Here is a 72,089-nt window from a genome sequence, read left to right on the forward strand (position 1 = left end):
CTTGCCACTGCAAGCTCAGAGGAGCGAATCCGCATAGTTGTGCGCACAATTGTTTTGTTACCTGGAAAATAAATGTGTTGTGCGGACATAAAACGGCTGAAAAATAAAGAATAGGGTGCAAGAGTTCTCTATGAGTATTCCTATTATTTACTGTTCGGGAATCTATGATAAATGAACTCCGAGCCTCCGTTCCGCCATCGTGAAAAGCACGTTTCATACCCAGCGGGATCGGATGAAAATTTTGCACTGATCTGTGCCATATGGAGTTCAAAAACTCCGGCAGATCCCACGCACTGTGGGAATCGATGTAATGCGAAGCAGCCAGCGAAGAGCTGCATACATCGCGTTGTTTGTCTTTGAGCCAAATGAAATTATTCATACCATGGCATCTAGTTCACCACATATCGCATGTTTGCCATGCACGCATGCATGCACAATCTGGTATATGCCATGGCAATGAAACGTATATTCTAGTATATACAGTGAATGACCTGTCATTTTATGTCCATCACGCCCTCGTGTCATGCCATACCAATTTTCATATATATCCAGTTAACAAAACGGCCGGATGCGCACGATGATAGTGTCATGTAAATCATACCGTACATGACATGCAAAACACGATTCGCATGTTATGACGTGTCATTTATGCTCGTCATACAGTCACATTGCGCAACACCAATTTTGGCGTATATCATACGAGCGTAACGACCGCGAGTGCACCATTAATATGGCATGTAAATCATGCCATACATGACATGAATATCGTGGTTTTCATGTAACCACCTGTCACCTATGTTCGTCATACAGTCACATCGCGCAGTACCAAGTTTGGTGTACATCAAGTGAGCGAAACGGCCGCGAGTGCACCATGAGCGCGGCATGTAAATCATGCCATACATGACAGGCATGTTACGGTTTTCATGTTACAACCTGCCACGTATGTTCGCCATACAGTCGCGTCACGCAATACCAATTTTGGTGTACATCACTCCAGCGAAACGGCCGCGAATGCACCATGAGCGTGGCATGTAAATCATGAAATACATAACACGCATGTCATGGTTTTCATGTTACCACCTATTATTCATGTTCTTCATACAGTCACATCGGGCAATACCAATTTTGGTGTATATCAAGCGATCGAAGCGGACGCGAGTGCGCCACGAGGGTGGCATGTAAATCATGTCGTACAAGACATGCATGTCATGGTTTTCATGTTACCATGTGTCAGTTATGTTCGACATACAGAAATGTCTCGTTACACCAGTTTTTGTAAATATCCATTAATTTAAACGGCCGCAAGCGCCCCGAGACCATGTCATTTAAATCATGCTGCACATGACATGCGTGTCATGATTTGCACGTTAGGACCTGTCATTATGTTCGTCATTGACTCTTGTCACGCCATACTAGTTTTGGTGTATATGAAATTAACTGACCTGCCGCAAGAGCCCCAAGGCCGTGGAATGTAAATCATTCCACGGCCTTGGGGCATGTCACGCATGTCATGCATGTCACGATTTTCATGTTATGAGCAGTCATTTATGTTCGTAAGACGGTCATGTTATGCCATACAAAGTTTGGTATAAATTTGATTAACGAAACGGTCAGGAGAGCACGATGTCGTAGGAGGCTAGATAGATAGATACGCTCAAAGTGGCAGAAGTTCGCTAAGAAATGCTTCGCATTTAAAACCACAATATGCTGGCACTTGTTCAACCACACGCATTTCAAACAGATGGCTTCTTCTTAGCCGTCGCAAGGCTGCCAGTGAAGACTTCTCAAGGTCATCAGGTAGACGTTCCTACAGTTTTGTCACTGGCGGATGCGTGGTATTTAGCAATGCAGGATATTCAGGTAAGTGTGTTCGGTTTACAATTATTGCGCATATTAATTTAGCGAGCTGAGTAAACCAGGAGATGCATAGGAGGAGGAGGAGAAGGAGAGAAAGAAAAGGCAGGAATGTTAACCACTCTAGAAGGACCGGTATGCTACCCTACACTGGGGGAAGGGATGGGGGAGGTATAAAGATAGAGAGAGAGAGAGGAGGAGAGCACGCACGCACAATGAGTCACACACATCTCACAGTCATGCTAACGTCGTTAGTCTATAACCGAGGGTGCAGGTCTGACGCCTTCAAGAAGTTGAGCACTGCCTTCGTCGCCTTTACCCGCGATGACCTCTCAGGACGACATTCCAGAATATTTTCTGCGTCATCGGTCTGGAATCTATGCGAGCAAGAGCGACTGCGAGGGATTTTTTCTGCGCATTGTAGCGAGGACAGTCGCAGAAGATGTGCTGTAGTGTCTCCTCTTTACCACAGTTGTCACAGGGAATTATCCGTTTGTCTGTGAGGTACAAATTGCCCTATTTCACGAGAAACCATTTGTTGTCTGGCGGTAAATCGTAGTCTATAGGCCACGCCTGCCACTGCGCACATATAACACTTCGACCACACTGCTTATGTGGTTACTTATGTGAGCATACATCATTTCTGATACTTGCGCAGGCGTCAAAGGCCCTGAATATCGGGAAGTGTTACGCATGTTGTACCAACGGCCCTTCATTTGCTTTAGTAAAATGAGTCTCACATGGGACCACGATGGCCAAAACGAGTCGCGAAATCACAACGCCGAGAACAATGCTGAGCGTGATGTTTCAAAGTTATGGCAATAAAACGCATACAGCGGCATTAGCTAAAATGAAGAGCCTCCGCGACCTGGGCTCTAAAAAAATATTTGGTTTGAGCGTGGCTTAAAGCTCTGAAGTATTATGTATTTACTTTCGGTTCTACATTGCCCGTAAGTCACCACCAGGGGATACTGAACCTATATGTATATCACCGTTGTCTAATAAAGGTTTGTTGTTTTCTGGTTTCGACTTCCGTGTGTTGACTATGTTAGAGTGGCTAACGCCCATACCGCTTTGGCGACGATGGTGAAGTGGCGTAGCAGCCTGAGTCGTGCCATGAGTTTCGGCGGACTCGCACCGCCACCTCCGTTGCTGCCATCACCCGGTCGCCCGGCCGTTCCTTCGTCGCAATGGCTACAACTGTTCTATAACTCCCATGAAAATCTAAATAAGTATAAAAATACTGCTCAAAACGACGTTTTCACATCCATCTTCGACTGCAGATGACATTCTTTTTCAAATAAATATGAACAGAAGTCTGTTTTCTCAAAGGAAGGTTGTTCTGTTGCAATTCCACTTTCTTATGTTCCGGTCTCTTCAGTTTGAAGCGCCACATGGAGACAGCTAGTTAAGAATTACACCATTTATTGTGTGTTTGAAGCCTAGAATAATGCCTATTTGGATGTGGGATTTAAGCCCGAGTTAGAGTGGCGATTTGCTACAGGCGAGTTTATATATACTGTCTCAACGAATATCGGATACAGTGAACTAATTTACGGTTACGATGCTGCTTCGTTGTGACAAGGTCCGACGGTATTGCTGATTGTCGTCTATCAGCGAGATCGCTCAAGCTGCCGCTCCAGCTGCCATGACACCTCCCAGTTGCATTCGGGGCCTTTCAGTATTCAAGATTTCGGCCCGAATTCACAAGGTTACCAAAGCCAGGGGTCACGTCTATGGGGCGTGACGTGTAGCTCTTCAGCGCGTAGAAGCGACGGTCGGTATACCCCAAGCGTGCATTTCAGCGAATCCTATCATGGAATATTTATAATATTCTTACACTCGCCTCCGCTAACTGTGGTGCCAGACCACTGAAACATAGTTGCAAAGACGCCTCAATGCATCTTAAAAAAAACTAGCGTAAACCATATTCATCCGTTCCAAACTAGAATACGCGTCTGCTATTCCGGATCCAGAACCAGCTTATACGATCAATTCGTAAGTTTCCATATGTTTTGTCACCATCCTTCATGATGATTAATTCCAGTCCCTACCAGTTATCTTTCCTCGTCATGGCTATCCATACGAGGTCACACGCATAAAGTGCCAGCCTTCTCATTATTCATATTTCTTCTCACTTTGCGCAATACCTGAATGGAACGCCTCGCCATCCCACATTGCCACCTGAGCTAACCAAGTTTCAAGATCTAATTTACGCCTGACTAACCATTTAATCTTATCATTACTGTTAATTTTGAGGCTTCGCAGTGATTTTAGGGCAATATACTTTTTTTTACTTTCACGAACAGAGGTGCACCCATCGCATTTTTAACGCTTTTTCTGAAATTTCTCTTCGTAAAATATGTTGTACGTTAGCTATGTTTCACTTTGTATTATTGTGTCATCTTTCCATTAGCGCGTGTAATCAGTAACTAAGGCTGATGGGGCGCTCCCCCCATGTAATACCCTCATAATGAAGGCCTTCAGGGGTATTGCAATAGTAATAATAATAGTAATATTACCAATAATAATAATAATAATAATAATAATAATAATAATAATAATAATAATAATAATAATAATAATAATAGTAATAATCTATTTAACGTGCCCACAAACAACCGCAATGTCCTTGTGCAGGCGCACGCAAAAATAAAACAATATAAATAAACAATACAATACAGACAGTCTTCAGAAACAAAAACAGCAAGAACGCGTCGACAAAGAGAAATGAACACAAAAGGGGAGGAGTAAAATAAGACAACACGAGAAATATTGAAGGGGAAAGAAAAATTAGATTGCATATATACAACTATGTCGAGACAGTGCAAAGCGCGATAAAAACAATGACTTTGGACTATGAAAAACGTCAAGGTCAAGAAAATATCATTATAGAGACTTTGTATTCTGTGAACGGTAGAGTGTTGCAAGAAGCAGGCGGGTACATGAAACGGTCTACTGTCTCTGGTTAACTTACGCGGAATCCGAAAATTAACACAGGTGAGAAGTACAGGGCAGGATATGATAGCGTGAACTTGAGCTTGTAAAGAAATAACAGGTCAGAACGATTTCGTCGGCAGTGAAGTGATGGCAATGATAATAGTTCAGCAGTATTTAAACGAGATCCAGAGTCATTTCTAGCAAAGCGATGGTTATATATGCTGAGGAATTTTTTCTGGACTCGCTCAGTGGTGTTACCACTGGATTGGGCAATGCCATTCCATATCACGGACGCATACTCAAGTTGTGGAAGACATATTGCGGTGTAGAATTTGTGTAGGGCTATAGGAGAACTGAATTCTCGAGATATTCTGCAAACACATCCGGGAGAACCAAGGCCCCGCGTAGCAGCCCGCTTAACGTGAGCTGAAAAGTTTTATAATAATAATAATAATAATAATAATAATAATAATAATAATAATAATAATAATAATAATAATAATAATAATAATAATAATAATAATGATAATAATAATCAAACGTTTATTTAATGTGCCCAGGAACAACCGTAAAATAATAATCAATCAATCAATCAATCAATCATTTATTTAACGTGCCCAGGAACAACCGTAAGGTCTTTGTGCAGGCGCACGCAAAAAAAACAATAAAAATAAACTATACAATACAGACAGTCTTCAGAAATAAAAAGAGCAAATACACGTAGACAAAGAGAAATGAACACAAAAGGGGAGGAGTAAAATAAGACAACACGAGAAATATTGAAGGGGAATGAAAAATTAGATTGCATATATACAACTATGCGGAAAGGCGGAGAAGGGAAGACTTTGTACATTGTGCCATACTATGTCAAAACAGTACAAAGCTCGGATAAAAACAATGATTGTGGACTATGAAAAATGTCAAGATCAAGAAAATTAACATTATAGAGACTTTGTATTCTGTGAACGGTAGAGTGTTGGAAGAAGCAGGCGGGTACATGAAACGGTCTGTTCTCTCTGGTTAACTTACGCGGAATTCGAAAATTTACACAATTGAGAAGTACAGGGCAGGATATGATACCGTGGACTAGCTTGTAAAGAAACAAGAGATCAGAACGATTTCGTCGGCAGTGAAGTGATGGCAATGATAATAATTCAGCAGTATTTGAACGAGATTTTTTAACAAAGCGATGGTTATATATGCTAAGGAATTTTTTCTGGACTCGTTCAATGGTGTTACCGCTGGATTGAGCAATGCCATTCCATATCACGGACGCATACTCCAGTTGAGGAAGACATAGCGCGGTGTACAATTTTCGGAAGGGCATAGGAGAACGGAATTCTCTAGACAATCTGCAAACACAGCCTAGGGTGCGAAGACCCCGCAAAGCAACACGCTTAGCGTGAGCAGAAAAGTTTAACGTGCTATCAACAACAACACCAAGATCACTGATTTCATAAACCTTGCATAAGGACACAGAATTGACAGAGTATTGAAATGACACGCTAGATGTTTTGCGAGTGATAGACATGAATTTTGTCTTCGAGGCATTCAGAGAAAGGTTATTAGCGTTGCACCATTCGGAAAAAGAGCGCAAATCTGACTGCAGCAAGCGACAGTCGTTAACTGAATGAATTTCCTTAAAAATCTTGATGTCATCGGCATACAAGAGGAAAGAAGAATTACGAATGGCAAAAGAAACATCATTAACGTAAATTAAAAATAGGAGTGGGCCTAATACTGACCCTTGAGGGACCCCACTAGTCATTTTATACAAAGAAGACGTTTGGCCATTTACCGCTACATAACAATATCTATTGAGCAGATAGCTCTGCAGGAGATTCACAACCGACAAGTCAACATCAAATTGCGCAAGTTTAACCATAATCAGTGTGTGGCTGACTACGTCAAAAGCCTTGCTCAGGTCACAGTAGAGTACGTCAACCTGTCCTCTCTGAGAAATAGGTGTGGAGATCTGCGTCATGAAACTAGCAAGATTTGTGGTAGTTGAGCGGCCAGCGAGAAAACCATGTTGATTAGGAATCAATGAGCTTTTAACACTAAAAGACAATATTTTGTGAAGAGCCAGCTCGAAGATCTTTGATGTGGCACATAGTAGAGAAATCGGGCGATAATTAGAAACATCTGTTTTAGAGCCCGACTTAAATACTGGGAAAACACGAGCAGTTTTCCACATGCTAGGAAATGTGGAAGTGTCCAGGCAGTTATTAAATATCGTAGTCAGTACTGGGACAAATATACTACTATAAGCTTTTAGTATGGCGGAGGGGATGCCATCTGGGCCACATGATAAGGATGGTTTTAAGCACTTAATGCATTCGCAGATAAGATTTTCATCCAGCGACAAAGCACTGGGTGAGCGAACTGCCTTAGGCTGTCTGATATCAGTGCTAGAGTCTGAGGCCTTATAAACGGATGAGAAATGTGCGGCAAAACAGTCAGCGACGGCATGCACTTCTACCCCATTTGAGTCTAGTAGTCTGAAAGACTCTCCGCTTTTGCTGGACCGTTTACGTACATACTTCCAAAACTCAGCTGGCCTGTCAGAAGCGCTTTTTTTCTAAGAATTCAATATACGAACTATGATCCCGTTTATAATAATAATAATAATAATAATAATAATAATAATGTTATTATTATTATTATTATTATTATTATTATTATTATTATTATTATTATTATTATTATTATTATTATTATTATTATTATTATTATTATTATTATTATGCCCACTCCTATTTTTAATTTACGTTAATGATGTTTCTTTTGCCATTCGTAATTCTTCTTTCCTCTTGTATGCCGATGACATCAAGATTTTTAAGGAAATTCATTCAGTTAACGACTGTCGCTTGCTGCAGTCAGATTTGTGTTCTTTTTCCGAATGGTGCAACGGCAATAACCTTTCTCTAAATACCTCAAAGACAAAATTCATGTCTATCACTCGCAAAACATCTAGCGTGTCATTTCAATACTCTGTCAATTCTGTGCCGTTATGCAAGGTTTATGAAATCAGTGATCTTGGTGTTGTTGTTGACAGCGCGTTAAACTTTTCTTCTCACGTTAAGCGTGCTGCTATGCGGGGCCTTCGTTCTATCGGATGTGTTTGTAGAATATCTCGAGAATTCAGGTCTCCCATGGCCCTATACAAATTGTACACGGCAATCTGTCTTCCGCAACTTGAGTATGCGTCCGTGATATGGAATGGCATTGCTCAATCCAGCGTTAACACCATTGAACGAGTCCAGAAAAAAAATCCTCAGCATATATAACCATCGCTCTGCTAAAAATGACTCTGGATCTCGTTCAAATACTGCTGAGTCATTATCACCGCCATCACTTCACTGCCGACGAAATCGTTCTGATCTCTTATTTCTTTACAAGCTAGTCCACGGTATCATATCCTGCCCTGTACTTCTCAATTGTGTTAATTTTTGAATTCCGTGTAAGTTAACCAGAGAGAACAGACCGTTTCATGTACCCGCCTGCTTCTTTCAACACTCTACTGTTCACAGAATGCAAAGTCTCTATAATGTTAATTTTCTTGATCTTGACGTTTTTCATAGCCCACAATCACTGTTTTTATCCGAGCTTTGCACTGTTTGGACATTGTGTGGCACAATGTACAAAGTCTTCCCTTCTCAGTCTTTCCACATAGTTGTATATATGCAATCTAACTTTTTATTCCCCGTCAATATTTGTTGTGTTGTCTTATTTTACGCCTTCCCCTTTGTGTTCATTTCTCTTTGTCTGCGTATTTTTGCTCTTTTTATTTCTGAAAACAATCTCTATTGTATTGTTTATTTTTATTGTTTTTTTTGCGTGCGCCAGCACAAACACCTTGCGGTTGTTCCTGGGCACGTTAAATAATGATTGATTGATTGATTGATTGATTGATTGATTGATTGATTGATTGATTGATTGATTGATTATTATTAAAACAGCAATCTTGCCCATAGAAACATATATAACATTCCAGGGCTGGCATTCCTGGCGAATCGGAGCACCACTATTGAAAACGCACAAAGCGTCCACTGTCGGCAGTTTCTGCACATCTCCTCTCGTATAGTGATAGCATAACTCTAAAAGCGAAAACATTTTCACATAGGATACAGCTCTCAGGGTCTCAGTGCTGTTGATGGCAAGGTAATAGCAACGATGAATTATGATGACGGTGACGGAGTGGTGGTATAAACAACGCACCTTTCCCTAACAACAACGCATCATAACTCATTTATGACCGCCCTACAAAAGATTATTAATGAAAACACTAGTTCCGCAAAAATATCTCTGTCTATAATTACCAGCTTTACAGACCGATTATGGTGGCAGTTTGCATTTTTCGTCAGACAAGCCCTGCGATCTGACTGGCGAGCAGCGCATACTTCGTTCTAAATATCATTTCATGACTGCCACACCGCGGCCTTCTGCTTTATTAACACAATTGCTGGGGGGTGCTCCGATACCCATCGGCGATTATTGTTAGCTGCAGCTGAAGGAATTCGTAAAGAACTTGCACTGCTCGTTCACTCATTGTACAGATGCGCGCAGAGCTATGCGTACTTTCGCGGCTTCCATTCAGCATTGTTGTGTCGCTGAAGGGCATCGATTCGTTATCTCTACTTATCCACTGCCACTCCCGTAGACCGACCACTGAGAAAGGCGCGCGAATGAGCGAAAGTGTGCTGTCTAGCAAAATCTTTCGCGTTCATGCGTTATGTCATTCGCCAGGCAATATTTTAACAGTGAATCTGTTTGCGCCAGATGTCGGTTGTGAACGGGCACGCGCTAGCTTCGTCCTCTTCATCTTCTGCTTCGCTCCCGGAACAAGGGCGACGTTTTGTCGGGCGTGGGATAGAATAAATTTTATTTGTGAAGGGACGAGTAAAGAGAGGGATAGAGAAAAAAGATAGAAAAAGAAAGATAGAAAGAAAAAAAGAAAGAAAGGAAGAGAGAAAGGAAGAAAGAACGGAAGAAAGAAAGAAAGAAAGAAACAAAGAAAGAAACAAAGAAAGAAAAAGAAAGAAAGAAAGAAAGAAAGAAAGGAAGAAAGAAAGGAAGAAAGAAAGAAAGAAAGAGAGAAAGAGAAAAAGAAAGAAAGAAAGAGAGAAAGAAAGAAAGAAAGAAAGAAAGGAAGGAAGAAAGAAAGAAAGAAAGAAAGAAAGAAAGAAAGAAAGAAAGGAGAGTAATTCTTGGCGAAAAGCTAACGCGGCTGTAGTGTTTGCATCGTGCCGGATGGCGTGGATTAGGATGGAGACAAACATGATGAGGCGTGCTTACTTAAACGCCACGTTTATTGACTCTCATAGTTGCCTACCGAATGAGCGGGCCGAATGAGCGGGTAGGTGAAAGTTTTTCTCGGGTCAGGACCGGGCCCGGGTCTCGCTTTTGAGTCACCGGGCCGGGTTCGGGCGGGTAAACTTCAACGAATTCTGGGCTCGGGCCGGGCCCGGGCCGAGAATCACAGCCCGTGCAGTGCTCTAGTACCAACTATGCCGTTATTCACCACTCTGCGGAGAAGCGAAGTACCCACTACGTGACCGTAAGGGCATTACCTGCGGTTTGTTGATGCTGTGACTGATTCAATGAAGAATTTTGGTTTAGGTCTTTGTAATTGGCGGCAAGCCTTAAAGCACTCACTCGTTACGCGATTCGCATTGTGTAACGCCTAGTCGTGTTCTACTCTTCTACCACGCTATATTGCATCTGTTCATGCGATTCCTTGCCCCGGCGTGCCGCCTGTATCGGGTCTTTTGCGAATAAGCTTCAAGCACCGGCGTCGCTCTGTGGTAGAATACTCGACTGCCACGTAAAATGCACGGGTCCAAATGCCTCTCGAAGCCTGGTTTTCTTCCCCGTTGTCCGTGATAGCTGTTACGGACACCGGCGGCGCCGGCGCGGACGACTGCGACACCAAAATCAGCGGTTCTTAAGATCTCATAATGGATTTCACTGTAAAACTATGGATTCAAACTCGCTGCCGCCAACACCACAGACGAAGCCAAACGCCTGGATTGTTCATTGAACGTAACTCTATGGAATAAACAGCCGCGCGCGTAATCGAGAGCTTAAACTGAGCCGTGTTTACCACAGCCGTGTTTACCAGCCTTGTATTTTTTCTGTCCAGGCAGACAATACGGTGGGCAGCGACCTTTGTCGCCTGTTATACTTCAAGCTACGATCACGAGGAGCTGACACTGCGCCCCGTCCTGGACAGCCTGGAAAGAAAGGTCTGCTCTGAGCTCTCTCGCTCGGCCTTTGTGTCGTTGAGTTCGCAAGTGCGCGGGCAATGGCTTTGTAAACGCCTCTTCTGGACCCTCGTGAAGATTGCATAGACAGGTATACCGATAAAGACATGTCGGGAACCTTTGACTCGATACCGTTGGAACTGATAACACGTTTGGAGTAGGTAGCGCTAGAACACCCAATTTCTCTGCCCGTTTGAGAAATCCTCACAAAGAATCGGCCGCGCGCACAGTTCCCTCAGCAAACCTAACCTCTGGCTTAACTTGCGCGTAAGAATTGTGAACCCAGACTACGTATTAAATGTCCCGCGTACTACGATTTTAAACATCACTCTGTATTAAAGCCGTTGGAGCTCGCATGCGCTGGTAGCAGTTCTGTCAGTCGTGTGAAATAAAGAAATTACACACTCTTCTACTGTTAGAGGAGGCGAACGAGGCCCTTTGTAAGAGATCAGCTTGAAAAAAGAAACGGTATAGGTTCTTTATTTCCTAGGAATAAAAACAAAGACTTCAAACATTTTAGAACACGATAAGGACCACAAACTGTCTTTTTCTAGCACAATAACAATTCATGTTGACTTTTTTTTTCTGAATAGCAACAAAAATGCTGTCTCTGACAGTCTGTCTGAGGCGATTTTACGAAAATGTCAAAAGGTTTTATTGTTTAAAGTTACTGAATAGCGCAAAAATTTTCAAGGAGAGAACTTCAAGAATGTACTCCTTACGTGATCAGTTCAATCTTTACATCCAGTTTGAAAGCTTTAATAGCGAGAGACAGCGAGAAACGAAGCGAAATATCCGCCAAGGTGGTCTAGTGGTTATGCTCCTCGACTGCTGACCCGAAGGTCCCGGCATGAAATCCCGGCCGCGGCCGCCGCATTTTCGATGGACGCGAATATGCCAGAGGCCCGCGTGCATTAGATTTAGGAGCACGTTAAAGAACCCCAGGGGATTTAAATTTACGGAGTCCTTCACTGCGGCGTCCCTCATCATTAGATCGTGGTTTTGGGGCGTTAAACACCAAGAAATATTATTAAAATTAAGCTAAACAAGCAGGACTCTTAAGAATGCGGAAAACATGTTAAGCATGTGGATGGGGGAACTCGGTAAATTCTTTTGGAATAGCATGATATGGCGAGCAAGTCATTAAAGTTTCCGCGCAGAATCAGTCCTATATAGTGGTCTCGCCATGTGCAGGTCGTATAGGTGTATAGCGCGGCAAACATCGAAACAGAACGCCGAGTCCTTTCTGGAGTGCTTGATTGGGATATCGCGTTATTGCACGGAACCGCAAAGGCGCACGAGAAACGCCTAATGCCCCCTGCGAAGCAGTGATGTATTAAATGCGTAAGCATTTGTATGCCGATTATTCAAAAAAAGATGGTTGATCCCTCTGTCGTAGGAATCGGTATAACACGAAAGTGAAACGTGTCGTCACAGATGTAGTTGATTGCGTTTGTGCATTGGTATATCGGAGCTGGCATAATGTCCATTGCTGTTTGGCATATGCAGCACCGCCTGATGTGGACGCACTCACGTTGACGCCTAGTGGCACATCTCCGTACCGGCGACTAACGTACCGGCGACCATGATCATGATTTAACCCTCGCGGTAGCTGAAGTTCTTAACACGTACGCGGACACCGCATATGGTGAATCCCGCGCAAGTATGGCATTAACAAGCACATAATAAACACTGATAATCGGTGTGCACTCCTCCAAAGCGTCGTTAAACGTGAAGAGAAACACTACGCGCGTTGTGTCTTCCCTCTAGCCTGGCAGTTGATTCTCATGGGGCGAGCGGCGAACGCAGTGAGACAGCCAGGCGAGCGTCGGAGAGCTATTTTTGATATGGATGGACGCTATGAGCGAGGCTTGGCCTGAAGCCACCACCTCACGGTGTGTTAAACAAAATTACACTTTGGAAACGCGCGGAATGGGACGGTTGCAGCAAGAGCGCGATTTTTTTTTGTTTTTAGAGCCTGGTGGCACACATGTCGCCACTCCTTTATAAAAGGGACGCTCATAGCATCCATCCATTCATCTATGCAAGAGCATTGTGAGAGGAAAGTGTGAAAGATAAAAGGGGCGTTCATGTAGCCTCCGTTATGCGTTTGGCGGTAGCTCAGTTGGCTAAACGCCTACCCGCCATCGTCGCGGACTGAGAGGTCATGGACTCAACTCCTGTCAACGGAACTTTTTATTATAGTTTTTTCTTTGCCATTTGATGGCGTTTATTTTGCTGACGTATTTCCGTGACGGAAATACGTCATGAAAACCTTGGTGGACCCCGGCATAAAACACTTTCGTGTTAATATATGATGCAGCCAGCAGGACATCCCTGACTCTTGACGTCAACTAGATGTATAAAATGTGATGACATAACAATCGCTGAATGAGCGGAATTCAACAAGGCGTGGCGTAAATGACGTACCATTTCATACGTCACGCGGATGACATGCATGACTTGATGCAAATGACGACGAAAGGTGTGAAACGTTACACGCAGCATTTCCATGCATGGCATTCAGCAAAGCTCAGGAGGCCACGGTTCTGAGGTCTCAGGTAGCTGACCGCGTGGAAAGCATCGTCCAGTCATGACGTTTGTGCATTCAAAGCGAGGCTACACCAGAGTGCAGGCTGTCAAGCACTGACATGTTTAGTTGGGATGCTGTGAAAATCTTGTCGTGCATGTTTGGCAAATGAGAGACAACCTGTCGTTAAAGTCATCTGCATCATTCAAGCACTGTACACGGAAAGGCATGTTTAGAAAAAAAGAAATGCTTAGTTCAAGAACAGAAACACGAGACCAGCACGTTTTCTAATGGACAGTACAGAAAACGACTTCTTATGCAATAAAACCGTTCGTGGACCAAGTTCAACAAATACATACGATTTAAGCCAGCCACTCCAAGCTCTTCTTCCGATCTCAGGCTGCATTCACCACGTACTCAGATTCTTTTGTTCCCCTTTTTTGGGAAAAACAAAGCTTAAATACTGCGAATTGAAACGTTAACCACATGAACAAGAAACAATATATTTTTGCTCACTAATACTTTCTTCATTCGCATTTCGCAATCACGCACCACTTTTCTCCCATCTGTAGTTTTCGCTCCGATTATGCTCCATGAAGTGGCAAAAGTCGCCCTCATCAATCTGAAAACTCGGAACGTATAGGAGGCTGCTCAAGCACCTCATTAGTTGCGTCCGCCCGCAGCACATTTGTTCATTATCATTACCTTGCTGCTGGCTTGCCGATATTTCCGTTATTTACGTATGGTATGTGTATTCGTCGCATGAAATTTGGGGCTAAAATATCCAAAGGCATGTTTCTTATGACACTCGCTTGGGAACACTAACACGCACACATACATAAAAAGAACACTGGCCTGCAACAGTAGCACTCTCCAAGCTCGCATGTTACTTTAAATTCAATGTTAAAGGAGGGGAGACATTCTTTTTATTTCAACCTGTCAATAACATCAAAAGTAGGTGATAGAGCTTATTTCCGACGTCCCGTTTGCATCAGTTTGTCCATCGCGTTGGAACATTCGGGCAAGCAAGGCCAAGCAGACCAATATGTACGTGCATATTGGCCACTATTTACGTGTAGCTCCAAGCAGCTATGGACATAAGAGCTCCAATAAAAGATATGAGCTCGCAGAACCGTGTTGCACAATACCTCCTTCGGTAGAGTGGGAAGAATAACAGCACTACAATGCAAGTATCCATAATTATTATGCAGCAATACTCATATCACCGTGACATATGGTCTTTTATCCCTAGAAAAATCACTATGATAAAAGTGAAAGATGGTGACTTAGATGAACTGCCCATGAGAGGGAATTCAAGCGCTGTCTTACGCGCCGCAGCAGTTTCTGAATAGTTCTGGTAAGATCGAGCATTTTTTCATCTGTAGAAGTTATTTGTATTGTGCTAAAACAATCAAAACGGTATAGTCACACTTTAGTGTTGCTACGAGCACAAGGGAATACTGACTAAATGAAACTTACAGTGTCGTTGTGCCGTCTAGAAATTGACGTGACGCCGCTTCTGAATTTGCTCACGTGAGCTTGTGGCCTGGACACCTGACAGCGGAGACTTCCGGCGAAACCTGCACTTTCTTTCAGTTACGCAGAAACGGGAGATTTTTATCTCTGCTGCCTCGGCTGACGACGCCAGCGAGTTCGCAGGTGATATAAGGTCTGAGGTTTGGTTGCTGCCGCATGTCACTCTAGACATCGCAAGAGGCAGCATGAAGCAACTGGCGGTGTTGGCGCTCTTCTGTGCCGTTGCGGGTGAGTCGTGACAGCGTGTTTCGGGAGCTGCACTGTGACGTAGAAGCCTGGAAGCTAACGGTTTCCCCCGTGGTTAAGTGCGCTTAAACTCTGAGTTTTGGTGACGGTGAGGCTCAACAACTTTGTGACTTAGTCTGTGCGTATGTTCCCATAGCAGTGGCCACGAAAGCGCTTCATTTAATATCACAGAAAGGCGTAGACCAAAGCTGCGGCTTGGTCGTGTATTTATTTCCATGTTACACGACCTACGTGATTGTATACGACTCGGGGCAGGGAGTGAACGCCACGTTCTGAAAGGGTAGGAAACATTCTTCAGCAACTGTGTGATTACCAAGCATGGCCGAGAAGTCGTCCTTTCGAATGAAAGCAAACATTCAGGAAGCGGAAGAGATGATGAACAATCATCACAGAGTCCGCTGCCAATAAACGGCACGTACATATGCAAAGGATGAACGTGTGAAAGAGGTCGCTGTATGAAAGAAAACTGTGGCTTTCTTCTTCGTGCTGGATAAGTGGTCTTCCAAAATTGAGCAGGAACTTCTGTCACTACACTAAACAACAGGATTTGCGAAAACGCCAACTGAGCGCTATAATTTGCTAGTCGCGGGGGCTTTCCAGCGAAAATATGCCCAGAAACTTAGATTCTTTTTCTGCGAAGCCTAGCAAATCAGTTTATCCTGTTGATGGTCTACCATCAACAGGATTCGCTGACTGGCTGCCGCTCGCACTCTGAACTCTAGACTTCGCGTGCGCGGGAAAATGAAATGAGCGCCTGCGCTTTTCTCTGCACAGTGGTGCATAGCAAGTTAAGAAATAAATCCAGCCGACCGGGCAGTACCCCTGGTTCAAAACTGGTGGTCCAGTGAATCTGTACGAACTGCCGTACCACAGCTAAAGTCACGGTGGAACCCTATACCGTATCACGGATTGGAAACAAAATTCAGTTTGCTCGCCGTCGTCGCGCTTCGCTTCGCATATATGGGGGCCATGACGTATTTCGAAATGGCCAATAAAAAACGCTTTACGAGCGCTTTTCCTAACAGTATTCTGTATTCCGTGATACTGTATAGACCCGCTGGTTTCGCAACTATTTAAGTAGATCTTTAATGAACGAAAACCAATCAGCGAATTTTTTTTAAGGTCGAGGCTGGCCGTGTGTCGTAAAGAATTATCATCATCATGAACCAGCACGTGCAATCTTCGTCCTCCTCTGCTTCCTCTTCTGCTTTGATACCAGAAGACGTGCGCCGATTTGTCCAGCGACAGGTGCAAAAACTTGGTGCACGAGAGAACGAATACAGAGAGAGCGAAAGAGAGAAATAGAAAGAAAGAGAAAGCGAGAATTTCTTGGCAGAAGAATCTTTTTTCTCGAGGCGAGATTCGAACTCGCGTACCCACTATGCGAAGGCGAGCATGCTAACCACTCGGCTATCCAGGCACGCTGGCAGAGGAGCGCTTAGCCTTGTATAGTGTAGTTCTGCAAGGTGGTCGGAAAGGAAAGTGAGGGTGTGGAGGAGAGATGTGAGGAGTAGGTGGAGGGAAAGGAGGATGGGAGAGCGAGTGGAGATAGAGAGACAGAGAGAGGGATAGATACAAAGAAATAGAAGCAGAGAAAAGCATAGAAGGCGAGTGACCGGCTACAGAGAGAGAGAGAGAAAAAGACACACATCGAAAGAAAGAGAAAGAAAGGGAAACAAAGAGCGAAATAGTTAGAAAGCAGAAGACAAACAGAGGAAAACGAGAAGCCAGGATAGAACGAGAGAAAGAGATTGAAAGGAACATGCACAAAAAAGATGATAGAAAAAGAGAGAGAAAACGTAGCCATGTATAGTACAGTAGAGCAAGTATAGTTTGTCGTGTGGCGTAGAAAAACTGTCATCTTCACGAACCGGCACGCGCTCTCTTCATTATCTTCTTCATCTTCCCAAGTGCGGTGGTCAAGGTTTGGCGCACAGTCGCGATGTTAATGTATGTGTACTTAAAGGCGTTGTTATTTATTCAGGTCACTATATCAGGTACTAAGGATGCACTTTCCCGGTGCCGAAAGACATCGTAACTCAAGTCTTATTATTGCGCCAATATCTTGATTGAATCGAACTAAGAAATACTTAGAGTCGCACGAATGCGGCAAACCAGCTTATCGGCAACAAGTTATGCACAATACGGCCGCATATGCAGATTCATCGCTGAAAACAGCGCCATCACTGAAAAACCTAGCAACGGAACTGTATAGAGATATGTGTCGAGATGACAGCAAGATGCGTTGTCGCCTTAGCGGTATTCAATACATTTCCTTTTTTCTGACATGAATTGAAATTTCATTCGTGTAGCCGGCGTGGACTTCGAGACTTACTGCAGGCCTACACATGACCGTGGTCCCTGCAAGGCTTACCTCATCAGGTGGTGGTTCAACGTGAAGAGCGGACAGTGCGAACAGTTCATCTTCGGTGGTTGTCAAGGAAACAAGAACAACTACATGACCAGGAGCGATTGCGAAACAAGCTGCCTCAGGAGACAGCTTAGTAAGTGACAGTGTCACTTCACATTCTTAAGTCCATATAACTTTACGGGATCCACCAAAAGCATGATTGTCCCCCGCACTCTTGCCTCCTTACAACTCGATTCTAACGCGCAAAACGCGGTTTTACACCGAGCTACGTCGGCGAGATACCACGCAGACCGAAACGAAGAATTGTCACGCCAACAATAACCACAGGACGTCACTTTAATACCAGCGAAGGCAGAGCATTGTAGAAGCGCTGACTAATACTGCTGTACGATGATGTGAGGAACGGGGTTACAGCCCACAAGCGCACAGAAACTTCCGAAATATTCAGAATAAAAATGCTAGGTGTTCTTCACTATCGCTTCAGCGACGTTACGGCGCTAGTTGTGTTTTACTGTGTGCAAGACAAACACATTTTAAGCAAATTTCTTTGTTGCAATGTGGTTTTATGTAGGCTAATCACAATTATACCATGCCAGGGGTAAGGATCTAAGCTGCGCATACGTGGCCGGTGCCCCTGGGAGGCTGGTAATGTCCAAGTGGTTGTATAGTGTTGTGGTATTCAAATTCCAGATTTATGCATGTGCGCCAGATTGCAGTGGCAGTACCTCTGGGTGTAGCCAAGCGCAGCGCTGCCAACATGGCAGCCTTATCCGCAGCGCTGTCAACGTGACAGCCTTGGCCGATCATGCTCCGGGACAAGCATAACCATTTTCTCGCTATCTGCCGCCCAACTTGGACCATTTAGCAGAAATATGCACCCGACTGAACCCCGCGCAAGAATTCCAAACCAATACACAGTAGGGCTCGTCACGTTCGAGATGGCGGTCGCTCTCTTTATCAGCTTTTTAAGAGCAACTTATATTGCACTCTATGATGCCTTCGACGGTATATGACTTTCTTAATACTCACTGATTTATTTTATGTACATTCCTTGAGCCCCCATGAAAGGTCTGCTATTCCCATCAATGCTCGGCATGGCTTCTAAACATCGTATGTACAGCGCAACAACAACAGGAAGGAAAACAGAGATAGGAAAGCGCGCTGACTTTCGACCGAATTTATTCAACGGGATAAATTGAGTTGAAAGTCAGCGCTCTTCCCTATCTACGTTTTCATCCCCATATTTGTTTCTATGTACCTATAATAGTGAGCAAGAACAGGCTCGGCCAAATCAAGCTTTTTTTTTTTTGCTTCTAAATATGATCAGAAGACTGGACATGTAAGAATGCATTCAGGTTTTTCAAGATAAAACAGCCTAACAAGTGCGAATTACTGCCTTTTGAGCAAGCCAAAGGGACAGATTCAGCAAGGGTTACGAAATGCGCAAGCATGCAAATGGGACTATAATTTTTCCTAGCAAGTAGACAGTCGTCCTTTAAGCACGATGTATAACATATCGAAATATACTTGAGAGCGCTGGTCTCTACACTAGGCTGCAGGGAGTTGCATACACGCATCACTCCTTGCTCTCCTCCTTCTAATAAATTTCTCTCTCTTGAAATATTAGCGTCTACGTGTACAGGTTATTCTAGTGCTTTCCGTAAACCTACCCTGCCGAAACGAGGGGGGTGGTCTCGCCTGAAGAAGACAAACATTCCGAGGCGTGTTTTCTCTGACCTCTAGGGATGTTGGAGGTTTCCGCTGGGATGAACTGCATCTTACTACATTTGCTACGTGTTATATTCCTACTAAAACTGCAAGCGATCGCTTTGACAGCATATGTAGGACTGAACATTCTCCCAGTCCTTACTGAACTTAAGACACTGTCGTCCTCCCAGTAAAACTTACGTATGTATAAGAGATCGTTAGCTAAAGCATAATGTATGTGGCCTTACGTACCACACCAGCACGTTGATTATCTAGAACGCCGGTGTGGCTTTAAGGGAATACTTGCGCGCAGGTACGGTTTTTAATTGTGCGTCCAAGTTAGACTGCAGGTATGCTTTTGTAATCAGTCAATATCAGCATCTCGCAAGCATCGCTAAAACATGCAACGTGCAACCGAGAGCACATGAGCGCAGCACCGGAGCTTAGAAGCTACTAATGTATTTTTAGTCCATTTTACTGCGATTAACCACCGAAAATTCTTTCTGGTGCTTTGATTCCCACGTCTCGAGATCTCTATGTTCGAGAGACAATCGTTTAAGCATTCAAAGAAAGTAATCTGACTTTACTTTCTGTAGCTAGATATACGAGCGTTTCTATTTCTACGCTAGTTCGAGTACCCGATCACGTGACAAATGTAAAGCGAACCTAATGTAGGAATCAGGGGTCTGAGAGTGGCCCTTTCACTGACTGCAGGCCTGTGTCAAAGGGTAGGTGTGGAGGTGGTGGTGGTCTGAGGGTACGTGCCCTCCCCCCCCCCCCCCCGAAATTTTAGTAGAGGTGGATTTTTTACCAAAAACTACTAATGAAAAGAATTCGGCAGATCCCACCCATTCTGGGAGTCGACACCATGCGAAGCAGAAGGCGATTATTGGTCTGCACCGATTTCTTTTATTGCTTCGAGCCAAGCGTTGCGAGTTGGACCCACTTCTTTGTGCATTTTGAGTAGTTATCGGTATATCGTGGGTGTTTGGTTTGCTAAGCAATGCTTTGCATTTACTAGGTGTTTTTGTCGAATAGTCAAGCCCTTCAGCAAGTTACTCCCTCCCCCCCCTCCCCAAAAAAAAAAGATTCATGGCTACGGGCCCGATTCACTGTCTCGGTAAACTTGTGATTAACTGTGAGCGATCTTTTTTTCTGCTCACACGATGTATTGATCTCACCCTCCACCCCCCGAAATCTTTCTGCACCAAACTTGATTTTACAGCGAAAGCTGTTACGATATCTTAAAGGGACACTAAAGAGCAACAATGAATCGGTTTAGATTGATAAATTGTACTCTGAGAACTCTACTGCCGTTAATTTCACCATCACACGTTCGAGAATAGAGGAGGAAATGAAGTTCAAATAGTCATTTTTGAATTTCGCGCCGATATCTCCACGCGTGACATCACGGATTTCAAATTGTATTTATCGTATTTTGATGCGATTGGCTCAACAAAATTTCCTCAGACTTGGGGTATGTTAGGTCTAGGGCCCCTTCAGTGGACAATTTACTTCATTTTTACCAATTATGAAGTACGTAGGCCCTAGTAGGCGCCGTCAAAATATGTGACGTCATGGCGAATGGTGCGGAAAGTTCAAGGTGGCGTCGCCACCCACATTTTCTTTTTGCGCGTTTTCTCGCCTACTAAGCGCCTCCTCGCGGCAAGCGTGCTCTTTTTAGTATCGTGAAACAGTACTTTACTAGGCATCGCTCGTGTAAAAGCCGCTGCCGACGGTCACTTTTTTTTCCTTTGATGAGGCATCTAAGGCTTTCACCTTTAAAAAACTCACAGCGACCCTTATGTATTTACGTAAGACGACCCGAAGGCGACCTCCTCTTCTTTTTATTCTCAATCGTGTATATTCAGTCTGTTTTCCAGTTTCCGATGCCCGCAAGGCCAATGCTTCCAGCGGTGTTTAAGCATGACTACAAGACTCTGAATGCGTAACAGGGCTTCACAACACAATGACAATTCTGCGGAAACCAAAGACGCAGATTATGCAGGTGTCACGAAATTCGGAAGCATGCAACCGGCACCAGAAAATTGTGCTATCGGAAGTGGAAAATCTTTCTTCAGATGCTGTATTTATAATGTTACTGAGCGTGAAGTACAACTTCACAGTATTTCAGCGTTCCTCATGAGCGTTGTCCACCCAAAACGAGGTAGATGTTCTTCCCTGAAGACACGTATACTACTAAGATATCCTTGCCTAATCTTGCAGATTCACTGGAAGCGTCCGCTGTTGTGAACCAGCGCCCGCTCCGGAATTTGACGAAACACAGGCCGAACGTGACGTCGGATTATTCCGCCATCAGTCTCAATGGTGAGTGGTGGAGTTGACGCTCGTCTTTGATTTTTTTTTTGTACTTTGTACGGGCAGCTCCTAAAAAGAATCATTGGCCAGGTTGGGGGGGGGGGGGGGGGGGAGGAGTATCGAGGCACGCACGGCTGCAGCCAATCCAGTGTAAAAAATGCGTTTGTTACCCCTAAAAAAACTCCAAGCGAACGCTTTGTTATATTACAGAGGAAACAGGCACCTCCCAGACCTAATTAAACCAAGGTAATGTCATGCTCACGGTAATACCTTACTTCTATCCGATAGCTTGTTAGTTAAGAAATAAAAAACGCGGTTTTACACGCGAAAACCGCAGAGTGATTATGTTGGGCGCAATCGGGACGGGAGGGGGGATTGAGGTGAACACAACTTTGGTTTCTGCTGTGGGCTTTCTGGGGGTAATGCAGTATGAAGTTTTTAACACATTCATGTCTATAATCCTGGACTGTAAACAATGACGGGACATTCTCGACTAAGTGAAGGTTTGTGGCAGACTTGGCATCCCCCTTAGGTGATTGGTGACTTAGGTGACGTGGCATCCCCCTTAGGCTGCCAGGACCGGAAGCTAGCATAAACGTCTTTGTGGGCATTCGCTGCCTCACGTTGTTCGGTCTGGGACATGCCGCTGCTTCGCATGGGGATCTGCGAGAAATATGTCTGGTTGGCGACATCGGCTGCCGTGGTGGTCGGTCGCGGCCCTATTGGCACTTGTCGCCGGTGGGCGACATTGACTGTGCCCTACAAGCGTAGGTGTCGCATACGAGTGCTCCGTTGCATGTAAGATAATAATAATCACAATAATATTTGGGGGCATTGCGTCCCAAAACCAGGATATGATTATGAGAGACGCCGTACTGGAGGGCTCCCGATATTTCGGCCATCTGGCGTTCTTTAACATGCAATGACATCGCACAATACACGGCCTCTACCATTTCGCCTCCACCGAAATGCGACCGCCGCGGCCGGGATCGCACCAACGACCTTCGGTTCAGCAGCCGAGCGCCGTAGCCACTGATCCACGGTTGCGGACGTTGCATGTAAGAGAATGAGATTGTTGTCTGTGGCGTCGTTCTAGGGATCGCAATCGATTGCATTGCACCGGTGTTGTGGTTTGCTGTGGGTCCGCGGAAAGGAGGCAAGACTACGTGCCGCAGTGCGACGCATCGTGCGTAAATATTTCTACCGCAAATATTTCTCGAGTCCGTCAAGAACGAGCTGAGTTGCCAGGATTTGTTGAACACATCAAGCGCTCGCTCTCTTTTCTCGTCCCGACGAGGGCGCTGGAAGCTGCACCGGGAGGGATCGCACCGGGGAAATAGTTACGTCAACACGCGCGTCGCCACCTTACTGCGCGCATGATGATATGGGGTCGCTCTTTCCCATTGTGACTCCTACGGGCGATAGCGTGGCTACTATACAGACTATGGAGCTACAGCGCAGACGGTTAATATATAGTATGGAGTGCAGCACCGGCACGTGTTGGCGCCTGCGATGAGCGTCCTGCGATGTATTTCACTGAAATGTTATAAAAGTAGAATTGCCGTAACGTAGTTCTCGGCGTAGATTACCCGCGTTAGGTATTCCTTTCGTGCCGTGTCCGTGTCATGACGTGTATGGCCTAACCCCATTAAGGGAACGGGGAGTAGAATACGAACTGGTTTGCTAGCCCGAGGTTTTTTTTCTATTTCGCCATTGCCTACTTTTGGAGATGAACGTCTGTCTATTTGCATTTTTTTGCGAGGTAGTGCGAGGTAGTGTTTTTGCGAGGTAGTCTTCCGTTCCAAGATCTGTGTCCGCGAGGCTCAGCTTTTCTCTCCTTGGGTGTGATCCTGCAACCACCGCAATTAGAGTTCCCACACGTGGGCGTCGCTCAAATGTCAAGCGCATAAGAAGTGACTATAACCGGCAGTGCAGCTTTCTCTTGTGTAATTGTGTGTGACGTTATGGAGAGATAAGCCATCGCTACGAAGCCGCGTGTTTGTATTACGGTGCACGACCACGTCAACGTGTTTTTATCGCAATTATAAAAAAAACTGCGAAAGACATGCGCGAAATACCCTTATTTAGAAAGGCTGATTCTCGAGAGAGCGCCTCATGTCGAATAAGGTTTCGAGTATAACGAGCCTTTTATTCTGAGTCGCTCTGAAGTTGTCTCCCCCGCGCTACTGCTATTATAAACAATATATTGGAGAATATATGTCAGAGTAAAGGAGGAGGTTACAAGGCACGTTTTCAGTTTCGATGAACTTGTTTAGTTAAGAAGCCCAGGTCTTCTTTTCAAGGCTGCCAAGGCCATCTAATATTTTTGTTTGCCATTAAGCCAAAATTTCTGATTTTTTGAACTACGAACTGCTATGGAATATAAACGTTCAGTATGTAGTTGTCCCAACGAAATGAAGGTGTGCTTGATATAATTTTTTTAATAAGTAGTACTAGGTTTCTAAGAGCATCTGAAAAGCGGGCAGTGCGCTAGCATAGTGCGACGCCACACGAAACCCCACTTGCGCGGATATGTCATACTGGCTCGATCGCCCGTGGCAGCCACCTGGCTTTCGTTCTTTTCCGATGCCTATCCTTTAAGGCATAGCCGCAATCGCGGGGAAGTTGGAATCATTGATTAAGCGGTGACTGTAGTAGCCGACAAAGAGAAAGACCTGTTGTGGCACACTGTGGCGTCGGCGAGATGAGTGGCGTAGCCAACTATTACGCGACAAAAATTATAGCGGAACCAAAAGGCATAGGACGAGCCGGCGGAATGTTAAAGGCCGGGGGGGGGGGGGGGGGTTATTTGGTAGTGAACGAAAACTCGAATCTCTCAGATTATATGAAGGGTGCACTTGCACGGTTGGAGGCGTTTGCACTGGTAGGGCCGTTTGATCGGTACATTACGGTACGTGTGTATTCACAGACGTCAGCACGCTTGACACGAACGCTCCGCAGTGTGACCTGAAACGGTTTGATTGACGACACCACCGTGTACCTTTGGGTTCTGTTGCCCAGATGTTACCAATACATGCCGAAATACTATCCAAGGCATCGCCGCAATCGCACGGAAGTCGCAATCATTAATCAAGCGGTACCTGTAGTAGCCGAAAAAAGTGGAAGACCTGTTGTGGCACACTGTGATGTCAACGAGATGAAGGGGGTAGCTAACTTTGATGCGACAAAAATGATCGCGGAACCGACAGGCAGAGGACGAGTCGGCAGAGTGTGAAAGGGCGGGGTTATTTAGTAGTGAACTAAAGCTCGAATATCTCAGAATATGAAAGGGCGGCGCTTGCACGGGTAGGGGCGTTTGATCAGTACGGCTTGCATGCATGTACAGCCGTGCTCATGCTTAATACGAACACCCCGCAGCGTGGCCTGAAACGGTTTGATTGACGCCGCGCAGCTTTGCGTTCTGCCGCCCAGATGCTACCAGTACATGCCGGCATACTATCCAAACATACCCAGTTATTATATCGGTAAGAGCGCCCAGCACTTCGCGGCTGGCGTCAGTCAAACCAGTCCAGGCCATGCTGCGGAGCGGCCACTCTGGGCTCGTGTTAAGCGTGCTGACGTTTGTATGTATGTATGTATGTATGTATGTATGTATGTATGTATGTATGTATGTATGTATGTATGTATGTATGTATGTATGTATGTATGTATGTATGTATGTATGTATGTTTATTCGTGTGTGCGCGCACACGCGTGTGTAGGTGCATACGGCGTGAAAAGACCACTAGATTTAAGAAAACTGGATTTCCCAGCAGTTAGTCTTTACTCAGTCGAGCTGCATTGTACGTGTTCTTAGCGTGTTTTAGTACAGGCCGAAAATCTAAATTCAAGCTGCCTGCCGAAGCAGCGGGAATGTTGAGTTCTTTCTTGTGTCTCGTAGTCTGAGAACTTATGACCGTGACTCTGCCTATCACGGCCCTATGTACCTATCGTAATGCCACAAGCACAAGCACTGCAAACCCACAAAAGACCAAGGTCCTTGCAAGGCACATATGCCGAGGTGGCGGTTCAACATGAAGAGCGGTCAATGCGAGAAGTTCATCTACGGCGGCTGCCAAGGAAACAAGAACAACTACGAGACTAGGCAACAATGCGAAACAAGCTGCCTCAGGCGATTCACTAAGTGATGGTGTCAGTCTACGCTGCTACGTTGGTGTTCCTGTAGCTCTGTAGCGTACTAATCGCCCTTCGCTTCAGTACCTGTGAACCAGTAAAGTCCACACACCAAGGCGGGTTTTCAACAGCGTCATAACGTCGCACGCGATATAGAAAAAGTCTAGAACCACTTTTCTAAGTAATAAAAAATGAACTATGTTGCCTCACACATCGACTGCCACAAATATTTCTCGAACCCTTCAAGAACAAGCCGAGTTATCGGATTTCAAATCAAGAGCTCGACAAAACTTCGTCTGCGCGGGAATGTTCATGGTCAAACGTAAATGAAAGACGCCGAGCAAGTACAAGAAGAAATTTGAAATAAAAGACGTTTCGGCTCCCGTACGGGGGCCTTGTTCATAATGGAATCCAATCCAATCCAATCCGACATTTGTTGCGCACATTAAGCGTTTTCTCTCTTCTATCGTCCCCACTAGCGTGGTGGAGGCCACACAGGGCGGAATAGCACGAGGGAAAAAGGTTGCGTAATCGCTCGTTATCACCTTCCGCGCGCGCGATGAAACGCGATAGCTCTTTCTCGTTGTGATACCTGTGGGCGCTAGTGAGGCTACTTTGTAGTGTTAGCAGACTATGGAGCTCAGCGCCGGATCGCGGTTGCACCTGCGATGAGTTCCCTGCTGTGCATTCGGCTGAAATGTTATTAGAATAGAATTGTCGTACCGTAGTTCTCGGAGTAGATCATGGAGGAAGGAAAAACTGAGAGGCCCTATCGTATCCCAATGCATTGCAAAAAGTGTGGCGGAAGTAACGTCAGATTTACGGGGCAAACAAACCGGTATGGGGCCAACAAAACAGCAGACGCCCCGCGGTGTGCTCTCCGCGGTGGTTTGCTTCTGCTCGAATCTGTAGTCCCGGCGTAAACTTAACGCGTATTGGGCGGTTCGCACGCAGTAAAATGTTGCAAGCAGACGTTTACCGGGCTGTTCGTGCGTGGCAGGCCCAAGCGCTGCGTGCTGAAATTCTTCGTGGAGCGTTTTTGTGCAACAGTACAGAAAGTACCAGTACGTGCCGTCAAGGGCGTCCGCAGAAATTTTTCCAGGGGGGTGCATCCATAGGGGGGGGGGGGTGTTCACTGCCGTGACTTGACCAGCAAGGTTAGTCAATAATATGAAATAACGTGCAAAGTTGGCTGGCAGTCCTGAAGGCCGTTTCACACGGATATGCAGACTTTTTGTGTGCTAACCAACGTGTGCAGCTTATTGCTACTGCATAGAAAGATATTATCCGAAATTTCAGGGGGGGGGGGCAGCCGCCCCCCCTTGCACCCCCCTCCGGACGCCCATGCGTGCCGTATTCAAAAACATTCAGGCCCTGCCTCATCGTATTCGAACTCACCCAGCAGTGACTTATGCGTTCTGCTGGGCGTTAGGCCTTTCTTTTCCTTTCTCGTAGCCCGATTTTCAGACCTATTGCCCGATTAGTGGTTCTTTGTTCGTGGATATGGAGTAAGCCTAGTAGCTGTTCGGCGCTACGCCAACATATAGTTGACGTAACTTCACGTCGAAAAGAGGACACCGCTGTATTGTATACGCGATCGTTCACGTAAAGTTTGTAATTCCAGTGCGCACACAGCACAAGCACGCAGCGAGCGCACACCGCACAATACGTACATCACGTAGTCCGATAACAACAACAAAAGTTTATTGCCCTTTCGTTTGAACGACACAGCCTCTAAAACGTATGATGCCTTCAGCGCATGGTATATACGGCGCGTCAGATGCCAAAAACAAAATTTCGAGTGTGTTCCGAGTTGACAGAATGAGTTACAAGCAACCACATCCGAGAGTTTCGCACGCAAATACCATGCCTTAGTGATCAGTAATGAAGCGAACGTATAGACCAGAACACACAGAATTCCATGCGCATCGCCATATTTGCATCGCGCGTCGCGCCGTCTATCGCACACGCGACGAAACAACATGCGCGGGGCTGCCACGCCAGCAGACGCTACACAGAGCAAACGTGAAACTCACGAAACTCAGCCCGTCGGAGGGCGTGTTTCGCGTCTTTTCTAGCCTGGAAATTTTCGCTGATTTTACTGGAACATCAAGAACATCTTGCTCATGCAAGTCCGCAATGTATACAGTACGTGCTGAGTGGGCTGCGGAAGCAACCTCGTCAGATACGTACGCTGTTACATTTGTAAAAAAAAACGTTCTCGCTGTAGTACACGTGAATTGTAATTGCAGTGCAGCTCGCGAAAGAGTGAAACGATGTTTTGTTGCGCCATATTACAAGTTGTGCACAAAGTTTTGTGGAATGTGATCATTTCAGCATGCATCGCGTGATAATTAGTGTACGCTTTACGGGTAGTTACGCGGAACGTAATTTTTGTTTCACGAGCGCTCTTACAATAATGCGTCTTGCTCACAAAAGCGTGCTATCAGAGAGTATAACCTGCAGTATCGTTCAGCGATCCCTTTTGGAAGCTACCTGCGCGATTTTATTCTTGTAATGATGATGCTTTACAAGCGAAACTGTGGTACTCTTAGTTAAGCCGGTTAGCTACGCCTGCGACGTAAAGGACACTGGCGCGAGTACTGTTTACTTACGTGCCAATATATGTATTATGCGCAGCTGGATGCCTCGTGTCCAAATAAATTTGGGCACATCAAACACTCCAATGAAAGCACGAAATTCTGACCAGCTGTTGAGGAGCACCGTGCCATTTATTACCTTTTGAAGACGAAACCTCGAAGGCGTGGATGCCATCAAATCACTAAAGCTTAATACTACGTTGAAAGTGGCAAAGCATGCTGATTGCTTGGGCTTGAAAGCACTACCTTGCACTAAACTTTCGTCAAAGGAAACGCTCAAAGGTATGAAGTGCACCCCCACACAAAGCTCGCGCCTGCCTTCAACCCAGCTGCGTGTCACGCAAATTAGGTTCGCATAATGAAATAGGTGGGCATCACATTGCAGAATACACGCAATTAGTGTACTTACTCGCGCATTTTCACTCGGCTCCTAGTTTTTTTTTGCTTGAATCGCAGTTATCCGCTCGCGGCGAAGCTGAAAACACCACACCGGTACTATTTCCGTGGCGCGTCGTAATCGTCGCAGACAACGCTAATATCCTCTTGTTGCGCTGCTTGTTTTGGCATCCAAAGACGACGCAGTACTGCCCAGACGAGCTCTTACACGCTGAAGCGGCGTGAACGGGTACTTTTTCGCACTTTAAAGCCTCAGAACTGCAGCTTGCCCTGTTTACTTGGTGCAGCCCGCGCGCGCCTTGGCAGCCCGGTCAGCCCGGCGTCTGGGTGCGAGAGTATCCGCTCGGCTCGCCAGCAGCCTGGGTGCGAGACAGGCGTGCTCTGGTGTATACGTACACATGAAAAGTGACACCCGGTACTGTCCACAGTGCACGCGATTTGCACAGGGTATACGCAACAGCTGGGCATTGCGTAGCTTTCCTAAATAACACACACAAAGAGCAGCATGCGTGAATCGACTACACCGCTTGCACGGCGAAAAACAAAGAAACAAACAAAAAAAGGCTGGAAAGTTTCGCGATGCGCGCATGCACTTGCAATCGTCGTGACGGAAATCGCGAAATGTTTCGCTGCGCCTTCGCTAGGAGGCGATGCGGGTGTTTGCGATGTGGAGGCTTCACGAATGTGACGTCAGGGCCTCTCCTTAGGATTCCTTCCTCCATGGTGTAGATTATCCGGTTTAGGTACTCTTTACGCGCCGTGCCCCTTGTCATGCCGTGTAGGGTATAACCTATTAAGGGACCGAGGAGTAGAATACGAACGGGTTTGCTAGGCTGAGGTTTTTTCATTCGGAGGGAGGGGGGGAGGGGTGCGCAAATTTCCTCCTGCCTAGTCGGTAGTCGGAAACAATTTCGTGGAAAGTACATAATCGAACTTTGCAGACTTTGACCTCGTTCGGAGCCTGGCTATCCGCGACAGCGCGGTACGTGAAATCGCGCTATCCAGTGGGCCTCCTCGTTAGGATTACATCCCAGCGGGTTAACTGAGCCGTCTAGATGGCCTGGGAACCACGAGGTGTAGTACTCTCCTTCGCTGCTCACCCGAGTCCTTTCAGCTGCTTTGTGCACAATTATGTTCATCTGTACAGACACGATCGGCGTCCACCGCGGTGGTATAGCCTTACGGTGCTTGGATACTGACCCGAAGGTCGCGGGTTCGATCCCGGTCGCAGCGGTCGCATTTCGATAGAGGCGAAAATGTACAGGCCCGTGTAGTACTTAGATTAGGTGCACGTAAAGAACAAAAAATCGTCGAAATTTCCGGAGCCCTCCACTACGGCGTCTCTCATAATCATGTCGTGATTTTGGGGCGCAAAACCCCAGAAAGCAATATTATTACAGGCACCAGGGCGGCCGGAAATGATCTAACTGGCGGGCGCGAGTAGGAGCAGAGGCGTAGCTAAAAATCTTTTTCGAGGGTGGCGGTGCGGTATCACTCATATTTTGTGCATGCCTGTGCGTGCGTTTTTATGTGTACGTGTATATAAACATGTGGAAAATTGAGAAAAAAACGGCGAAGTAATGAATGCGGTAGCAACAAATTGGAATGTAACGCAAAGAACGGGAACCAGCTCGAAATTTCCAGCGCGTCGCGCGAGCGCAAAGGACGCACGAAAAGAATACCCAGGACGAGCGTGAACAATCATGCGTCACAGCTCGACACTTGAAGCGCGCTGCTCACACATAAAGCAGGACGCACGAAACGAACGAACAGGTACATGCAGGACGGGCGCGAACTAACTCTCACAGTTGTTACTTATTTCTCTTTGAACAGCGCGCTCCTTTCACAAACGCGGCCGCTGCAGCGAGCGACGTGACCTTCGTACGCTCTGTGACTTCAGCGCGGACATCGCGGGGAAAGCACAAGATAACATGCCGGCATCTACTAGTAACATCTAGGCAACAGAACCCAAAGCTGCGCGGCGCTGGCGTCAATCAAACCGTTTCAGGCCATGCTGCGGTGTGTTCATGTTAAGGTTGCGCACGGCTGTACATACATACATGCCGTAAAGTACCGATCAAACGTTCCTACCTGTGCAAGCGCCGCCCTCTCATGATCTGAAAAATTCTGTTTTTATTCACTACTAAATAAGCCCCACCCTCCCCTCGCCTTTTCACATTCTGCCGACTCGTCCTATGCTTTTCGGTTCCGCGATAATTTTTGTCGCATAAGAGTTAGCTACGCTCCTCGTCTCGCCAACGTCACAGTGTACCGCAGCAGGTCTTGCTCTTTTTCGGCTACTACAGGGACCGTTTGATCAATGCTTTCAACGTCCGCCCGATTGCGGCGATGCCTTTAATGATAAACATCAGCAAAGAACAAAAGGCCAGATGGCTGCCATGGACGAACGCGCCGGTATGACAGGATTACACCTTACGGAAGAAGCTTTGGGCCTCGCGGATACCGATCTTGAATAGAAAAGCAGGTACTAAGTCGCAAAAATGCAAATAGACAGAGGTCCAACTCCACAAAAATGCTAATTGCAAATTTTCCCGTTCCTTAGCTTCAGAGAGGTGTCTCTCATGAAGTAAAAAATCCGCAACCTCCGAGACCAAGTCTCAGCAACTGAACTCTACGCTTTCTTGCAACATTGAGACATGAACAAACCTGGTGCTAAACTCGACGTGGATACAGACTGAACGCAACCGTACACTCTGCATCTCGTGAATGGGGAGTCTATTTTGCATTCGAGCACTTACATTTACATGCATGTTAGCTAATCAACCCGACGGGGCTAAGGAACCCGCGAAGCACATAAGAAAGGAATGCCCGAGAAATGTATTTTGGTTTTCGCTTGCACGTGTACACAATCCGAAGTTTTCCATAACAGCGTGCCTGATAATCAAGTGTGCGCTTGTGTCACGTGAAGCTCTCTTGTGCTTTCATCTGCCTATTGGGCAAGTACCGCAAGTTATGACACTGACAACAAGGATTCCTCATTTGAAATTACGTAGGGGCCCAAGCACTTCATGTTTTTCTAGTCACTTAGTCAAGGTACTTTTCTATGCAAATGAAAACATTCAATTGAAATCTGCCTAAAGCCAGTACGTTTACTATATGAGCAGCATCGGTGCATAGCACAGATTCTGGGTTTTTTTGCGCGGCAGGCCAATGAATGTTTCTTTGTGTTGGAGCCTATCACACAATGTGCCCTGAAGTAGAAGACAAGGATCAACTTACCAGCGGAATATTCCGACGTCACCTTCTGGCTGTACTCGGTCTCGTTCCAGAACTCGGGGTGATGCACCTCAGCCGACACTTCGCGTGCACGTGCAAGGCAGAGCAAACACGTTCTAAGGCCACAGGCCAAAGCGCTGATATGATATAATAGTCATCGAGGGTTGTTTTTGCGCACGGTAAGACTACATTTGTATATGAACATTGAAGATTTCCCGCAGACAACTTTGACGTCCTGATCGTTTATATGCGAACTTCTTCGAACACCTGCGAAACTCCGATCGAAGCCTTTTGCGGCCGCTCCGCCGGCTTCCCGGTGGTACTGTTGTTACGATGCTCGGCTGCTAACAGGATAGTAGCTGTTTCGAACCTTTCTTCGGTAGTCGTATTTGGATGGAGACGAAATGCTAGGGGCTCATGCAGTTAGATATAGGTGCACGTTAAAGAGCGCCAGGTGACGGAATTTCCAGAACCCTCCACTACAGCGCGCCGCATAATCATATGGCGCTTTTGGAACATAAACCCGAGATATTATTATGCGCTTGTGTCCTGTGTTCAATCTTTCTCCGTCCCGTTTTTTGCGCTCTTCCCCACAGTATCATTATCATTATTATTATTATTGTTATTATTATTATTATTATTATTATTATAATTATTATTATTATTATTATTATTATTATTATTATTATTATTATTATTATTATTATGCTTCCAATCCACGCCGCAAACGCTAGGTACCTCACCACCGGCGAAATGTCTCTCTCTTCATGAATCTATTGAAGAATACTATTAAAATGAAGCACTCGCAATGAAGCATCCAAGTCATAAGATAAAGCAGAGCGCTAAGCTGACAGAACATAGAAGGAGAGGAAGGCAGGACGAGTGCTCTTCCCGTCTTTCTTGCTCTCGGCTTTTATGACCATAAACCAACTACTCCAGAAAAGCCTACTATTTAGCATTGGCGTAATTAAGCCAAGAAAACGTTTTTATTGCAATAGTAATTATATGGACAGTCTCGGCTGGCTTTTGCCGTCGACGTCGCCGCCGTCATGCTGCGTATATATATAAGTATATATATATATATATATATATATATATATATATATATATATATATATATATATATATATATATATATATATATATATATAGCAAATTCAAACCAGTTCAGGCCATGCTGCGGAGAGGAGCGCTCGTGTTAAAGGCCAACTCCGGCGATTTTTTGGCCATGTCAAAGTAATGGTGCTTTTATGTTCCTGAGACGCTCCTGTTACGGGCCCGATAGCAGAAATACTCGGCAAATTGGAGAATAATTTTAAATAAGCAAGAAAGCGCAACACCGAAACCGAAACCCAACCGAGTGTACTGTCTACGTATGACGTAGACGTTGTTACGAACGAACCGGAAGTCGTGCAAGGCATGCCGGTCACGCCGGCGCGGAGTATGAAAACTGTGACAGCCTGGACGACCAGCGAAGCGCCGGCCAAACCAACGCAGTCCGTCGCCTTGTGCACAGCAGACGCTCGCTGTAGCGGCCTAAACGCCGAAGTTAGCGGTGCCCTCGGCTGCGTCACTTCCGCCGCCTTGCCAGCACTGACGTCACAGACGCAATGTTGCCAATAATTGTGGGAAGCCAGGACGGCGTTTGCAGACAATCTTTAAAATTCATTTGCAAACAATCTGCGCATGTCTCAAGCCTGTAATTTGGCATAAATGACGGAAACGTGCAAAGGAACGTACCCAGCGAATTTCACTGAGATCCATCGACCTCGAAAAATCGCCGGAGTTGGCCTTTAAGCGTGCTGACAGATGTATGTATGTATGTATGTATGTATGTATGTATGTATGTATGTATGTATGTATGTATGTATGTATGTATGTATGTATGTATGTATGTATGTATGTATGCATGTATGTATGTATGTATGTATGTATGTATGTATGTATGTATGTATTGTGAGCGTAACATATCATCATCGTTTGTGCAACTTCCTCATCTGTATATATCATCATCATTGTAGAACAGCTCGAGCTAGACTCGAATAAAGCGGTGCCTCACAAGTGGTGGACGGTGCTTTTCGATCCCCAAGTCCTCTCGCACGTTCTCACTGGAGCTCCGCTCGGGTCGTCGCGTCATACCACCTGCCATGCCCGCTCACGAAGATCCTGCCTCGTCCAACGCCGCCGGTCCAAACCAACCTCCGCCACCCGCTCCAGCCATCAACAGCCGGCAGCGTGATCCGCCAGTGTTTTCTGGTCTACGCGGGGATGACGTCGAAGAATGGCTACAAAACTACGACCTCGACAGCGACTTGAACAGGTGGGACAACTCACAGAAGTTGCGGAACGTCCCCTTCTACCTTTCTGATGTCGCAAAAACCTGGTTTTGGAACCATCAACCAGATCTTCCCGACTGGGACACGTTCACTCAGCAGCTTCGTCATATTTTCGGTGCCCCCACACTTCGCTCTGAGGCAGCGAAGAAGAAGCTGGCTGAACGCATTCAACTGCCCCGCGAATCATACACCTCGTACATTGAGGACGTTCTTGCATTGTGCAAGCGCGTAAACTCCGCCATGTCCCAGACCGAACAAATACGCCATATTATCAAAGGCATAAACACCATCGCCTTCAACGCCCTTGCTCCACAAAATCCTGCCACCACCCAGGATGTCATCACCATTTGCCAGCGACTTGAGGAACTCCAGTCTCTTCGCCTTTGCTACGACACCTCGGACATTCGTCTTCCTGCGGCCCTCGACTTACGTACGCTGATCCGCGACATCGTTCGTGAAGAGCTTCACGGGCGTTACTCTTCCTGCGCTCCGGAATCTCCTCTGCCTTCTGCTCCAAGCAACTTGCGGGACATCATTAGGCAAGAGATAGCGTCCGCGTCACGTCTAACGTGTTCCGACGGTCCCTGCACTCGTCAGGTGCCAACGTACGCCGACGTTGCGGCACTCCCGGCAGCCACCACCGTCTCTGTGCCTACACCTGGAGACCACGCACCTGTGGCTTCGTTGACACCGCCGATGCGTGTCCAGCAGTACTACACCACTCCGCGTCCTCTTCGACCCATCTGTTACTACTGTGGCTATCGAGGACACATCTCCCGGTTTTGCCAAAGGCGACAACAGGACGAGCAACGCGGCTACGCTCCCGAGGAACGCCCAGGCATCCGTCCAACCACGAGCTACCAACGGGTGCCCTACCGCCCTTCCCTTCGCCGTTCACCCTCTCCTCCTTACTATGCTGATATGCCTGTGAATTCCCGTGAGTCTCGCCGCAGGTCACCTTCTCCACGCCGCCGTTCAGTGTCGCCTCTGCGACCTGCCTCCCATGTCACGAACGCCCACTCGGAAAACTCCCCGATGCAGTTTTAGGAGGGGAAACTGCATCCACCGGACAGCCACCAATTCCTCCAGAGCGCCCGTCGAACTTGTTAGTCGTGTTAGTTGAAGGTGTACGCGTCGAAGCTCTCGTGGACACTGGCGCTGCCATTTCCATTATTCGCGCTGACTTTTGTGCTCGCCTCCGAAAAGTGACCACGCCTTACTGCGGCCCATCTCTCCGTGCAGCGACGAACGCCGTCATTCATCCGCTCGCACAGTGTACGGTTCGTGTTCTTATAGATGGTATTCGTCACCACATTGTCTTTGCGGTATTTCGTGAGTGCACCCACGAACTCATTTTGGGGTGGGATTTTTTGTCGTCAGCGTCCGCTTCCATATCTTGTCGTCAGCGCCTAATACACCTGAACGCCACGGATGACTCTCTCCCTCAGCACGAAGAGCGCATTCGCCTCGTCACCGCTTCAGACTACGTTCTTTGGCCATCCAAAGAAGAAATTATAAGTGTTAATTCCAGCAACATTGTGGATGGCGACGTGCTCATTTTACCTTACGGCCACACCCTATGTCGAGGTATTCTGATTATTCCTGGCCTTATTCGCTTCACCGACGGGTCTGCCTTCATTACTGCGTTAAATCACACACCTGATCCCAAGATGTTGCCCCGTGGATCAACAGTCACTTGCGCCGTTGACACTCATCCGGTTGCGATTGTTGCCCTTCCGACTGTTCTACCAGAGTCAAGCTCGCCGCCACTTCATGCCTCTTCCACACCTCTGTCGGCCACCATAAGCCCTGACCTGACACCTGCCCAGAGACAAGATTTGCTTGCCCTGTTGAATCGACACCGTTCTTTGTTCGACGTGAATTCGCCCGTCCTCAGCATGACTACCGCCGCTACTCATCGCATCCAGACGGACGGCTCCCGTATTATTCACCGGCGCCCATATCGCGTGTCTCTGGCAGAGCGCAAAATCATCGAGGAAAACGTCTCAGACATGCTTCGACGAAGCATCATACGTCCTTCCTCGAGCCCCTGGTCCTCCCCAGTTGTTCTGGTACAGAAAAAAGACGGAACAGTGCGTTTTTGCGTCGATTACCGTGCGCTGAACAAAATAACGCGCAAAGATGTTTACCCCCTGCCACGGATCGACGACGCACTGGATTCATTACATGGCGCCGAGTATTTTTCTAGCCTTGATCTTCGATCCGGCTACTGGCAAATACCGATGTCCGAATCTGACAAAGAGAAGACCGCTTTTTCCACTCCAGATGGGCTGTACGAATTTAATGTGATGCCTTTTGGACTTTGTAATGCGCCCGCTACCTTCGAACGCATGATTGACAGTGTACTGCGTGGTCTAAAATGGAAAAGCTGTTTGTGCTATCTTGACGACATAGTCGTTTTTTCGTCCACGTTTTCGCAGCATCTGCAATGTCTTGAAGAAGTCCTCGCTTGCCTTGCAAAAGCTGGCCTCCAGCTAAATACAAAAAAATGCACCTTCGCAAGCAAGACCATCAATGTTCTAGGGCACTTAGTCAGCAAAGAAGGGATTCGCCCGGACCCTGAGAAGCTTGTCGCCGTTCTCGACTTTCCCCGTCCGCTGCGTCAAAAATATCTCCGCAGTTTTCTCGGCTTGGCATCTTACTTCCGGCGCTTCATACGTGACTTCGCAGAGCTTGCGTCTCCACTCCATCAACTACTCGCAAGCAACGCGCCCTTCGTTTGGTCCGAAGACTGTGAAAGTGCGTTCCTGGCATTGAAGCAAGCCCTTACATCCGACCCGGTACTGTGCCACTTCGATCCAGGCGCGCCCACCATCCTTCACACTGACGCTAGCAGTCATGGTCTTGGTGCCATTCTCCTGCAACGTGACACCACCTCGCGAGAACGAGTCATTGCTTATGCCAGTCGTGCTCTCACCGCGGCAGAGAAGAATTACACCATCACCGAGCAGGAGTGCCTAGCTGTTGTTTGGGCAGTACAAAAATTTCGCCCATATCTCCATGGCCGCCAGTTCACAGTCGTTACTGACCACAACGCACTGTGCTGGCTTTCGTCGCTAAAAAACTTATCGGGCCGCCTTGGTCGCTGGGTGCTTCGCTTGCAGGAGTACGATTTCGACGTCGCCTATAGATCCGGAAAGAAGCATCAAGACGCTGATGCTCTATCTCGCTACCCACTGCCCAGCCATGATATCTCTACATCGCCTCCTGCCACTGAAAGTGCTTTACCCATCGCAGCACTCGGTTGGCTAAGATCTGGCAGCCCATCCGTACTTGTGTCGCACCAACGCACCGACCCATACTGCCGCACTATTTTGGAGCGCATCGAAGGTTCTTCTGCTCCTCCGAACGCCCGACTTCGTCGACAGCTTAACCAGTTCAAGCTTCACGGTGGTGTTCTCCACCGCTATGTTTACCACGTCGACGGCAACAAATGGGTACCAATCATACCACGTTCTCTACAACGTGAGGTTCTTCAAGCATTTCACGATGATCCCACAGCCGGTCATCTAGGCTATCATAAAACCTATGACAAAATACGATGCCGCTGCACCTGGCCTGGCCTCTCTTCAGCCGTTGCCAAATATGTTGCTTCCTGCATCCATTGTCAAAGCCGCAAACGACCCACGACTGCTCCTCCTGGCCTCCTGCAACCTCTTCCTTGTCCCGCTTTGCCTTTCGACGTCGTCGGCATAGACTTGAACGGCCCCCTACCAGTGACATCGAATGGGAATCGTTGGATTGTGACGGCTGTTGACCATCTAACCCGCTACGCGGAAACAGCCTCGCTACAATCTGGGGCTGCCACTGAAGTCGCCGATTTTTTTCTGCGCAGCATATATTTACGCCACGGAGCTCCACGCGTACTGCTCAGTGACCGCGGCAAAGTCTTCCTTTCCTCTATTCTTGACGAGGTTCTGCGCGCCGCCAACACCATTCACAAGACAACTTCTGCTTACCATCCGCAGACCAACGGCTTTACGGAACGCTTTCATCGCACCCTCTCTGATATGATTGCAATGTACATCGACCCCGACCACTCGAACTGGGACGCAATCCTGCCGTTCGTCACGTTCGCTCATAACACGGCTACGCAACGCACTACTGGCTTTTCTCCCTTTTTCCTAGTCCACGGCCGCTCGCCGAATTTCGCTTTGGACGTCTCATTCCTTTCGGCTCCCGCACCCTCCGCAGGTCCCTTATCCGAAGTCTTTTTGTCTCGCCTCGCACACTGCCGTCATCGGGCCCGAATCAACACCGGCATCTCCCAGGAAGCTCGCAAGTCTCGCTACGACTCCACTCACCGTGCTGTGACTTTTTCCCCTGGAGACGAAGTTCTTCTATGGACTCCGCTGCGCGTTCCTGGCTTGTCCGAAAAATTCATGAGGCGCTTTCTTGGACCTTACACGGTCGTTGAGCAAACCTCCCCAGTTAATTACCGTATTTCACCTCTTACAACTCCTTCCGATCACCGTTGCCGGGGGACAGAAATAGTGCATGTTTCTCGTTTAAAGCCGTATACCCGACGCCTTACGTAATACTGTCACGCGGCCAGGCGGCCGCTTCCAGCGCGAGGGGGAATTAGTGTGAGCGTAACAAATCAGTGACTCTTCTTTGTCACCTCGACATATCATCATCGTTTGTGCAACTTCCTCATCTGTATATATCATCATCATTGTAGAACAGCTCGAGCTAGACTCGAATAAAGCGGTGCCTCACAGTATGTATGTATGTATGTATGTATGTATGTATGTATGTATGTATGTATGTATGTATGTATGTATGTATGTATGTATGTATGTATGTATGTATGTATGTATGTATGTATGCGTATTTGTGTGTACACGCGCACGCGTGTGATGTGCAGTCGTCGTGAAATGACAACTAGATTTAGGAAAACTAGATTTCCCAGCAGTTTGTGTCTTTATTCAATCGAACTCCACTGTATGTGTTAGCGAGTTTTGGTATAAATCTAAATTCAAGGCTGCCTGCCAGAGCAGCGGGAATATTGATTTTTTTTAAATTTCTTAGCGCACCTTTGCCACTTTGAGCGTTTCTATCTACGTATCCATATCTCTATCTCTCTATGTATGTAGCCGCCTGCGTCTGGGTACTCTCATGATCGCCTCCTAAACATGGTGTAGACCGAAATTGCCATGTATCGGTAAGAGGATTTCACGAATATGACTGTCTGGTCATGCCATGAATAACGTGAAAATTATGCCGCGTACGTCGTCAAACCCATTCCTCCAGACACGTGTGGCACATAGCCGTTTACCACAGGCCGCGGTGTAAGGTTATGCGCCACATGTGATTGACAGTTTATATCTACCCAGGAACGGCGAGAATAAAGATTCGTAGTTTAAATGCGAGAACGTTAAGAAAACCCGACGTCGGCAGCGTTGACCCGACGAATAGAAAGAATAAAAATCAGGAACCCTGCAGGAATCGAACCCAAGCATTCTGCCTGGGTTCGTATGTATGGAAAAGGATCATGAGCTTCTCAGATTTATGCGGAATTGTGCTTAGTTTATGGACATGAAGCGATGAGTCAAGGAAACGTAATAAAATCTGTCCAGACTTCACACATGGCTCCACAAATGTGCGCGACGAAGAGCGGAATGAAAGGGCCAGTATCCAGACTAATGAAAATGTTCAAACAGTGGACCGGGCATTGCGATTACATCGACGACTGACAGTCGCCTATCGGATGAATTTCCTCTTGTCAGCCGCACACCGATTTGCACGATTGTAACTGAAAAGCCCAAATAACGTAGTGTGTGCAAGGTGGGTACCAAAAATGCTTACCGACCAATTCAAACAGCAAAGAATTCATGGGCGGTAAGCTTCTATGCAGAGGGACTAAAGGAACTGGTGCAGCGGTACGAAAAGTGCCTAGAATTTAACGCTGACTATGTAGAAAATTGAAGTAGCCTTGTGCTAAACTAAACCGCGAAAAGTGACTTTTACTAACAAATATTTATTTTGGGGGGACCAAACGGTCCTTAGGTCTCCAATAACCCTCGTATATATCGTATTGCGCAAGCACATGTTCTTTCCGCAGCCGGCGTGGACTTTGAGACTTACTGTAAACCCACAAAAGAGATCGGTCCCTGCAAGGCCGGCATCCCGAGGTGGTGGTTCAACGTGAAGAGCGGTCAGTGCGAGAAATTCCTCTACGGCGGCTGCAGAGGAAACAAGAACAACTACGTGAACATGCAGGAATGCGAAAAAAGCTGCCTCAGACGACTCAGTAAGTGACGGTATCAGTCCAAGACCTGAGGGGTTTATACGTGCAGCGCACTCATCTACTTCGGCACCGTTACCTTTTAAGCACTAGAGGCCACCGAGCCAAAGCACTTTTTCTAGTGACGTAAATACGTTTTCGAGCGATACCGCGAACTCACAAAGAATGCTTGAGCGAAACGGAATCCTGGCGCGTCCTTAGGGCGTCCCTCGTAAAGGCAGATAGCAACTAATACGACAATTATTCTTAGCTATCCCTTGCCGCAATTCAAGATGCGTCGAGTGGCATTCAAGATGCGTCGATTGGCGCTCTGACAAGCGTGAATTCAGCTACCTCGCAGAAGGTGACTTGAACGTAATTGTCGAAGTCGGCACGGTCCGGATGGAGGGCAAAGTCAAATGAACATCACACAAGCACTGACTGACACCTGCTTTTATTTATATCGAACAGGTTGTATATACACAAAAATAGGGTCACCTGACGCGTACATTTCGAGAATGGGGGTCCTTTGATTATGCAATTCCAGAAACGCGCTTCTTTATCATGCAAGGAGATGGGGGTCTGGCTTGCGCTAGGGCCTGGGTTGACGTGCGTTTTGTATAGCTTCAATAATATCTCACCTAATTGGTAGTTTATTCATTAGTGTTTTAAAACAAAGGTGCGCAGAGGAACAGTTTATAATGTGCAGCCAGGCTCGAGCTCGTTGACTTCTGGACAGGGGTGTGGCGCATCTGAGACGCGCGATAAGGCAGCGCGTTCCGTCTGCTCAAGGTACTTTTTACCGCATGATAGTTGGATGCCATAAAGTGCTCCTATTGAGCATTACCATAATTCCTTCTTGTGCTTGATAGCACATGTGGCTTCGAACACCTCTTTCTGTCGATGAACGAGTTTGCACATCTTGCTTAATGAATTGTTTGCGTGAAAGGTGACTCGCAGGCCATATCTCTTATCTTCCTCTATTAATCCATGCCCAATTCGGTGAACGAAAGCTTTTGACAGCGGAGATGTTTGAACCGACCGTTAGTCCGTGTAGAGGTAAAAGAAAACTATCATCATCATGAACCGGCACGCGCTCCCTTCTTCCTCTTCTTCATGCTCTCTGCCTCGCTCCCAGAACACGTGCTTTCATTTGTCCGGCGTGAGACACAATAACCCTGATGACCGAAACAACGAGTACAGAGAGTGAAAACAAGAGAGAAATGAAAAGGTAGAAAGGAGCAGAAAGAGAGCAATTCTCTGCGAGGCGGCATTCGAACCCGCGTACCGATGACGCGAAGGCGAGCGTCGTGACCACTTGGCTGTCCAGGCACACTAGCAGAGCATAGCCTCGTATAGTAGAGTATAGCGAAGGGATGGGGAAAGGATAGGGAGGAAGAGGCGGTGAAGGATGGAAAGGAGAGGGGGAGAGTAAATCATAGCATAAGAAGAGAGATAACCGGAGAAATAGAGAGAAAGAAAGGGAGGAAATAATGAAGCGGAAAGATAGAGAGACAGGCAAAGGATGATTGAGAGATGAAGAAATAAAGAGCGAGAGACAAAAACATGGAGAGGAAGAGGAAAGGAGAAATAGAAGCAGAGAGAGAACGAAAGGTCAGAAAGAAAAATAAAAAAAAGGAATAGCGACAAAGAGAAGGAAACACCTAAACAGAGGAATAAATAAATAGAAATGAACTAAGAACAATAATACATAGAAAGAACAAAGGAGGAAAGAAAACAGAGCAATACGGAGAAACAAAATAAGCCGCCCAGCATCGCGCTTCCTTCGGGTTTGGCACCTCTAGTGCGAACTGACTTCTATTTTTCGTTTTCTTTATCTGTACCTGGTGTAGCTCCCCTTTCTTGGCTCCTTCACAATCCCTCCAAAGACTGAGACAAGCGTAGTTTTCGGAAAGCTGGCCTTCTCTTTTTCTGTCTCTTAATAGAATTGCAATTATGCCGCGGCTTTTAAAGGCTCCCAATAGTCATGTGCGCGATTTATTCTTGGTGGGTGTATAGATTAAACCCTGTGTATGGTGTACGACTCCGTGTAGTTCCTCTGAAGCAGGGCACGGAAATTTCTTTGCAGTACACGCGGTTTCGCTTGTTCGAAGTAAGGACCCTGTAGATTGAAGAGGCTGGCTACTGGTTGCAGTAAATCGTACTTCCAATCTGCGTGGTGGCCGTTGAATTTTATATGAATCGGATGTCCAGTCTAGCCTACGTATTCTTGGTTACACGTGGTACACTCGGCACAATAGACTAGGTTGCTTGAGGCTCAGGTAATGTTTTATGTTACCCTGTGAATGTAATCTGAAGCAGCAGTTGTTACGTTGGGAGCCTGGTGTTGATGCTTACATGCGCAGCATCTCGTGCGGCCACGAGGACTGGATGTTGGCTTAGTCATCGTTTTGGGTTCTGCATGGACGTGCCTGTCTTTGAGTGTTGCGTCGGTAGAACACTTTAGGGGGTTCGGGGAAGATTTCTTGAAATTTCTGAATGGGTGTGAGAGTTGGATATCATTACCGCGATAGCGTTAAATAGCTCGTTTCGCAGAAATTCTGGTGTCGGCGTCGGTGTCGGCGTCGTTGGTTGTGAGTGAACAATCAGCGTTGTCCGTGGCCCAAAAATCGAGAGAGATGCAAATAAACAAATAATAAAAATATTCGGTTCGGGTGAGTGTCGAGCCTAGGCATTTTGTGTGGCAAGTAGGTGTTATACTTCACAGCAACGCTATTGCTCGAAACTGGTTTGGAAAACAAAACACTATACGAATCTCATGCAGTGGAAGGACTCTCCTTGACGCATGTAATATTGCGTGGCAGAACAGTAGAATCACGCCAGGCGTCAAAACTTGTGAATTGCACATCGAGTGGGTGTTTTAAAGTCCAACGATTACAAACTCTAAGAAATAAATATACATCAGCTGCAAAAACATCCACAAAGTTAGCAGCTGTGTAGGTCCGCGAGTTGCCTTACGGATGCGTAAGGCAACACGCTTATTCTTCACTCATTCGCGAAAGCACGAATTATTTCGTAGTGGGCACTTAACAACTGTACTAGCAGTAGGCTTACCAGGATATTTTGAAAAGGCCAATGTTACGCGCACGGCCATTTGTTTCCTTACGGCACGGTTGAGGCATGCACCGAGAACCGAATCCAGTCTAGCAATCGAGAAGGCGATGCACACGGGGCCTGACGCTCTACTCTTGAAGGCGAAGCTCAAGCATCCTCGAAGTTGTTTGTTTAGGTTTGGTAGCGCGACTGCAAATTTGGCAAGGAGAATGAGTGATGTTATTATTGTGTTTTCGGGGCGTGGCTTGAGTGCCGGAATTCGGCGAAGCTTCGTCTGCGACTGTTTTCTAGAGAGTTGGAGATGTTCATCAAAGGACGTGCTTTTAATTGCCTAAGCAACTGCCTTACTGCTCGTCCAGCAGAAAGAGTCGAAGGAAAAGAAGCTATTCAGAGCACCTGTTGACAGTGGTTGCGCATACAAACAGACGAACGTCGAAAGAAACAAAGATCCCGAATCTAACCAAATCCACGCGACTGCAAGTGCGTGTACATATGGATGATTTGGCACCAGGTGAATTCTCCACAGAGAGGTAGAGTAGTACGGAGCGCGCTATGACTTCGTGTCTCGGAGCTGTACATCAATGTTTAAAAAAAATCGAAGCACCGAACACTGCGAAGTCCCCTGTTAACTGTTTCTTCCCGTTGCAGGGGCGTATGTAGCTTTCCCATTCTCCAAAGGATGGATGTTTATTTGGAATGGAAGCTTAGTATACATAGAGAGCATTCAAGCACTTGATAGCTTAATGAGATATTTTGCTGGGCATGGTGGTTCCTGGTCTTCAAATAAAGAAAAAAAAACACTCATCCCGTCTTGTAGTCTGTGTTGTAGTCTTGTTTGCGCTGTGCTTTTAGTTTATGACTTGGATGATCGTTTGCCCGTGCTTCACAACAACAGTTTACTTTGTAAGGCATGAATAATTCGAAGCAAAATGTTAATAATAATGTTGTATGCGGCTTGACGTTCCGAAACCACAATATGACTATGAGGCATGCCGTAGAGGCATGCCCTAAAAATTTTGTCCATCGGATTTCTTTAACGTCCATCTGAATCCAACACTGGCCTCTAGCATTTCGGCCCCATTGAAATGTGACCGCCGCTGCCGGGTTCGAACCCGCGACATTCGTATCAGCTGCCGAGCAGCGTAACCACTGTGACACCATGGCGGCTAGTGGACCCGAAGAAAGAGACTTCTTTAGGAGTTCAGCCAGGTGTCAAGAAATTTGCACAAGTGCCCGAAAACTGTCGCTGCCAAATCATCCGTCTTCGCATAAAAGTGTAAAGTTTTACCATGTGCAAGATAAAACTTTTGAGGACTCTTATGGCCTATCTGCACTTTCGCATTTGGCCTTAGGAGATGTTTGCCCTGTCTTGCAGGTGCACTGGATGTCTCGGCTGAGGTTCATTACCCCGAGCACTGGAACGAAACCAAGTACAGCCATAACGTGACGTCAGAATATTTCGCTGGTAAGTTGATGCTAGTCCTCTACACTCGGGCACATTGTGCGGAAGTTTCCTACGCGTAGAAAGATTGAATGGTGGCCGAGTATATGAACCCCAGTGTCTGTGCTCTTCACCGATGCTGCTGCATGCAGTAAACGTCCTAGCCCTAGGCGGAATTCTATTGAATGCTTTCAGTTGCATAGGAAAGTACCTCACCGAAGTGAATACAAGAATACGATGAACTGGAGCCCCCGCCAATCTTATTACAAATTAGCAATTCTCGCCATCAACGTAATAACTTGCCTACATGCCCAATAGGCGTAATACTGCATGAGATAGTCTTAGGTCACAAGAGAACCGGCTTAGGCACGCTGTTGTGGGAAACTTAGGAATGTAGAAAACTGCAAGCGCAAACCAGACATTTGTCTAGTTTCCCATGTTTCGCCTTTGGTTTTTTAACGGATCATTAGCCAAGTCGGGTTAATGAACTAACATGCATGCACATGTAAGTGATCAAGTGAAAACTAGACTTCAAATCCACGAGATGCAGGGTGTACGGTTGGGTTCAGTCTAATTCAGCGGCAGGTGTGCTCGCGTATGAGTGTTGCCAGAGAGCGTATAGCCGAGCTTAGACTTCTTCTCAGGGGTTGTGGACATTTTACCTGCATGAGAGCCATCTCTCTGAAGCTAAGGAAGAGGGAAAATGGCAATTGCCTGTCATTTTTTAGGTAGACTTCTGTCTACTTGCATTTTTGCAAGGTAGCGTCATCCTTTCGTGCCAAGAGCATTGTCCGCAAGAGTCAATGCTTCTTTCGTTTGGTGCAATCCTGCAAGCATTGCAGTTGGAGTCATCAGTTGTGGGCGTTATGCGGATGTTTGGCGTTACACGTTTGGCGTTACACAGATTCGGCGTTACACAGATGTTAAATACATAAGAAGGTATTATAATCGGCAGTGCATGTGTCTCCATAGTGAGCTAATTTTCTGAACCACTGAAAAGCCTGCATCTTTGACGCACATTATGGGGATGTAAGTCACCGCTATGAAGCTGCGTGCTCGTATTAGGATACATGATCACGAAATCGCGTTTTCTATCTTCATTATAAAAAAACTACGAAAGTACTTATACCAGAAGACATATGCAGAAAATGGCCTTATTTTGAAAGGATGATTCTCGATACAGCGTCTCAATGTCCCATAACGTTCTAGTATTAGGGGCCTTTGTTCTGTGTGGCTTTAAAGTTGTCTCAGTCGAGCCACTGCTAATATAAACAATACATTGAAGAATATATGTTGCAGCAAAGGAGGTTACAAGGCGCCATTTTAATTTAGATGAACTTGTTTAGTTAAGAAACAGAGGTCTTTTTCTCAAGGTCTCCAAGGCTATCGAAAATGTTTCTTCACCATTAAGTCAAAATACCTTAGTTTTTGAGCTACGAACTGCTTTGGAAACTAAACGATCAATATGTAAACAGCCCAATGAAACGAAATTATGGTTGCTTTTGTTTCTTTATAAGTCATACTGATTTTCGGAAGGCGCCTAAATGCGGGCAGTGCGCTAGAATTGCGCTAAGCTCTATAGAACCCGCTTGTCCGGGATAAGTCATACTGGCGCTTTCGTCTGTGGTAGCCATCTGGCCTTCGTTCTTTTTTGAGGCCTATGCTTAAAGGCATCGCAGCAATCACGCGGTCCCTGTAGTAGCCGAAAAAAGGGAAGACCTGTTGTAGCACACTGGAACGTCGGCTTGATGACGGGCGTAGTTAAGTTTTATGCGACAAAAGTCATCGCGGAACCCAAAGGCGTAGGAGGAATCGGCAGAATGGGAAAGGACGGGAGGAGGGTGAGGGTTATTTCGTGGTGAACGAAAACTCCAATTTCACAGATTATGAGAGGGCGTCGCTTGCACTGTTGGAGGCGCTTGCATGGGTAGGGCCGTATGTATGGGCAGCCGTCGGCACGATTAACATGAACGCTCTACAGCGTGGCCTGAAACGGTTTTGTTTTACGCCAGCACCGCGTAGCTTTGGGTTCTGTTGCCTAGATGTTACCAATACATGCCGGCATACTATCCAAGCATACCGAGTTATTATCTCGCTAACAGCGCCTAGCACTACGCGTCTGGTTTCAAACAAACCGTTCCAGGCCGCGGTGCGGAGCGTTCGTGTTAGGGTCGCTGACGGCTGCATGTATGTATGTATGTATGTATGTATGTATGTATGTATGTATGTATGTATGTATGTATGTATGTATGTATGTATGTATGTATGTATGTATGTATGTATGTATGTATGTATGTATGTATGTATGTATGTATGTATGTATGTATGTATGTGCAGTGTTGCCATCGCTGAGCGTCAGACATCCGCTAAAAAGCAATGAGAAATCCGCCAGATTCCGTTAGATTCTAAAACATATCCACTAAATTTCCCGCTAGGGCCTATTTTATTAAAAAAACACTGCAATTTCGTATGATAAATACATTTATCATTCTTAAAAGCTCCCCAAAACTACGAGAGCTGAAATAACATATAAAATAGTCTTTCAAGGAGTCTAACTAGAACACTTGAGGCTTCAGTGCTGCGGTGGTCGTCATTGGTGAACCTCATCACAGATGAGGCTAGAAGTTATAAATGTTCACACTGATGAAAAAGAAACTCACAGGTCAACGAAAAACACATCGAGGTCTTCGTCGCCGCTGTTGTCGTCTGACACCATCTCCACAGGACCGCTGGTACTTGTTGAGGGACCAGACAGGTGACTTGGTTGCACATACGTTGCAGATGTCCCGATTGCACTAACAACTGCCGCGGGAAGTTCGTAATCAAAACAACTTTTCTGGTGTCGCTTCATCCCCGCTCTTACGACGAGGATGGCATTTGTTGTTTCAGGCTTCAGCTTGTTCCTCAGCTTGGATTTTACTATGTTAAGCTGACTAAATGTCCTCTCTACTTCGGCATTTGAATACGGCAGCACTAGCATCGACATGGCAAATCCGGCCAGCTCGGCGAATGGGTTTTCGCCGCAGGCGTCCTTATAGGAGTGAACTTCACACCAGAACGACTGCGTGGACGATATTTGCTTCCAGTCCAGGAGGGTGATTTTGCCCCACTGGTTTTGAATTTTTTCGATCGTTTCAGGGGGCACTGTCATTCCTTCCAGCAGAGGAATCAATGGCTCCTTCACGACGCACAAAGCGTTCTCGACCGATAAGAGTGATGTTTTCTGGAGAACTGTGATGTTGTCGGGAAGTCGCTGTCTGATTTCATCTACTAGCGTGGTAATAAACCTTATGCAGCTTTCTCGCATCACAGCTTCATCTGCGACAGAGAACTCGTCGGTCTTCTGAGCTTTCATGTTGTCAACGTACGTCTCAAACAGGTAGCCCAGATATGGCTTGGGATTCAAGTGGTCCTCAAGTCTGCACGTCAGAACGTCAATCTGCTCTGTCGGAATTACGACTTTTTCAACCAAGCTTGAAAGCAAAGTCATGAGGTTTTTCAGCAGCTTTGTTTAATCCGCATCTTTCGCCTCGAATGCCTTGTTAACCTTCTGAACATCTGTCGGAATTGGTCTCAAAAAAAGCAAGTACCCCAGATTGATCTGGTTTTCGTATATACCATACAGCACCTCTGCCGCATAGCACTTTTCAGTGCGCCTTGCAATCTCGAAGTGCGCCTTCAATTCGGTCCACTGGTCTACGATCCTCGATACGGCTATTTCGAGGGATAGCCATCGCGTCCTGCACGCTTGCACAATCTTCAGTGGTTCATCGCCGTCATTCATCAGACCGTAGAGCTTCTTGTACGCCATTTGCCGGGCAGGGGATCTTGCGAACCAGTTGTACGTTTCGCTTATTACGTATTCTAAGATTCTCGGCAATACTTCCGCCGTAACAGCCGACGTGGCTAGCTGCAAAGAGTGGCAGACACAGCGTATCAGTACGAGGTGGGGAGCCTCAGCTTTCAACTTCCGATGAACGCCATTATTGATCCCCGTCATAACGCTAGCGTTGTCTGTCCCTACGCCTCTCATCCTTTCCAGTTTAAGACAGTACTCCATCAGAGTGGATTTCACGGCCGCCACAATTCCATCTGCCGTGCACACTTCCAAGGTGCACAAGTTAAGGAATGTGGTCATGATCCTTGACTTGGTGACAATGTGATAGATGATAGAAATGGCAAGGAATTTTGTGACACTGATGTCGGTCGACTCATCTATGATAAAGCTGTAATAGCTGTCCCCAATGTCCTGTGCCAGATCCGCCTTGAAGTGTGGGCCAAGAACGTTCTTAATCACGGAAGCGCACTTGGAGCGGCGCATTTGATACGCTCTTGCAGCTTCGCTGTCAGGAAACGACTTCTTATAGAGTTGGCACAAGTGATCGGCAGTCATAGTTGAAGAATGTTCGGCGATAAATAGAGCAGTTCTGCCCTCAGCGGCATTCCCTGGTTGGACTTGCCTTTTTGTAGTGAAGCCCAGTTGCTTCTCTTGGTGTTCGCATGAGCTTTCAGGTCCGAATGTCTGTTGCCTAGTTGACAGCCGCAGTGCTTGCACGCCGCAACTTGTTTTCCATCAGCAGACGCTTTGCACTCCAGCCATTTGCTGAGTAAGGGATCCTTTAACCACTCCGTCCTGAACTTCTGCGAATATACCACTTTCGGCATAACTCAAGAGGAAGGGGAGTCAGGTTACACGGAGAATAAACAGAACCGTTTTTCCACACAAAGCAGTCGGACGTCTTCCTTTGTTCTCTGCAACTTCGAACGCAAAAAAACAACTGGGTGGCTACTTCGCCAATCGCCTCGCTTCCCACCGGGACTACAGGCGCCCCCTGCCGCTTGCGGTGCAAACAGCGAGCCCGCTCCCTGCACGATAGCGGACTCACTGTTTGCACGGAAAGCGGCAGGGTGCGCGCAGAGTGCACAGATTGGTGCATCGCAGCTCGTCCGTTATTTATTACTTAGAAAGCGATCACCGCTTTGAAACCTCACGGATTTGTTTGTCTGAGATAGGCGGAGCAAGTGAACAGGAGACTCTGAAGTTGAACAATTTCGGCATTTTCAGAGAACACGGAAATGGTTTGTTGCAGGGCGATTTTGAATCGGTCCCCTGCGTGAGGTATCCGCCAGAAACCCGCTATGTACAAAAATGGCCCGTCAGAAAATCCGCTAGCCGCTAGACTGATTGTTTTCCCGTCAAAATAAAATAAAATCCGCCAGACTTAGCGGGAAATCTGCTAAATTGGCATCACTGTGTATGTATGTATGTATTTATGTATGTATGTATGTATGTATGTATGCATGCATGCATGCATGTATGTATGTATGTATGTATGTATGTATGTATGTATGTATGTATGTATGTATGTATGTATGGGTATTCGTGCGTGTGCGCGCACGCGTGTGTATGCGTAGTCGGTGTGAAAAGACCACTAGATATAAGAATACTGGATTGAACTTCGCCGTACGCAGGCTGAAAATCTAAATTCAAAGATTCCTGCCGAAGCAGCGCGAATATTGAGTTCCTTCTTGTCTCTCGTGGTTCCTCAACTTTTGATTCTGACTGTACATGTTACGGCCCTATGTATGTATCGTAAAGCGCAACCACCTGTTCTCTCCGCAGCCGGCGTCGACTTCGAGACTTATTGCAAACCCACCCCCGACCGTGGTCCGTGCAAGGCTTTCATCCCGAGGTGGTGGTTCAACGTGAAGAGCGGTCAGTGCGAGAAGTTCATCTACGGCGGCTGCCAAGGAAACAGGAACAACTACGAGACTAGGAAACAATGCGAAACAAGCTGCCTCAGGCGACTCAGTAAGTGGACGGTGTCAATCCACACTCTCAGGGGTTTACACGTGCAGCACACTTATAGACTTTGCCACCTTTACCTCCTTAGCACTAAAGCCCACCGAGCCAAAGCACTTTTCCAGCGAAGCTTTATACGTCTAGCAGATGCGCGCGCTCCTTGCTTCTTTATCTCGGACGTTGAGGAAGGACATTCGGAGAGGTAGACAGGCGAGCCGACGAAGGCGTTTGCAGTAGACTTGTGCACAACTGCTACGCCAGAACTAAATTTCGACCTCTCGGTGGGTTAGGCGTTCTTCACAATTGCAGGCGAACGGCATACCTTTCTTTCCAATCAGGCATACAGCATTGAGCTCAGTATTCGTTTCAATAAATAAAACCAGAAAATAAGCCTGAAAACTGCATCATGGATGATTAGGCGCCAATGAACAATTGGAAAACCCTGGGAAGGTGTGGAAAACACTTCCACACGTTCGCGGTATAGAATACGTTGCAGCTGCTTTATACGTCAAACGATGGCCTCGAAGCACGTCAAAAGGTCCTTCCTTATTCCCGCATGCGTTTGCCGCTTTCATATATTAAAGGGAGACCTGTCTAGTAACTCATTCCGTTCATTCTAAGACTGCCGCGGGTAGACCAGGGGAATTAAAGACACCAGAGGAACAGCGTGAATACGAGGCTGTACTAAAGGAACACATTCGTCTTGCTAAAAATGGTCGCGGTACCAGTCACGGTCAACCACAGCGACTACAAGGCGGTTATCACTGCCATTACTCTTCAGTAAAAAATTAGATACCCGCCATCGGCATGTGTAGTATTTGATACAGCTTTGCCGGTCACTCACTTTCTCAGGGCGGCATGGCAGCCGTTCTTTCTCTCGTCGCGTAAACACGTTTTTTAGCGATACCACGAACTCACAAAGAATGCTTGAACGAAACGCCATGGCGGCGCATCGTTAGGGCGTCCATCGTAAGGACGAGAGCAACTAATCTGACAATTATTCTTAGCGTTCCCTTGCAACAATTCAAGATGCGCCGAGCGGCATTGTCGCTATGACACGCGTGAATTCAGCTACCTCGCAAACGGTGATTGCCAGGCTGGCAATTGAGAAGGTGATGTGCACTGGGCCTGATTTAGCTATCGCGTTCTACTCTTGAAGGCGAAGCCCAAGTGCTCCAAGTTTTTAACACTAAGGCGTCTTATTGCGGGGTCCACGAAGACTTTAAAGACGTAGTTCCGTCACGGATATGACGTTGATAAAATGGATCCTAATGGAAGAGAAAGAAAACACTAAGAAAACCTCCCCTTACCGGGAATCGAGCCTGCCACATCTCGGTCAGTGTCGATACGCGCCCGGCGCTCTACCGAGTAAACTAACGAGGCATATGCGCGACACTCAACAAACGCGCCTTATATCTCTCACACACTGTCTCTCGCACGGAGCGCTCTGTTGGTGGGGCTAGACGGGGCGGGGCAGTGTCGCCGTCTGCCAGCGGTGCAGTTAAGTAATGCGGCATGACACTTACTAGCGCCGACGGAGAGAGATCCGGTGACGATGCAGTTAAAGCATGGCGTCCGAGAATACGGCGGCGTGCATTCTCGGATGCCATGGTTAAAGTAGAGTGTACTAGAACAGCAGGGGCGTAGCCAGAAATTTTTTTCGGGGGGGGGGGGGGTTCAACCATACTTTATGTATGTTCGTGCGTGTGTATGTATGTGTGCGTGCCTATATACGCAAGCAAAATTGAGAAATTTCGGGGGGGGGGGGGTTCGAACCCCCCCCACCTTGGCTACGCTCCTGTAGAACAGGGAGGGCTCGGAACGGCCGCAGCGCCAATGTACAGAAAGTGAAGCCCAAGCAGGGTCAATCCACCTGTGGCGCTGCGATCGGTAGTCTGCAATGTGCCGTCGTTTAAGAGTTGCGCGGCTCCGCCAAGTGGTGCAGGGGTAGAATGCCCGCTTTCCACTCAAAAGGTCCGGGTTCGATTCGCAGCTGTAGATGGTGGGTGTTTATTGTTAGTGTCACCTTTTATAATTGTGTTTGTTACCCTTTGCTTCTTAAATCTAGCTTCCGTTGCTACGTATTGCTACAAAAAGTATTGTAAAATGTGAAATCTCGTTTCGAGTCTCGTATTCACGAAAATCTCGGAGGCCATACTTTATGTTTTTCTTCAATCCCGGACGGTGACGCCGCAAATAACTGCGCTCACTGTGAAATTTTTTCTATTTTACTTCACATTTTGCGTTACTTTTTCAACCAACACGTAGCAACTGAAGCTAGTTTTAGGAAGCAAATGAAAACCAATACAGCTATAGAAGGTGACGCTAAGAATAAGAACCCAGCACCTACAGCTGCGATTCGAACCCATGCCTTTTGAGTTGGAAGCGGGCATTCTACTCCTGTACCCTGTACCGCTTCGGCGGAGCCGCGCACAACTTTTAAACGACGACACGTTGCAGACTACCGATCCCAGCGCTGCTAGCGGATTGACCCTGTTTGGGCTTCGCTTTTCGAAGCTCGTTCCGAGCACTACCCTGTTCTATACTCGGGGACAACTTTCTGTGGCAATGAAGGGAAAGCTACGGGAGCGCAGCGTCTGCACATGTACCGCTACGCGAAGTAGTCCGGTTTGGCGCGCGTCGCGTAACGCCGTGGAAAGTGATGGCTAGCATTGCATCCATCAAGGTACGGGTATAGTGCCTAGAATATACTTACTAGTGTGCCGACCGCGGGCGTCGCGGTGGCACGGAGAATGATGCCTTCCACCGGCGGCCACCAGATGGCGATAGCCGTAGGGACCATGCTATGCCGAGCGGCGTCTCTAGCCGACGCGCGCGCCTGTGAGAGACGCCGACGGGCTGTCCCAGCCAGTTTTGGCCTGAGCCCGGGCCGGCAACCTTGCAGGTGTCTTTTTTTTTCTTAATAAAGCTTTTCCGTCCGTCCGTCCGCTGCGGAACGTTGGTTGGGGTGCAAAGCATAATCGAAGGAATGTGATTTCGTAGCACTAACAAGCGATCGTACGCACAGTTATCACTAATACGCTGCGCGATACCGGCTGTTTCTCCGAAAAATACTATTATATGCGACACATGACCACAAATATATGCTAAATTCACGGCAATTTGTAGCTAATTACCATACATTTACTAATGATCTGTTTATTTACCTAAGGACACATATTTTACTAATTATCTATTTAATCAGCTAACGACACATATTTTACTAATAGTCTATTTAATCACCTAACGACACATATTTTACTAATAATCTATTTAATCACCTAACGACACATGTTTTACAAATTATCTATGTAATCACCTAACGACGCTCAGTGTAGCAATTATTGAAGTGTTTCTCACAAACGACAGCCGCCGGAGAGTCTTCGATTTGCGCTCTTTATATTATTCTCCCACTCGGCTAAACTTAATTAAATTTCTGTGTCCACAGGAGCACTAAATAATGAGACCCGCTCGTTGTTTGAGCAGTAGCCACTCGTACAATATGGGACAACACAGGTGCTGTATTTACGCCTCCACTTCGCGGTTCTGTGAACAGAAACAAGTGCGAAGCGCGCGCACGGAAGAGAAACCTAGCAATACAGGCGGAGGACACCATAAGCTACTGAGCTCGAAAGCGACAACGCCCCACAAGTTTACCGCAACGGAATATTTCTTAACTCCGTGATCACAAGGAAAAGGCGCGACTTTTCCACGCAAGCAAAAACGCAAAGTGACAACGTATAGTTGTTGGAAGGATCCAAGATCCATGTATGGGCAGACCTTACCTTGCCCCCCCCCCTCTTACGTGACTAGAAGGGTCAATGTACGGGGCAGATTTTGCGCCCCTCCTCTTAGATGATTAGGGGGCGCGGCCGCCCCCCCGCCCCCCCCCCCCCCCCTCTGCGCACGCCTATGAGCGGTAGGATACGTGCATTGTGGCTCGGTAGCTTTCCCTTCATTGCCACAGAAAGTTGTCCCCGAGTATAGTGAACACTCTAAGTAAAGCGTCTCGACTGGCCACAGGGAGTCGCTGCAGACGCATGTACGTCCTTTGCCTCTCACTTTGTGTTAGCGTGTGATGGTTCGTTGTCGGAGTGGTGCAACTTCGATATGCGCGAACGGTGTTTCGCCGCCGAGTGCTTCGAGCGTGATAGCACCCACTAATAAAACTGCTGCAGGAAGCGCTGCAGCAAGGCAAGGATTCAGAAGGGCGAATGTCGTGCGTTGGTAGAGCGAGACAGAGGCCAACGGGACGTGGAACGCCTGCGCGCGTTCGCGGCTCGTGCTACGAACTTCTGGCTCCCGTGTTGCTGAAGCACAGCGCAGTAGTCCATACATGAGCACATGCGTAGGTTACCCTGTTACTCAAGCGAGCACACCGTGCTGCTTCCCTCCTTAAATAACGAAGCTTTGGAAAAGTACACATTGAATACCAGTGTATTCGATATGCATTCGAAGCGCGGCGCTCACGATACGCTGTGACCAAGAATACGTTAACAACTACAGCTACAGTAATGGTTAAGTCATGATCACAGGGGTTAGTCGTCGCTAGAATTACTGTCTACCTTTAGGCAGCAGAGTTGCGCATAGGTCTGGCTAGCAACCACAGCTATGCGGTGAAGTTGCACTCCGTCTTTGAAGGCGACATGTCTACCGTATCGCCGATTAACATGTCTGGCGTGTCGAATGCAGGCGATACACATTGGCAATCGATGACTAGTGTTAATTCAGTTCGTTGCAGCGGCGTCATCGACAAATACAAATATTGGCGCGAGCGTCCGCTTCTCCGTAATACATGGCTGCTAGCGGCGTTTGGAAGACAGATGCGCAACTCTGCTACCTAAAGGTGGCATGTACCGGACCTCTAGTCGTCGCGATGGAGATGTGCCACTAGGCGTCAACGTGCGTGCATCCACGTGAAACTGTGTTGTAGCTGCCAAACAGCGCTCCAAAAAACCGAGACTAAGCTCGACCGATGTTGTTTTGTTCGACCGACGTAGACACGCGTTGTTGACAGCTAGACTGCGTCTCGAAGACAGAGACCCGTGCAGCCAGGTCTGCGACGACGTCATTTGCCGTGGAGGTACGCTGGGCAAGCGCGGTCTCAAGAGACAGCAGGCGAGTAGCAACGCGAGTTTCGAAATCTTGCATGAGGGCTCTTCTGTCGGCGTCACCTTGTGAAGCAAAGGCTTGTAGGCATTCCGGCATATGTAGACTGGCCCCGGCGCTTGACTGTTGAGGGTGAGTTGGTGGGCCCTGGACATCAAACTCCGACGGAAGAGGTTGCCGTGCCGCTGGTGGCGGCATGTTTGATGAAATTGGGGCTCCCGTGGCCTCTGCCAAGGTTCCCTCCGTAGTCGGGACAGCAGGTCCCAGGACGGTCGACGACGTGTTGTCCTCCATAGGGTTCATCGCTGAACCGCCGAAAGTTGCTGCCGCCGCAGAAGCCTTGCTCCGTTAAACATGGGTTACCGTTGTAACCGCTGCCACCAATTGTAACGTACAGGAGCAACTCAGGCGAACACGATCCAACACAATTCCATCCTTTTCGTTCTCTTTCACTAAGCTCTCCTTCACGCGCCAGTCACTTCGTTGGTATGATCCACTACATTACAAACGCTAAGAAATAATTAATCATCACCAGCTGCAAAAACATCCACAAAGTTAGCAGCTGTGTAGGTCCGCGAGTTGCCTTACGGATGCGTAAGACAACAAGCTTATTCTTCGTTGATTCGCAAAAGCACGATTTATGGCGTAGTGGGCACTTAACAACTGTACTAGAAGTAGGCTTTCTAGGATATTTTGAAAAGGCCAATGTATCGCGCACGGTCGTTTGTTTTCTTACGGTACGGTTGAGGCATGCACCGAGAGCCGAGTCCAGGCTAGCAATCGAGAAGGCGATGCGCACGGAGCCTGACGCTCTACTCTTAAAGGCGAAGCTCAAGCATCCTCGAATTTGTTTGTTTACATTTGCTAGCGCGATTGAAAATTTGGCAGGAATAATGAGTGATGTTATTATTGTGTTATTGGGGCGTGGCTTCAGTGCCGGAATGCGGCGAAGCTTCGTCTCCGACTGTTTTATAGAGAGTTGGAGGTGTTCGTCATAGGACGTGCTTTTGATTACCTAAGCAACTGCCTTATTGCTCGTCCAGCAGAAAGCGTCGAAGGAAAAGAAGCTATTCAGAGCACATATTGACAATGGTTGCGCATACAAACGGACGAACGCCGAAGGGAACAAAGAGCCCGAATCTACCGAACCCACGCTACTGCAAGTGCGTATATTGCCACGCCCGCTTCTTCTTTTATTTTGATGCATTCGGGTTTGACCAGCAATTGCTGTTATCAACCCTCGACGCTGACCACGCCGCAGTGTTCGAGAAGCTTCGCGAGTGTAGTAGATCGTTTTGTTAAGATTGCACGCAGGACGAGAATAGTCTAGATTATTCCAGTGCTTGCGCGACAACCAGTGACAAGACTGGCAAGTTCGATGCGTGATGTATAAAAGACGGCGCGTCCCAGCCATGAGCAGTTGATCGACGGTCGACGCTCTGTTCACCGCTCTCAGTGTATTGCTGTAGTTTGACTTTCAGTTTCCCGGTCGTAAGTTCGGCCAAATAAACAGTTTCATCTCGGACATGTTGACTGCCATCTTCGTCGACGTCACGACCACGTGACAATCTTCAGATGATTTCGCACCAGATGAACTACCAATAGACAGGCGCAGCAGTACGGAGCGCGCTATGACTTCGCGTCTCGCAGCCCTACATCAATGTTTTAAAAAAATGTAAGCATCGAACACAGCGAAGTGCCGTGTAAATTATTTCTTCCCGTAAAAGGGGCGCACGTAGCTTTCCCATTCTACAAATGAGGGATGTTTATTTGGAAGGGGAGCTTAGTATTCATGGGAAGCGTTCAAGCACTTGATCACTTAATGAAATATTCTGCTGCGCATGTTGGTTCGTGGTCTTCAAATAAAGAAAAAAACACTCATCCCCTCTTGTAGTCTGCCTAACGTGCCGCTTTGTTTGAGCTGAGCCTTTAGTTTATGACTTGGATGATTGTTTCGCCGTGCTTCACAACAACAGTTTACTTCGTGAAAAAAGGCAGGAAGAATTGGAAGCAAAATGATAACAATAATGTTATATGCGGCTTTACGTGCCGAAACCACAATATGATTATGAGGCACGCCGTAGAGGCATGCTCTAGAAATTTTGTCCATCTGGCTTTATGTACCGTGCACCTGAATCTAAGTACACGGGCCTCTAGCATTTCGCCTCCATTGAAATGTGACCGCCGCTGCCGGGTTCGAAGCCGCGACTTTCGTATCAGCAGCCGAGCACCGTAACCATTGTGACACCATGGCGGCTGGTGGAGCAAAATAAAGAGGCCTCTTTAGGAATTCATTCAGGTGTCAAGAAATATGCACAAGTGTGCGAAAACAGACACAGGAAAATCTTCCGTACTGATATAAAAGTGTGAAGTTTTACCCTGTGCAAGATATAACTTTTGATGAGTATTTTGCCCTATCCGCACTTTCGCATATGACCTTAGGAGATGTTTGCTCTGTTTTGCAGGTGCGCTGGATGTCTCGGCTAAGGTTCATTACCCCGAGCACTGGAACGAAACCAAGTACAGCCACAACGTGACGTCAGAATATTCCGCTGGTAAGTTGATGCTACTCCTCCTACTTTGGGGCACATTGTGCGGAAATTTCCTGCTTGTAGAAGGATTAAATGGTGACCGGGAATATGAACTGTTGGGTAACAGGTGTCTCAGCTTGCGACTGTTTCTGCGCAGAGCTGATAGACGGAGCGAACAAGGCGACGGTGAGTTAAGGCAAATTTATATACATATATACAGAGGCGTTACATATTCGGCGCTGGGGCCGACAGCTTATTGGGCTCGCACAGTGGTGCGACGACGGCCCGGGATTTCTTCGTTCGCTGTCTCTCTCCGCGCAGCTTGGTTCTTTTATAGCCCTGGCCGACCCCTTGCATCAGCCAGTAGTTCGAAGCCTCCAATCAGGAACCGCCGTTGGTCGCTGGCTCGAACCGGATCCGCGGGGGAGAGGGCTTGCCGCACATTGCGGGAGAGATTTCCGTCGGTTGAGTGAGACGCAGCACCGGAGTTGCCGGGGATTGCGTAAGACTCCCGCCTCGTTGCATCAGCTGGTGTTGACGCTGGTTGCGTCAGACGTTTTACCAGCTTGAATTCCTTGTCGAAGCAAGGAAGTTTGGGTTGGGAGCCCTGGCATAACAGCACCCCCGCCGCCAGACAATGCGCCGGAAAGACGAGCTGCTTCCACGTGGCTCGGATGCAGGGCGCGCTCGTTCGCCAGGTCCATCCAGGTTCACCTCCAGGGCCATGGGGACATTTGGCTCCATGCTTCGTTCCGTGAACAGATCCCAGTCGCCAGGCCGGATCCCGGCTCCAGTGGCTTGTCGCTAAAATGTGTCGACTTGCTTTGCTCGTCTCTTCTGACGATCCTTGGTAGCAGCACTTGTTGATCGTTCTGCAACTTGTCAAGAACGGTCCGACAACAAACAACACACGACACAAGCAAGTGCCCTCGGTCACCCGACAGAACACCAGACCTAAATAGAATAATATATTCCTAACTACGGTTCTGTCGAAATTTTGTTCCTTCTATATCAAGAGGCACATGTGGAACACCAAAACTTTTAAAAGCAGAACTCAAAATATTACACGTGTAACAAACGCAATGAAGCAGAATTCAAAATAATGTTGGCCCCCTGAAATCACTCAGGAAGGAAGCGCTCAGCTGAGGCCGCAATGAGGACAAAATTTTGCCCTAATTTGCCAACGAAAAAACCGAAACGAGAGCCGAAGACGGCACTGATTAGAACGCGCGACTCAATGCGTCTGCGTTCTCGTTTAGCTGTCCTTTCTTGTAACGAACGTTAAAGTTGTGCTGTTGGAGTATCATGCTCCACCGCAGAACCGGCCGCTTTTGGACATGTTATTCAGCCAGGTTAGAGGACAGTGGTCCGTTTCGACCACAAACTTGGAACCGGAGACGTAACAGGCCAGCTTTTGAACGGCCCACACCAGGCAGGCACATTCCTTTTCAGAGGTACTATATGCCTCTTCCCTGCAGCTCAGTTTTCGGCTTAAATACAAAACTGGTCTTTCGTGACCAGTGTCATCTTCCTGGCACAATATAGCTCCCATCCCGCGATCACTCGCGTCGCACTGAATGATAAATCTCTTGGAAACGTCGGGGGCTATGAGAACGGGCTTTTCGCTTATGGCTTGTTTAAGCTTGCAAAACGCATTCTCTTTCTCTGAGTCCCATGTCGCTTTAACTGGGTCCGACTTTCGATGTGCGTCAGTTAGAGGGCTGGCAATGGTAGAATAGTTCTGCACATAATGCTGATAGTATCCCGCTAGCCCTAATAAAGCCCTTATCTCAGACTTGGTGGTTGGTCGTGGACGACGGCGGCTACCTTGATCTCTGAAGGTGGACGCCGGCCACGCCCCACAACGTGTCCCAGGTAAGACACCTCGCCGCATCCTACGTGACATTTAGCAGGTTTCGCTGTAAGACCCGCTTCTTTCAACTTGTTCAGCACGACTCGTAAATGTTCGACATGTTCTTCCCAGCTGTTCGAGAAGATGGCGACATCGTCGAGATACGGCAGTGCGAACTCGGGCAGGCCATTAAGAACGCGGTCCATTAGACCCGAAAAGCAATAAGGCACATTTTTCAGTCCGAAACTCAGCATAAGTGACCGATACGTTCCAAATGGAGAAACGAACGCGGCGTAGCGGCTAGCACGCTCGGTAAGAGGGACCTGCCAATAACCTCGCACGAGGTCTAGCGTGGAAATGTAGTTTGACTTGGACACTGCTTCCACCCTTTCCTCTAGATTCGGTATCGGATAGGTCTGGTCTCGAATTATGGCGTTAAGGCGCTGATAATCGATGCATGGCCTAGGATCATTTCCCGGCACTTGAACCAATATTAGAGGAGATGTATAGTCACTCTCACCCGGTACTATGACTCCCAACTCAAGCATTCTATCGATTTCCTCTTTCACGATCTGCTTCTGCACAGGGAAACATCGATATGGCTTACTACGGATTGGTTCCTCACATGTTAGCGCGATGTCGTGCTTAATAACCGTAGTTTTTCCGGGACGGCTGGAAAACACGTCTTTAAACACAGAAACAATCTTTCTCAAGTCCTCCTTCTGGCCTTGACTTAACCTTCGCTCCAGGTTCAACTGTTCCAACATGACCTCTGAACCCCATTCGCTTACATCGCTAGAAGTCAGAATTTCTGCTCCTTCCTCCTCTGAAGCATTCAAAAGCAGATTTACGACCGCCTGACGTTGAACGTACAGTTTCATCAAGTTGCTGCGATAAATTTTGTTAGACCGCTTTCCTAATTTCACTTCGTAGTTGGTATCGGAAAGCTTCGATATTACTTTAGCGGGCCCCTCCCAATGAACCTCCAGCTTGTTCTTCTTGGAAGGCCGCAGCAACATTACCTGACTTCCCACTTCGAAGGTACGTTTTTTTGCTGATTTGTCGTAGTATTTTTTCGACATACTTGCGCTGCCTTCGTGTGGCTCTCCACAAGATCTTTTGCATTTCCGAGCTTCTGAAGGAGGTTGAGAACATAAGCAACTACATTCGGGTCCTCATCATATCCCTCCCAGGATTCGCGTAGCATTCGCAAAGGTGTTCTTAAGCTCCGGCCATATACAAGCTCTGCGGGACTAAAGACAGTGCTCGCATGAGGAGCAGACCTCAAAGCAAACATAGCGGGAGGAATACATGTTTCCAAGTCGCATTTGTGCTCATAACAAAGAGCTCTCAGTATACGTTTCAGAACTGAATGCATACGCTCTACCGGATTAGATTGCGGGTGATGGATCGAACTGTGCACCACCTTGATTCCACATTTATCCAAAAAGGTAGAGGTAAGGCAACTGGTGAAGACGCTGATATTGTCGCATTGAATTTCAGAAGGAAATCCGACACGCACGAATATCGAGAGCAGAACGTCCACGACGTGAGGACAATTGAGCTCCCTAAGAGGTACCACTTCTGAAAATTTCGTTGCTGCATAGAGGGCAGTCTGGATGTATCGACAACCTTGCCTTGACTCCGGCAATGGCCCAACAATGTCGATAACTAGGCGCCGAAAAGGTTCAATTATAACTGGCACAAGCTTCATGGGCACCTTCCACTTGTCCGTGGATTTCTCCACCCTCTGACAAGTGTCGCAAGAGCGCACAAAGTCTTCGGTATCTTTCCAGCATTTCGGCCTGTAAAACTCAAGGGAAATCCTAGCCTTGGTCTTCTTCAAGCCGAGATGCCCTTCCCACGCTTTTTCGCACGATAGTTCCAATAGCTGGCTACGATACTTTTGCGGTATCAAGAGTTGCTCATACCTGCGACCTTGTACATCTGTGTAGCTACGATACAACAGCCCAGATTTCTCATAAAAAGAAGCATTATTTTTCTTTACTCCCAACTTTACGCGTTCCATTAGCGTTTTTATTGAGATGTCTTCACGCTGCCCTCGAATGAGCGTCGCTCGATCAACTCTCGACAGCTCACACCAACTTTCAGCTACAGGCTTGAGCGTATTGCCCGCCTCGCCCAACGGCGCCACTTCGGTTTCTCCGCCGACGTAGGAGACGCTACGACGCTACCCGCTTCAGCTGGTGCGGCTCGAGTAACCCACCCCGAGAGTTTTCTGTCCGAGGCTCGCTCGACTCGCTGCCAAGGTCACGCAGCTCGGCCGCTTTTGCCAGTGGTGGTGTACTACATGGAACGAGATCAAGTTCCTGTGAAAGCTTCCGCGCTTGCGATCGCGTGAGGGCCATGTACGCAACGCTGGGAAAGAACAATTTACCCTGCTCTTTGAGAAGCTGCTCCGAGTTGTTCGAAAAAAGACAAGGAAAACAATCTGGGAGAGCAGCAGACACAGCCGCTTCGGTGTGAAGCTTACCGAAAGAGCCTTCAATGATCACCGTAGCGATCGGTAGGCAAGTGCTCTGCTCCTCGGCGACCTGCCTGATCCATGCGCATTCTCCTGTCAAGTCGTTCGGAGACACTAATGAAGGATGGACAACGTCCATAGTTGCCGCTGAGTCTCGAAGTGCTCGACACGTTTTCCCATTGACGCTAATCTCCTGAATATACGGTTCTAACAAGCGCATGTTCTTTTCTGATTCACGGATCGTTGCAAAAGCAACCTTTTGTTTACAATTTACCGCGATGTGCCCTTCTTTTTTGCAATTGTAACAGATTAGCAGCTTCCGTGACTCAAACGCCCGTGTAGTATCAGTACGCTCTTTCGGAAGCTCACTCGACTTCTGCACTTCCGTTTGCCCCTCCCTCACAGTCTCCTTCGTAAAAGACGGGTCTTTTCTGAAATTACGGTGCGGAGCAGGTTTCCGGTCATCAGGTTTTTTTGAAAAGCCCTCCTTTCCCTCAGCTTTTTCAACACGCACGGCCCTACTGTGCAAGTTTCTACGAGTGTAGTACCCTTCAGCTAACTCTGCTGCCTTGTTTAGCTGTACTTCTCCAAGCTTATCCTGCAGCCAAAGCTTGATGTCATCCTCGATACAGCGGTAGAATTGCTCCAATGCTATGCACTCTACCACTTTATCGCGATCGTCATAGATATCTTCGCCCTTGAGCCATTCAATTAAATCGGCTTTAAGACAAAACGCGAAGTCAACGTCTGACTCATTGCCCCTTTTTGCATACCGGAACCTTTGCCGGACAATTGCCGGAACCTTTGCCGGACGGGTGACAATTTATATATTCTCAACAGAGCCTCCTTAACCTCGTCATAGCTCTCAAACGCCTCCCTCGACAAGCACGTTATAATGTCGGATACTTCCCCAGGAAGCAGAGCTAACAGGTTCTGTGCCCAAAGAGACCGCTCGATGCCATTTCTATCGCAGACGTGTTCGAACTTTACGAGATACTTCGAAATGTCCTCGCCCACTACGAACGGTGGCAGTTGGTCCCGAATTCTATGTCCATTAGCCTGAACCGTCGTAGAAGCTACGCTAGGCCCTTGCGAACACTGACGGAGCGCCAATTCTATTCTTTTCATCTCGAGGCGCTCTTCGCTTTCCTCGCGCTCGCGGCATTCTTGCCTTTCGGCTTCCCCGCGCTCACGACGTTCTCGTTTTCGGCCTCTTCACGCTCGCGGAGTTCTCTTTTTTCCGCCTCCTCGCACTCACGAAGTACTCGTCTTTCGGCCTCTTCACGTTCACGAAGTTCTCGTCTTTCGGCCTCCTCGCGGCGTTCTTCGATATCCGCCCAGGCCTCATCGACTTCCTCAGCCGTTACTCCCTCCTTCTGCATGATCTCTAGGATCACTTGCTTTCGTTTCGCACGGCCCAGAGTAAGGCCGAGTTCTTCACAAATTTCGATGAGTTCCTTCACTTTAAGGTTCTCCATCGTTCACACTAGCCTCTTGCTATTTGCCCTCGTTAGAATCTACTTGCCTTATCCCCTATAAGTCTACTAGAAAGACACGCAAGCAATTCTCAACCTGCCGTGTTTACACCCTCCTCATTAACTTTGGTTTCAAACGCTCCGACTTGGCTCGAAACAATCAAAGCTCACCCCAATGCTTCACACAAACTTCTCTAAACTACGAAAACCCGTGCTAGAGAAGTCTGGTGATCTGAAGGGAAAACATCAGGCACTCACCACATCGAGGTAGCTGACGCCGGCCGATCCCGCAGCTGCCAACCACTGTTGGGTAACAGGTGTCTCAGCTTGCGACTGCTTCTGCGCAGAGCTGATAGACGGAGCGATCAAGGCGACGGTGAGTTAAGGCAAATTTATATACATATATACAGAGGCGTTACATATTTGGCGCTGGGGCCGACAGCTTATTGGGCTCGCAGAGCGGTGCGACGACGACCAGGGATTTCTTCGTTCTCTGTCTTTCTCTCTCCGCGCAGCTTCGTTCTTTTATAGCCTTGGCCGACCCCTTGCATCAGCCAGTAGTTCGAAGCCTCCAATCAGGAACCGCCGTTGGTCGCTGTCTCGAACCGGATCCGCCGGGGAGAGGTCTTGCCGCACGTTGCGGGAGAGATTTCCGTCGGTTGAGTCAGATGCAGCGACGGAGTTGCCGGGGATTGCGTAAGACTCCCGCCTCGTTGCATCAGCTGGTGTTGACGCTGGTTGCATCAGCCGCATCGCCGGAGTGGTCGGGGATTGCGTAAGACTCCCGCCTCGTTGCATCAACGGGTGTTGACGCTGGTTGCGTCGGACGTTCTACCAGCTTGAATGCCTTGTTGAAGCAAGGAAGTTTGGGTTGGGAGCCCTGGCATAACAGAACCCCAGGGTCTGTGCTCTGCACCGATCTTTCTGCATGCATTAAACGCCCTAGACCTACGCAGATTTCAATTGAATGCTTTCAGTTGCATAGAAAAGTACCTCGCCTAAGTGACTACAAAAAGACGAAGGATTGGGGCCCCTGCCAGTCTTATTACGAATTGGGAATTCTTGCCGTCAATATAATAGCTTGCCTACTTGCCCAATAGGCGTAATACTACATGAGATAGTCTAACGTCACAAGAGCACCGGCTTTATTATCAGGCACGCTGTTGTGGGAAACTTAGGAATGTATGAAACTGCAAGCGAAAATTGGATCCTTTATCGAATCCTTAGCCAAGTTGGTTTAATTAACTAACATGCATGTATATGTAACTAATCGAGTGCAAACTGCACTGCCAATCCACGAGATGCAGAATGTGTGGTTGGGTTCAGTCTATTCAAGCACCAGGTGTGTTCGCGTCTTAGTCTTGCCAGAAAGCGTTTAGTTGAGCTCCTCTGACTTGGTCTCAGAGGTTTCGAACTTTTTACCTGCATGAGAGACATCACTCTGAAGCTAAGGAAGAGGAGAAACGGCAATCGCCTATTGTGGAAGATACACTTCTGTATACTTGGATTTTTGCAAGGTAGTGTCTGCCTTTCCTGCCAAGATCACTGTCCGCAAGGGTCAATGCTTCCTTCGTTTGGTGCAATCCTGCATGCATTGCAGTTGGAGTCATCAGTTCTGGGCGTTACACAGATGTTAGGCGTTAGATCTCGCGTTACACAGATGTCAAATGCATAACAACTTATTATATTCGGCAGTACAAATCTCTTCATAGTGAGTGAGAAGTAGAAAGACGCTAAAATTCTTTCGCACTAACCACTGAAAAGGCTGCATCGTTGAGGCGCATTATGGGGATGTAAGTCACCGCTATGAAGATGCGTGTTTTTTTAAGGTACATTATCGCGACATCAAGTTGTTGATCTTTATTATAAAAAAACTACGAACGTCCTTATACGAGAAGACATGCACGAAATAGGCTTATTTAGAAAGGTCGATTCTTGAAACAGCGTCTCAATGTCGCATAACGTTTACAGTTTAAGGAGCCTTTTATTCTGTGTGGCTTTAAAGTTGTATCGCTCGAGCCACTGCTAACATATACAATATATTGAAGAATATATGTTAGAGTAAAGGAAATTACAAGGCACCGTTTCAATTTCGACGAATTTGTTTAATTAAAAAGAACAGGTCTTTTTCTCGAACTCCCGAGGCCATCTAAGATTTCTGTTCGCCGTTAAGTCAAAAATGTCTTATATTTGAGCTACGGACTGCATTGGAAACCAAACGATCAGTATGTAATTATTCCAACAAAACGAAGTTGTGGTCGATGTTGTTTCTTTAGAAGTAGTACTGATTTTCTGAAGGTATATAAATGCGGGAAGTGCGGTAGAATAGCGCTAAGTAACACGCATACCCGCTTATCCGGAATAAGTAAAATTGGCGCTTTCGTCCGTGGTGCCATCTGGCCTCCGCCCTTTTTTCATGCATAAACTTAAATGCATTGCAGCAATCACGCGGTCCCTGTAGTAGCCGAAAAAGCACAAGATCTGTTGTGGCACAATGTCGCGTCCGCTAGATCAGGGGCGTAGCTGACTCATATGCGACAAAAGTTATTGCGGAGCCCATATTGCATTGGACTAGTCACCAGAATGTGAAAGGGCAGGGGGATGGCGGGGGTGTTATTTGGTAGTGAACGAAAGCTCGATATTCTTAGATTATGACAGGGGACGCTCACGGTTGGAGCTGCTTAGAGTCACTGTATATGCTACCTTTAGGTAGCAGAGTTGCGCATAGGTCCGGCTAGCAACCACAGTTATGCGGTGAAGTCGCACTTCGTTTTTGCAGGCGACATGCCTACCGTGTCGCCGATTAACCTGTCCGGCGTGTCGAACAGCGACGATAAACATTGGCTGTCGATGGCTAGTGTTAATTCAGCGCGCTGCAGCGTCGTCGTCGAGAAATCAACAAATTGGCCCAAGGGGCAGCTTCTCCGCAATGCATGGTTGCTAGCGGCGTTGGAAGACAGATGCGCAACTGTGCTACCTAAAGGTAGCATATACAGTAACTCTGGAGGTGCTTGCATAGTTGGAGGCGCTTGTACGGGTAGGGCCGTATGATTGGTACTTTACGGTAGGTATGTATATCATGTATGTACAGCCCTCAGCACGCTTAACATGAACGCTCCACAGCGTGGCCTGAAACGCTTTGATTGAGGCCAGGACCGCGTAGCTTTGGGTTCTGTTGCCCACATGTTACCAATACAAGCCGGCATACTATCCAAGCATACGGAGTTATATCGGTAACACCGCCTGCATCAGGTTTGCTGATGTATGTATGTATGTATGTATGTATGTATGTATGTATGTATGTATGTATGTATGTGTATGTGTGTATGCATGCATGCATGCATGCATGTATGTATGTATGTATGTATGTATGTATGTATGTATGTATGTATGTATGTATGTATGTATGTATGTATGTATGTATGTATGCATGTATGTATGTATGTATGTATGTATGTATGTATGTATGTATGTATGTTCGCTTCTCCCCTTTACACTCTCTCAGCAATCACGGAACGTTAGGTCGACCCATGCGCTGCTTCGCATCCCCAAATGGTTCCCTTTATTGGGAGATGGTGTCATTTCTTTTCTTGCGTCTCTTGGACTCTGAACTTTTGACCCTGACTGTACATATTACGGCTCTATGTATGTATCGTAACGCATAAGCACATGTTCTCTCCGCAGCCGGCGTCGACTTCGACACTTATTGCAAACCCACCCACGACCGTGGTCCGTGCAAGGCTTACCTCCCGAGGTGGTGGTTCAACGTGAAGAGCGGTCAGTGCGAGAAGTTCATCTACGGCGGCTGCCAAGGAAACAGGAACAACTACGAGACTAGGAAACAATGCGAAGCAAGCTGCCTCAGGCGACTCAGTAAGTGGACGGTGTCAATCCACACTCTCAGGGGTTTACACGTGCAGCACACTCATAGACATTGCCACATTTACCTCTTGAGCACTAAAGCCCACCGAGGCGAAGCACTCTAATAACAAAGCTGTATACATGTACCCCGAAACGGTTTCGTCTCCGTGGTCTAAAAAGGAACCGCCAGGCCTCTAAACCATCAACAGACGCTCGCGCTCGCGTTCTCCTCTGCTAGCAGATGCTCGCGTTCCTTGAGGTTTCACCTCGGACGCTGAGGACGGTCATTCGAAGAGGGGGACCAACGACACCTAGGTGGGTGGACAGAGGAGCCGACGAACGCGTTCGCTGGAGACTCGTACACAACTGCAACGTCACAACTAAATTTTGACCTCTGCGTGGTTTAAGGGCCTTTTAACAATTGCAGGGCAAACGGCATATCTTTATTTGTAATCAAGCATACAGCATAGAGCTCCGTATTCGTTTCATTAAAGAATACCACAAAACATGCATCAAAACCCCACGATGGGTGATAAAGCGCCTGTGAACAATGGGAACACCTTTCCGCACGTTCCCGGTAATGACTAGGTTGCAGCTACATTGCACTTCAAACGAGAGCTTCGAATGGCGCCGAACGGCCCTTCCTTCTCCTCGCATGTGTTTGCCGCTTTCCATAATAAAGGGAGATTTGCTTTAAAATGCGCCGATGACGATTAACGCACATGCATGCGCGCGTATTCTCCACCGTGTGTGCCCACACAGCGCCTCCTGAAAGCCCACAAGTGATGCGGTAAAAGGCACCCAGCCCTTCTCTCTTCGAGCAAGGCAACAACTATTCAGATGCGCTTGGGAGCGACGCTAGCTCGTTAGAGACACCGCGCATGCGCAGAACCTGGCACTACTTCTTCACCAGCGCGCTCCGCCGAAGAGTGGCCACCGACCGGCGCTCCGAAAATGTTCTGTGGGAACCTGTACGTTAGGGCAACGCGCCCCGTCTGCGCGAAGTGCTTTTTACGACGTGCTAGTGGGATGACACATAGTAGTCCTATTGAGCATTACAAGAATTCCTTCTTGTGCTTGACAGCACGGGTGGCTTCGAACACCTCTTGCAGTCGATGGACGAGTTTGCACATCTTGCTGAGCAAGTTATTCGCGTGTATGACGATTCGCACGCCATTTATCTTATCTGTCTTTATTATTTCATGCCCACTTTAGTGCACAATATGCATCATTTCCAACTCGCCCACCTCTCTACCTTACTCTAATTTTGTGAATGCAAACTTTTCACAGCGGAGGTGTTTCAGCGAAACCGATTGTCCGTGTACAGCTAAAACTATCATCATCAGGAAACGGCACGCCCTCTCTTCACTCCCGGAACACGTGCTTCGATTTGTGCTGCGTGGGATACAAAAACTGTGATGGGCGAGTGAACGTGTCCAGAGAAAGTGAGAAAAAGATCGAAACAGATCGACAGAGGCAAATGAAAAGGTGGAAAGAAGCAGAAAGACAGCAATTCTTGCTCTCTTCGAACCGGTGTACCCACTATCCGATGGCAAGCGTCGTAAGCGCTCGGCTATCCAGGCTCGCTAGTACAGCATAGCATGTAATGTTAGAGTATAACAAGGCGATGGGAAAGGGATGTAAGCTTGAGGAGGTGGAGGAGGGGAAATAAGAGGGACGAGAGTAAAGTATAGCATTGCAACAATGATAATGAGATAATTAGAGAGAACGAAAGGGAGGAAAGACAGACAATCATATAAAGATAGGGGAAAAATAAACGAGCGAGTTGCGAAGAGATAGAAAGAAAGAGCGAGGGATAAAGAGAGATAGCGACAGAGAGAAATGTAAGAAGGGAAAACAAAGATAGAAAGAGTGAGAAAGAGAACGGAATACATAGAGAGAGAAAGAAGGAAAGAACACGGCTTTTATGGGCTCGTTTTTTTATTTGTTAGACACAATATTAATGGGAACTAACAGACAATAATGCCAAAGAACGTATAGGTGATGTTGTTTGTAACAATTGGATATAAATGTGAAGAAACAAAAGTGGACGAAAAGATAACTTGCCGCCGGCAGGGACAGAACCTGCGACCTTCAAATAACGCGTCCGATGCTCTACCACTGAGCTACGGCGGCGGTCATCTCCCCGTCCGCATTATAGGGTATATACGTGCATTTAGACCTAGGAGTGTTAGTCAGCGCCAATCCCAGCCACGGCGGCGAGTGTGGAACACTCTTTTAAATGCGAATGCATTTCTTAGTCGGGCTATGTGACGCATCCGGCGTTGTCCGCGGCGCCCTCTCCCATAGCAACAGCTGCAGGCGCGCGCGCTTATCTTCGCCCCTAGCAACCGGAGCATGTGGTGCGAGAGAGTGTAGGAGAGGGTAGGTGCAGTGCTTCGCCACTCCTTCTCTCGTGGTTCGCTCTCTCTCTTCCCTGCGCCCCACTCTCCCGTCCGCTCGCGCCTCACTCTAGACCGTTCGCTGGCTGGGCGCCTCTCAAGAACATCCGGAAATGTGTGCTCGAGACGCCGCTGTGAAACGTCAACGCCGAGCCGAGAACGCTGGCGCCCCACTCTCCCGTCCTCTCGCGCCTCACCCTCGACCGTTCGCTGGCTGGGCACTTCTCAAGGCGATGGCAGAAGTCGCTGAAGGCGAATGTCTGATGGCAACGGTACCCTCTCTCGGCGCAAGAAATGCACTCGAATTTCCTCACGATTCCCTTCGTGGAGGTGGGGGCATTTTTTTTTCTGCCTTTTTAGCGTCAGGTTCGGTCCCTGCCGGCGCCAAGTTATCTTTCCGCCCACTTTTCTTTCTCCACATTTATATCCAATTATCACAAACAACATCCTGTATACTTTCCTTGCCATTATTGTCTGTTAGTTCTCAGTAACAGAGAGAGAAAGAAATGAACAGAAATAAACGCAGAAAAAATACATACAAAGAGCAGAGAGATGAGAGAACATGAAGGAAAGAGAGGAAGAAAGAAAGAGAGAAATAAAGAGTAACAACGAAGGCTACTCAGCTCCGCACTTCCTTCAGGATTGGCACCACGAGTGCGAAACTGACTTTTATTTTATTTATTTATTTTTGTTCCGTTTGATTCGTCCTTGGTGTAGATCCCCTTATAATATATGCCTTCTCTTCACAAGACTGAGGCAAGCGCAGATTTCGTAAAGCCGGCATTCTATTTTTCTGCCTCTTAATAAAGTTCTGGTTGGGTATGAGATTTGGTTATTATTAACGCGATATGATATAAAGCTCGTTTCGCAGAAATTCCGGTGTCGGCGTTGCTGTCGGCCTTGGTAGTGAGCGAAAAATCATGCTTGTTCGTGGCCGAAAAATCAAGAAAGATGCAAATCAAATAAATTTTAATCAACTTCGGTTCGAGTGAGAATCAATCTTAGGCCTTCTGCGTGGCAAGCAGGTGCCCTACCACAGAGCCACGCTATTGATCGAAACTGGCCGGGAAAAAAACACTGTATGGATGTCACGTAGTGCAAGGAATCTCCTTAAGGCATGTAATACTGCGTGGCAGTAGTGGAGAATCGCGCAATGCGTTAGAACATGTGAATTGCGGAACGAGTGGGTTTTGCAAAGGGCCACCCATTAGAAAGCTCTCAGACATAATCAATCATCATGAGCTGCAAAAACATCGAAAAGGTGAGCAGCTACGTAGGTTCTCGTGCTGCATTACGGACGTGTAGTGGGCCCTTCGCTGATTCGCAAAAGGAAGAA

At 47.2% G+C, this 72,089-nt stretch overlaps 1 protein-coding gene across 1 annotated transcript; it reads left to right on the forward strand.

The window, feature by feature from the left end:
- The first annotated feature begins 15,308 nt into the window (after positions 1–15,308).
- LOC119375216 (kunitz-type serine protease inhibitor 6) lies at positions 15,309–47,756 on the forward strand. The gene is made up of 4 exons (XM_049411198.1): positions 15,309–15,354; positions 40,558–40,746; positions 45,170–45,259; positions 47,734–47,756. The coding sequence occupies exons 1-4, from the start codon at positions 15,312–15,314 to the stop codon at positions 47,754–47,756; spliced, it is 345 nt and encodes a 114-aa protein (XP_049267155.1). The 5' UTR covers positions 15,309–15,311.
- The last annotated feature ends 24,333 nt before the right edge of the window (positions 47,757–72,089 follow it).

This window comes from Rhipicephalus sanguineus, chromosome 11 (assembly GCF_013339695.2).
Source record: "Rhipicephalus sanguineus isolate Rsan-2018 chromosome 11, BIME_Rsan_1.4, whole genome shotgun sequence".
NCBI lineage: Eukaryota > Metazoa > Arthropoda > Arachnida > Ixodida > Ixodidae > Rhipicephalus > Rhipicephalus sanguineus.

What these genes read in the sequence shown, in the direction of transcription:
- LOC119375216 (XM_049411198.1), top strand. Translation starts at nt 15,312, where the DNA reads ATGAAGCAACTGGCGGTGTTGGCGCTCTTCTGTGCCGTTGCGG. An exon ending in AAGCTGCCTCAGACGACTCA is followed by an intron (nt 40,747 to 45,169) that starts GTAAGTGACGGT and finishes CCTGTCTTGCAG; the next exon opens with GTGCACTGGATGTCTCGGCT. An exon ending in GACGTCAGAATATTTCGCTG is followed by an intron (nt 45,260 to 47,733) that starts GTAAGTTGATGC and finishes CATTCTTAAAAG; the next exon opens with CTCCCCAAAACTACGAGAGC.